The sequence below is a fragment of the Triticum urartu genome, chromosome 2A, assembly GCF_056163025.1.
Source record: "Triticum urartu cultivar PI428250 chromosome 2A, HENAU_Tu73, whole genome shotgun sequence".
In the NCBI taxonomy this organism is placed as follows: domain Eukaryota; kingdom Viridiplantae; phylum Streptophyta; class Magnoliopsida; order Poales; family Poaceae; genus Triticum; species Triticum urartu.
In genome coordinates this window covers 546435155-546507243 of record NC_141874.1, presented here as the reverse complement: position 1 = coordinate 546507243, position 72089 = coordinate 546435155, and the positions used below count along the sequence as shown (strand labels likewise).

Here is a 72089-nt window from a genome sequence, read left to right as displayed (position 1 = left end):
TCTACCTTCATCATATTAATCTTCCAATACTTAGTTGTTTCCTTTGCTTTTTACTTTGATTTTATTTTACTTTGCATCTTTATCACAAAAATACCAAAAATATTATCCTATCATATCTATCAGATCTCACTCTCGTAAGTGACCGTGAAGGGATTCACAACCCCTTATCACGTTGGTTGCGAGGAGTTATTTGTTTTGTGCAGGTACGAGGGACTCGGGCGTAGCCTCCTATTGGATTGATACCTTGGTTCTCAAAAACCGAGGGAAATACTTACGCTACTTTGCTGCATCATCCTTTCCTCTTCACGGAAATCCAACGCAGTGCTCAAGAGGTAGCAAGAAGATTTCTGGCGCCGTTGCCGGGGAGTCTACGCAAAAGTCGACATACCAAGTACCCATCACAACCCTTATCTCCCGCATTACATTATTTGCCATTTGCCTCTCGTTTTCCTCTCCACCACTTCACCCTTGCCGTTTTATTCGCCCTCTCTCTCTCTATCCTCCCTCTCTTTCTCTATTTGCCTCTTTTTGCCTTTTGCACTTTCTGCCGTCATGTATGAAATTGGGGAAATTATTGTCGATATGGACAATAATAATATCATGAAATCTGACGCTCCTGCTGAAGAACCCCCTATCTTACATACAAAACAAATTCCGTATTGGTAGTGGTAATATTATTGGAAAAGGAGTTATCCAAGATTTCTTTACTTGTGCCGGTGCTTTGCCTTCTATGGGTAGTTCTATCCTTCATAGAACAAGTAGTCTTGCGGACGCTATTGCCATGCTTGTAGTTGAACTTGAAAGACAATTCATGCACATGCACCCTTGCATACAAAGGATTTTCCTAGAATTTTCTAATATTGAGCATTCTTCTGTTAAGCGTGCCGCTGCGATCTTTTTGGCTCATGAGTTCATATTCATAATAAAAGAGGCCAAAGAAATCTTTGCGCATTATAGGGTGGATGCATGTCGTCCTCCCATAGAGGCTATCCTTTTTGATCAAGAAGAAATAACGCGTTTTCAATCCCTAGACTATGTTGCTTTCAATCAAAATCTTAGAAAAAGGGTTCCTACCAATGTTTTAGTTGATAGAATTTCCGAACTTAATGATGATTTGGCCATTCGAAATAATGAACTAGGATATTCTCTTGAGTTTAGGCTCACAAAGTTTTGTCAAAAGAATACTTATAATGATGAATTCGTTGTGCAATACAAAGTTTTGGACATTATTGGGCTTTATTATCCACTTTTATATTATTTTTGGGACTAACCTATTAACTGGAGGCCCAGCCCAGAATTGTTGTTTTTTGCCTATTTTAGTGTTTCACAGAAAAGGAATATCAAACGGAGTCCAAACGGAATGAAACCTTCGGGAACGTGATTTTTGGAACGAACATGATCCAGGAGACTTGGACCCTACGTCAAGAAATAAAGGAGGAAGCCACGAGGTAGGGGGCGCACCTACCCCCCAGGCGCGCCCTCCACCCTCGTGGGCCCCCTATTGCTCCACCGACGTACTCCTTCCTCCTATATATACCTACGTACCCCCAAACAATCAGATACGGAGCCAAAAAGCTAATTCCACTGCCGCAACCTTCTGTATCCACGAGATCCCATCTTGGGGCCTGTTCTAGAGCTCCGCCGGAGGGGGCATCCATCACGGAGGGCTTCTACATCAACACCATAGCCTCTCCGATGAAGTGTGAGTAGTTTACCTCAGACCTTCGGGTCCATAGTTATTAGCTAGATGGCTTCTTCTCTCTTTTTGGATCTCAATACAATGTTCTCCCCCTCTCTTATGGAGATCTATTCGATGTAATCTTATTTTTGCGGTGTGTTTGTTGAGACCGATGAATTGTGGGTTTATGATCAAGATTATCTATGAACAATATTTGAATCTTCTCTGAATTCTTTTATGTATGATTGGTTATCTTTGCAAGTCTCTTCGAATTATCAGTTTGGTTTGGCCTACTAGATTGATCTTTCTTGCAATGGGAGAAGTGCTTAGCTTTGGGTTCAATCTTGAGGTGTCCTTTCCCAGTGACAGTAGGGGCAGCAAGGCACATATTGTATTGTTTCCATCGAGGATAACAAGATGTTTTTTATCATATTGCATGAATTTATCCCTCTACATCATGTCATCTTGCTTAAGGCGTTACTCTGTTTTCATGAACTTAATACTCTAGATGCATGCTGGATAGCGGTCGATGAGTGGAGTAATAGTAGTAGATGCAGGTAGGAGTCGGTCTACTTGTCTCGGACGTGATGCCTATATACATGATCATACCTAGATATTCTCATAACTATCCTCAATTTTGTCAATTGCTCAACAGTAATTCGTTCACCCGCCGTAAAATACTTATGCTCTTGAGAGAAGCCACTAGTGAAACCTATGGCCCCCGGGTCTATCTTCATCGTATTAATCTTCCAATACTTAGTTATTTCCTTTGCTTTTTACTTTGATTTTATTTTAATTTGCATCTTTATCACAAAAATACCAAAAAAATATCCTATCATATCTATCAGATCTCACTCTTGTAAGTGACCGTGACGGGATAGACAACCCCTTATCGCGTTGGTTGCGAGGAGTTATTTGTTTTGTGCAGGTACGATGGACTCACGCGTAGCCTCCTACTGGATTGATACCTTGGTTCTCAAAAACTGAGGGAAATACTTATGCTACTTTGCTGCATCATCCTTTCCTCTTCAAGGAAATCCAACGTAGTGCTCAAGAGGTAGCAAGAAGATGGCAAGAGTGATGATGATGGCAAGAGTGATGATGATGTTGATTATGATGAAGAGAATGATAATGTTGCCTCCTTAAAAACTAAGGGGGAAATGATTTTTAAAGCTCTTCACAAAAATAAACTTGCTTGTTCCAACTTCATGGAAATCATGTCTCTTGCCATTGAAGGCAAGAAATACATTGAGGAGTTGGAATCTCATCTAGAGGAGCATGAGGTCACCATTGAGAAAATGGAAGCTCATGAGCGTGATTACGCAAATGAGATCGCGGAGCTATCTCAAGCTCTTAAACATGAACAAACCACATCCGAATCTCTTGAGGAGACCTTTGCTCTAGAATTATCTAGAATAAAGGAATCTCATGATAGAGCACTCGAGGTGGCCAATGATTTCAAAACTAAAAATGCTAAGCTTGAAGTTGCTCATGCTAGACTCCTTGAGGATTTTGATCACCTCGAAAATGGCTCAAGGGTCATCAAGGGTGAGCTCATCAAACTCACCAAGTCTCATGCTCAACTTAAAGCTTCTTATTCAAAAGAGCTTGCCAAGTTGTCTTCTCCTCTTGTTGCTAATGATGATGCTTGTGCTACTAACTCTATCTCTTGTGAAGCATCCATATTAAAGGAGAATGTTGAGCTAAGGGCTCAACTTGAGTTGCTATCTAGCAATTATGGGATGTTGGAAGAAAATCATGTAAACCTCACAAGCTCTCATGATGATCTTCCAGTATCCCATAATGTGCTAAAGATAGCTCATGAGGCCATGCTTGCTAAGGTAACATCTAGTGAGCCTCATGTGGATACTAGCACTACTTCTAGTCAAAATGCTATATTTCCATGTGCTAGTCCTTGTAATTCATCTACTCACAATGTTGGTACATCTTGTGATGAATTGCTTTCCTTGCCGTGTTGTTCTAACGATGAAGCTTATACTTCCTCTAGTACTTGTGTTGAGACTAACCATGTAGAGGAAATCAAAGAGCTCAAGGCCCAAGTCACTTCTTTGAAGAAAGACTTGGAAAAGAGTCATGAAGGGAAATCCACACTCAACAATATCTTGAGTGTGCAAAAATCCCCCAATGACAAAGGTGGACTTGGATTCAACTCCAATAAGAAGAAGTCCAACATGATCAAGAAGAAGGGCCAAGAACAAGTCAAGAATTCAGCCAAGATTATTTGCTTCAAGTGCAAAATTGAAGGGCATCATGTTAGATCTTGCCCATTGAAGAAGAAGTCCGTTAATGACAAGCAACAAGGGAAGAGGCCACAAGTTCATTCTCATGCTAAACCTCAAGTTGAAGAAAGGCCTCTTCTCAAGAAGACTCAAGCTTATGCTTCTCAAGTTGAGAAATCAAGTGAGAAGAAAGTGAGGAGTAGACGTTGCTACCTATGTTGCGAGAAAGGTCACCTCGCCTCTTCATGCACTAGTGGTAACTTATCCAACCCAATTATTATTGCTGAAGTCTATTCTCTTGGGAAGGATAAGGTTGGCAATGTGGTTGCCAAGTTTGTTGGTACTCAAAGTGGTTTGAAGCAAAGAACCATTTGGGTAGCCAAGCCTATTGTGACTAACCTCTTAGGACCCAACTTGGTTGGGGACCAACAAGCTCAAACTTGATCAATAGGTGATGTTGGAGGTCATTGGAGACTTGGCTACATTATGAAGAATTAAGGGTACTTCATCATTCTTATTGTCTCAAGCCAAGTCAATTGAATCATCAAGATTATATCTTATATCCAATGTGCCTCCTTGCGGTAACTTGTACCTCAATTGCTTACATTGAAAGTTACTTGCCCCCTTGCATGTTTTGGTTTTGTTCCTTGCATGTGTTTGTATATGTTGTGCTTCCAACTTGATTATCTTGAGCAATCAAGTATGTGTGTGTTGGTTTGCACATCATGTACGTGTGTGTCATGCGTTGAGCCTTTTGCATCTTGTTCTTTTCTTAGTTGGCTCTTGTGAGAGATTAATGGAATATCCCATTATGGGAGAGTGATGTGCTTTGTGCACCTCACAATCCTATATATGTGTGTACATGAGTAATACCATCTAGTATTGATATTTCAAGATTATCTAGTCACTATGTGGTATGTCTTCTCATGAGAAATTCAAATTCTAAATTGTCCATTAATTATCTCGTGTTGGTTCGTTATTTTGCCTCTTGTTTATATTTAATTGGTATCACATTATGGGGGAGTGATATGCTATGTGTATATTACTAGCCTAGAAAATGTGTACTTTTGAGATATTGTCACCTAGAATTGATATTGTAAATTATCTTGTTCCTAGGTGGCATGTTAGCTCTACAAGTTGCAATTTGCTTTTTGTTTGGTGTGAAGATGATGTCGGATATCCTTGTTATCTACCACCGGGAATTATTCCCAAATACTTCTTGTCTTTTGACAATTGGTACTCACTTATGTGTGGTAGAAATTATTGATCATCTTTACATTGGCCTTTGCTTTTATTTGCTTTATCTCTTGCCTAGGGTTGTGTCAACTCCCATTGTATTCCATACCACTTGTGGATCTTGTTAATTTCTTGACCTTGTCTAGTGTTTTCTAGATATAGTGAAAGTGGTGATCCCACCTCGTGCATTTTGTATTCAAATGCAAATTCTCTATAATGCACTAGTCTTGGGGGAGCTATCCTATTCTCTATAAAATACTCATCTTGTGATCCTTATCAAGTGTGTGTTTGTGGAAGGCAAGCCGTTTCTTTTTGGTGCTTTGTGCCATCATGAAACTTTGTAGAGGGCTTGGTTTGTTTGGAACCATTCTCTCTTTTGGGAGTTTGACATCTTTCTTTTTGAGTGTATCAATGGATATCTCATTCCTTGATGTATCTTTTATGGATATCCTCCAAGTGATGATTTATTCATTTGGTATCTTTTCTTCGCTTGGTATTTCTTTGTCTTTTGGTCTCGGTTCTTGAAAGTCTTGAGCATGCATATTTACTTCTTGTAGTTTCTTTGGCATGTTTTCTTTCTTTGACCCAATATATAGGGGGAACTCCACCAAGTCTCAAATTGGATGAGATCTGCATGAAATTCATTTTCATATCTATATGCACATATTTATGTGGAGTTTGTCCTATGTGTTGTTGGTTCTCTAACTCTTTGGTCCCAATGAGTTTGGGTACCATTTTGTTTGTGTTGTTGTTCTAGGAACAAGTGGAGATGCATTGGATGCTCGGCTCACTCACAAGGAAGGTGTTGTCACCATGTGCTTATTGGAGTCAAGCTAGGATGATCAATGAACTACTTTGTACCTTCAATTGGTATCTACTACATCCTTCCAATGTTATCTCGGTAACAAGTATCTTCATATACTTCATGCACACATTTCTTGCATCAACCTTGTGTAGGTTGTATCATGGCATGTTATCCATTCTTTCTTGTGATACTTGTTTCCTTTCTCAAAGCATCCCAACAATGATGTCTTGTTGCTAGTTGTGATGTCTTTGATGTTCGTGTGGTAGGAATTCATTTATATATAATAAGACCATATCTAGCCATGTGCTATGCTCTCAAGCAAATATCTTATTGGTATATGTATGACTTCCTTTTGGATATCTTGTTCCTTCGTGTTGTAACTATTTCGGGTGTACATCCTTCTTTGTAGATATATATATCATCATGATTTCGTCTACATAGAATCTTATACACTTGAGAGAAGTTGCATATCTAGATGATATCCTTTCTATCACGTCCACCTTGTCTTTCTTATGTTATTTCTTTGGTGGCTTCGTGAAAGCTTTTGCCTTGAGTGCGTGTCTTCTATCGTTGCATCTTGATGCGCTCGTGTGTGGTGAAGATTATTTTCCTCATGCTTATCTTTACGAGGTTTTTGCCATCTTAATTGTCATCCCTCGTCTTGATGCGCCTTTCATCTTCTATCTTCACCGCGAGTTGTCACAAGCATAGGTTCTCTATATGTGTATTAGTAAGCTTGTGAACCCATTTGCTAGTTGTGTGTGGGAATGATAGGCCTTGCACCGTGTGCCTCATTCTTTCAAGACTTTATTGATGCTTAATGCCCATCCGTACATTAGTCTTCTCAAGTGCATTGCCTTGACTCACACACATCTTTTTGGTTGAGCCCACTCTTAAGTTGCCTCTCTTACTTGTTGCTCAACCATGTGTTTGTTACATGTACTAGGCTTAGTTTCCTATATGCTCACTTGCACTTGTTGTAAGTTTCTATTGATTTTGGGGGAGCTGTGATCCTATTTTATGCACTTTGTATCCAAATACAAAAATTCTTATGTGTGCACAAATCATGGGGAGCTTCTCTAGTTTCTTTAGAACACTCCTTCGCTCATATCATAATATCCTTTATTCATGTAGCTCGTAGGATCTTTGGTCTAGTTGGTTCAATTGATACCCGTTGGTTGCTTGCTTCAATTGGTACCTTTTGATTGCTTGATTGCTTGTTTCTTTCTTTGTTATGTCCTTGTGGCATATCATTCCTTTAGCAATCTTGGTGCCTCAATATAGTTGGTCTTCCTCCAAGTATTACCATTGGATATGTGTATTGCATTCCACTCTCTTGTTGAGAAATACACAATTTATGGAGGAACACCTTTTATATTGGCCTTCTAAGCTTTTCGCCCATTTTGGCAATCGATGCCAATGGGGGAGAAGTTTCAGAGAGTTTTGTGGATAAGTTTAAAGAGTTTTTTCTTCTTCATTTGGTTTTGTACCTAAGCATTTGCATCTCATACACATGCATTGTTGGTTGTTGTGTTGCATGGTGATAAATAATTCCTTATATAAACTCTCTTGAAAGTGATTGTCATCAATTACCAAAATGGGGTAGATTGAAAGGACATGCGGTGCCCCCATGTGTGGTTTTGGTAATTGATGACAATCTCTATGGACTAACGGTTGCCTTGAGTTATATTTGAAGCATTTGTCCATAGGATTGTCTTGAAGTCCATGTGTTGGTTTCAAGGAGTTTATGAGATGGCCAAAGTGCTTTTCAAGGAATTATCCAAAGATTGGTCATGTGTGAGTTGAGATGGCCAAAGTGCTTTTCAAGGAATTATCCAAAGATTGGTCATGTGTGAGTTGAGATGGCCAAAGTGCTTTTCAAGGAATTATCCAAAGATTGGTCATGTGTGAGTTGAGCTTATTGCAAGCATGTCTTGAAGAAGAAGATTGTGTGATCATTCATGTTTACCTTCAAGACATCATCCAAATGAAGAGAGTTGGAAAGATTCAATGTTGATCAAGACTAGGTCAAGGGTGAATCAAGTTGATCAACTCACAAAGCGCAGAAGAAATACCGAGAGGGATCAAGTGATCCCATGGTATGGTAAGCATTGTCCATTACGCTTTGTGTACTAACCCATGGTCTACGTGAGATTTCTTTGTGGGGTTAGGTATGTTTCCATGGTCTTGCGTCAAGAGGAAGATCTCATACAACCCATGGAGGATGACATCAAGTGGTGATCGTCATCAAGTTTGCAGTGTGCAAGTTCAAGTGGAGCAACTCGAAGAGTGGCTCACCCATAATGGAGTATGGGGGAGAAATCAAGCTTGAAGCTTGCCGTCCATTGTGGTGTCAATGGAATTGTGAATATGTGCCAAAGAGTGGCTCACCCATAGTGGAGTATGGGGGAGCAATCAACTAGTCTTCATCGAGCCAACACAATCAAGAAAGGTGGTCCAACTTGAGGAAGTCAAGATCGTCATCATCTAGCTCAAGTGGACTATGTTCAAGGCAAAGGTTTTCCCTTGATAGGTTTTCTATTTTACCGGTCTCATAGTGGTAGTTGGGAGACCGGGTTGTAGGATCGATTGCCGTACTATCAAGGGGGGCTCTCTAGGGAGTAGCTTGATCGTATCATTAGTCGAGAGCTCAAACCATTGCATCCTTGCATCATCTTTCTTGGTTCTTGTTTGGTTCCATTTGTGAGTCTTAGAGCTTATGCTCATCTTGATGACAAGCTTGAGTTCATCGAAAACGGAGTTCACATGCATCTTCTATGATGTTTTCGGTGTTGGAGGTTTTACCGGTCTTATCCGAGGAAGGGTTCTCACCATTTTATTATGGTACTTTTCTCATTTGCTTCTTATTGATATTTCTCTCAAGATTGTGTTAGCCCTTGTCGTTAGCTTTTCAACAAACTTGATTTTGTCGAATTCGGAGCTCGTATGCGAAAGTTGTGGCTGTTTTGATATTGCCTGTTTTACACAGAGAGGTTGTACCGCCCCATGGAGAGGTTGTACCGCTTTGACCGGTACAACCGGTGTTTGGAGCGGTTGTACCGCTCCAGAATTGGTCCAGAGGTTGTACCAGTCATGTACCGCTCTACCACCGGACTGGTCTCTGTTGTGGTGCGGTTGTTGGGCGGTTGTGGGCCGGTTGTACCGCTATTTGCCTGTTACCGGTTGTACCGGTGCTCATAGAGGTTGTACCGCTCCTATGTTTTTCTGCACATAACGGGCAGATTCGTGGGGACCTATTTAAGGGGGTCTTCTTCCCCAATGGTTCCCTATCTCTTGAGCCCGTTTTTGCCCCCATTGTTGACCTTCTTTGAGCTTGCTAACTCTCAATCCCTCCATGGATTCTTGCTAGTTTTTGAGGGAAAAGAGAGAGGAGATCTAGATCCACATTTCCACCAATCACTTTCTCCTCTATGTGAGGGGAACCCCTTGGATCTAGATCTTGGAGTTCTCCTTCTTGTTCTTCCTCTCATTTTCCTCCCTAGCATTAGTTTCTCCGGTGGGATTTGAGAGAGAAGGACTTGGGCACTCTGTGTGCCCTTGCCATTGCATTTGGTGCATCGGTTTGAGTTCTCCACGGTGATACGTGGAAGTGAAGTTTGAGAAGCTTATTAATCTTGGGTGTTTGGGCACCCTAGAGCTTGTTCCTCTTGGGTGCCTTGGCGCCCTAGACGGTTGGTGTTGTTCGGAGCTCAATCATTATGGTGTAAAGCTCCGGGCAAGCGTCGGGGTCTCCAATTAGGTTGTGGAGATCGCCCTGAGCAATTTGACGGGTACCGGTGACCGCCCCCAAGGGTTGCCAAAGTGTACGGGTTTGGTGACCGCCCCCAAGGGTTGCCATTTGTACGGGTTCGGTGACCGCCCTCAAGGGTCCCTTAGTGGAATCACGGCATCTTGCATTGTGCGAGGGCGTGAGGAGATTACGGTGGCCCTAGTGGCTTCTTGGGGAGCATTGTGCCTCCACACCGCTCCAAACAGAGATTAGCATCCGCAAGGGTGTGAACTTCGGGATACATCATCGTCTCTGCGTGCCTCGGTTATCTCTTAACCGAGCTCTTTACTTATGCACTTTACTTTGTGATAGCCGTATTGTTTCTTGTCATATATCTTGCTATCACATAGTTGCTTATCTTGCTTAGCATAAGTTGTTGGTGCACATAGGTGAGCCTGGTTGTTTTAGGTTTTGTGCTTGACAAATTAAGCGCTAGGTTTATTCCGCATTTGTTCAAGCCTAAATCGTAATTATTTTAAAACTCCTATTCACCCCCCCTCTAGGCGACATCCACGATCTTTCACTCTATGTGCTTCACTTATATCTTTTGAGTTATATAGTTTTGCTCTAGTACTTCACTTATATCTTTTAGAGCACGGTGGTGGATTTGTTTTATAGAAACTATTGATCTCTCATGCTTCACTTAGATTATTTTGAGAGTCTTAAATAGCATGGTAATTTGCTTAAATAATCCTAATATGCTAGGTATTCAAGACTAGTAAAAAAGTTCTTATGAGTGTTTTGAATACTAAGAGAAGTTTGATGCTTGATGATTGTTTTGAGATATGGAGATAATAATATCAAAGTCGTGCTAGTTGAGTAGTTGTGAATTTGAGAAATTCTTGTGTTGAAGTTTGCAAGTCCAGTAGCATGCACGTATGGTAAACGTTATGTAACAAATTTGAAACATGAGGTGTTCTTTGATTGTCCTCCTTATGAGTGGCGGTCGGGGACGAGCGATGGTCTTTTCCTACCAATCTATCCCCCTAGGAGCATGCGTGTAGTGCTTGGTTTTTGATGACTTGTAGATTTTTGCAATAAGTATGTGAGTTCTTTATGACTAATATTGAGTCCATGGATTATACGCACTCTCACCCTTCCATCATTGCTAGCCTCTTCGGTACCGTGCATTGCCCTTTCTTATATTGAGAGTTGGTGCAAACTTCGCCGGTGCATCCAAACCCCGTGATATGATACGCTCTTTCACACATAAACCTCCTTATATCTTCCTCAAAACAACCACCATACCTACCTATTATGGCATTTCCATTGCCATTCCGAGATATATTGCCATGCAACTTTCCACCATTTCGTTTATCATGACACATTCATCATTGTCATATTGCTTAGCATGATCATGTAGTTGACATAGTATTTGTGGCACAACCACCGTTCATAATTCTTTCATACATGTCACTCTTGGTTCATTGCATATCCCGGTACACCGCCGGAGGCATTCATATAGAGTCATCTTTTGTTCTAGCATCGAGTTGTAATCATTGAGTTGTAAATAAATAGAAGTGTGATGATCATCATTTTCTAGAGCATTGTCCCAAGTGAGGAATTAAAAAAAGGGAGAGAAAGGCCATAAAAAAATAAGAGAAGGCCCAAAAGAGAGAGAGAGAAAAAAAAAGAGAGAAGGGACAATGCTACTATCCTTTGCCACACTTGTGCTTCAAAGTAGCACCATAATCTTCATGATAGAGAGTCTTTTGTTTTGTCACTTACATATACTAGTGGGAATTTTTCATTATAGAACTTGGCTTGTATATTCCAACAATGGGCCTCCTCAAGTGCCCTAGGTCTTCGTGAGCAAGCAAGTTGGATGCACAACCACTTAGTTTCTTTTGTTGAGCTTTCATACATTTATAGCTCTAGTGCATCCGTTGCATGGCAATCCCTACTCCTTGCATTAACATCAATCGATGGGCATCTCCATATCCCATTGATTAGCCTCGTTGATGTGGGACTTTCTCCTTTTTTGTCTTCTCCACATAAACCCCATCATCATATTCTATTCCACCCATAGTGTTATGTCCATGGCTCGCGCTTATATATTGCGTGAAAGTTTATAGGTTTGAGATTACTAAAGTATGAAACAATTGCTTGGCTTGTCATCGGGGTTGTGCATGATGAGAGCATTCTTGTGTGACGAAAATGGAGCATGACTAAACTATATGATTTTCTAGGGATGAACTTTCTTTAGCCATGTTATTTTGAGAAGACATAATTGCTTAGTTAGTATGCTTGAAGTATTATTATTTTTTATGTCAATATGAACTTTTATCTTGAATCTTTCGGATCTGAATATTCATACCACAATTAATAAGAATTACATTAAAATTATGCCAAGTAGCACTCCGCATCAAAATTATCTTCTTTATCATTTACCTACTCGAGGACGAGCAGGAATTAAGCTTGGGGATGCTTGATACGTCTCCAACGTATCTATAATTTTTGATTGCTCCATGCTATATTATCTACTGTTTTGGACATTATTGGGCTTTATTATCCACTTTTATATTATTTTTGGGACTAACCTATTAACCGGAGGCCCAGCCCAGAATTGCTGTTTTTTGCCTATTTCAGAGTTTCGCAGAAAAGGAATATCAAACGGAGTCCAAACGGAATGAAACCTCCGGGAACGTGATTTTCGGAATGAACATGATCCAGGAGACTTGGACCCTACGTCAAGAAATAAAGGAGGAAGCCACGAGGTAGGGGGCACGCCTACCCCCCTCCCCAGGCGCGCCCTCCCCCCTCGTGGGCCCCCTGTTGCTCCATCGACGTACTCCTTCCTCCTATATATACCTACGTACCCCCAAACGATCAGATATGGAGCGAAAAACCTAATTCCACTGCCGCAACCTTCTGTATCCACGAGATCCCATCTTGGGGCCTGTTCTGGAGCTCCGCCGGAGGGGGCATCCATCACGGAGGGCTTCTACATCAACACCATAGCCTCTCCGATGAAGTGTGAGTAGTTTACCTCAGACCTTCGGGTCCATAGTTATTAGCTAGATGGCTTCTTCTCTCTTTTTGGATCTCAATACAATGTTCTCCCCCTCTCTTGTGGAGATCTATTCGATGTAATCTTCTTTTTGCGGTGTGTTTGTTGAGACCGATGAATTGTGGGTTTATGACCAAGATTATCTATGAACAATATTTGAATCTTCTCTGAATTCTTTTATGTATGATTGGTTATCTTTGCAAGTCTCTTCGAATTATCAGTTTGGTTTGGCCTACTAGATTGATCTTTCTTGCAATGGGAGAAGTGCTTAGCTTTGGGTTCAATCTTGCGGTGTCCTTTCCCAGTGACAGTAGGGGCAGCAAGGCACATATTGTATTGTTGCCATCGAGGATAACAAGATGGGGTTTTTATCATATTGCATGAATTTATCCCTCTACATCATGTCATCTTGCTTAAGGTGTTACTCTGTTTTCATGAACTTAATACTCTAGATGCATGTTGGATAGCGGTCGATGAGTGGAGTAATAGTAGTAGATGCAGGTAGGAGTCGGTCTACTTGTCTCGGAGGTGATGCCTATATACATGATCATACCTAGATATTCTCATAACTATGCTCAATTCTGTTAATTTCTCAACAGTAATTCGTTCACCCGCCGTAAAATACTTATGCTCTTGAGAGAAGCCACTAGTGAAACCTATGGCCTCCGGGTCTATCTTCATCATATTAATCTTCCAATACTTAGTTATTTCCTTTGCTTTTTTACTTTGCTTTTATTTTACTTTGCATCTTTATCACAAAAATACCAAAAATATTATCCTATCATATCTATCAGATCTCACTCTCGTAAGTGACCGTAAAGGGATTAACAACCCCTTATCTCGTTGGTTGCAAGGAGTTATTTGTTTTGTGCAGGTACAAGGGACTCGCGTGTAGCCTCCTACTGGATTGATACCTTGGTTCTCAAAAACTGAGGGAAATACTTACGCTACTTTGCTGCATCATGCTTTCCTCTTCAAGGAAATCCAACGCAGTGCTCAAGAGGTAGCAATACCATATCATCATACCACATCACAATCATTTTAACGCTATGTTGATATCCAAGATAAGTCATTATTAACTCCCAGCTATTTATGCATGGCATGAGAAACTATAATCTCTAATTGTCATTGCAAACATGTTTAATCATAACGGGCTGAATCATGGGCACTGGGTTAAACATATTTACACAGACAAGACAAGTCGAGTTCATACCAGTTTCTCTTTGTCACGGCCAGCTCATCGAATATCGTCATTATTGTCTTTCACTTGCACGACCGAATGATATGAAAATAATAATAGTGCAAGAGTGCCATGGACTAAGCTGGAATCTGCAAACATTTTATTCAACAGGAGAAGACAAGGTAAAATGGGCTCTTATTAGTTCAACAATTATTCATATGAGAGCCACTCAACATTTTCATCGTGGTCTTCTCCTCGGTACAACTTGAATAAAAGAAAATAAATTCAGAAAAACACACTGAAATATTTTTGGAGTTTTTGGTTTTTTTAGCAAGCAAGTAAAAAGCAAAAACGAGAAAAAATATTTACATGGGAAAGCTCCCAAGCCAAAGAAGAACAAGCAAATCTTTTTTGGATTTTATTTTTAGTACTACTACTAAGCATGCATACAAATTAAATTAACTACAACTAATTTTTTAGTTTTTTCTAAAGTTTAACAAACACACAAGAAGAAAGCAAGAAAATAAATCTAAGCATGGATGATGCAATTACAAGGTGTGAACACCGACGGATAGAATGATATGTGAACATGAATATAATGTCGGTGAGAAACATGTACTCCCCCAAGCTTAGGCTTTTGGCCTAACTTGGTAGTGAGTCAGTAGCCTGGAGGGTAGTAGTCGGCGTGGTAGCTCACTGAGGCTCTCGGTGCGGAAGCATCAACACGCCATGCCGCCAACACTATTGCGTTGTGAGCTCGGGCCTCGCTCTCAAGAACAAAATATCTTTCCTTGACGTGATAATCAAAGAGAGCAGGCACAGGCAAATATGTGTCCACAACATGTGATTGTTAAACAACAAATTATAAGTGAAGTTATCAGCCCTTCCCGAGAGAATCTTATGCTCTTTTAGAGCATGAAAATCTAAATATCAAGTGGGTAGGATAGGGTCAAAGGGCAAAGGTGAAACACCCAGTCCTCATGCTAAACGTGTGGCATAAATTCCACCATAGAACCAGCCACTTTTGGCGTTATACTTAAGTCTACGTGCAACAATCGCTCCAAGGTTATAATTCCTTTCACCAGTGAGAGCGGTGTGAATGAGGCTCAAGTCCGGCGAACAAAGTATGCTACAGTCTTGATTGCCTACTATGCATTTCCCGTTAAATAATGCAAGGTACTAAATTGCGGGAAAGTGAATGCTCTTTATTCTTCCTTGTCTCACTCCCCTATTTTCACCGTAACAAAGGCTAGTCAAGAAAGACTCATACTCAGCCTTTGCTGGCTCAGCAAGCAAACCCCAAAATGGAAGTTTACAATGGTAAGCAAAGTTCTCTAGTGAAATGGTATATGGTTCATCATAAAGCATAAACGACACCCTAGACTCATGTGGAAATTATTTAAATCCTTTGACAAATGATTCAGTGAGAAGATGGTGTTGTGCACACTTATCTGATAGGTAGGGACCGAGACCGGCATTGTGAACATATTGTTCAAATTTCACCGTAATGCCCACCTGCATCATATATTCATCACAAGGCCATAAGCATGTTTTGGTGGCTGCATCTCGCATGGAACTTTCACTTGGTTCAACGTAAGACCGGCGGGCAGAACTGTCACTAGAGGATGCCCCCGAGGATCGTCTCCTCGAAGAACTCCTTCCAAATAGGTTCATCATGTCCGCGTACAATTTTCTGAAAATAAATTTTTTTGGAGTGACAAAAATTTGTCAACAAAACTTTGTAAGATTGATAGCAACTACTCATAGGGATGTATAGAAGCCATAACAAGCATTCAAACAACTTAGAACACTAAGAATTCAACATGCAAGCACATCTACAGCAGCACCAAGAGTAGCTAATTATTCAAAGTACAAACCACTAAAACAAAAACTAATTGGACTAATGATGGAGTCACATACCAAGCAACAATCTCCCGAAACAGTTTCGAAAACGGAGCTTCGAGTAAAGAGATCGAAATTGGCAGCAAAATGAGCAAGAACTCGGGAGAGAGAGGGTGAGTGATTTTTTTCTGGAGGTAGGTGACAATGTGGGACGAAGAGATAAGTGAGGGGTGATACGTCTCCAACGTATCTATAATTTTTTTATTGTTCCATGCTATTATATTATCAACCTTGGATGTTTTATATGCATTGATATGCTATTTTATATGATTTTTGGGACTAAATTATTAACCTAGAGCCCAGTGCCAGTTTTTGTTTTTTCGTTGTTTTTGAGTACCGCAGAAAAGGAAAACCAAACAGAGTCCAATTGACCTGAAATTTCACGGAGATCATTTTTGGACCAGAAGAAGCCCATGGAGTACCGGAGATGGGCCAGAAGAGTCCCGAGCCCACCATGAGGGTGGGGGCGCGCCCTACCCTCCTGGGTGCGCCCCCTACCTTGTGGCCGCCTCGGGGACCCCCTGACTTGTTCCTGACTCCAACACCTCTTATATAACCCCAAACTTCAACCTAGATCGGGAGTTCGGCCGCCGCAAGCATCTGTAGCCACCGAAAACCAATCTAGACCCGTTCCGGCACCCTGCCGGAGGGGGGAATCCCTCTTCGGTGGCCATCTTCATCATCCCGGCGCTCTCCATGATGAGGAGGGAGTAGTTCACCCTCGGGGCTGAGGGTATGTACCAGTAGCTATGTGTTTGATCTCTCTCTCTCTCGTGTTCTTGATTCGGCACGATCTTGATGTATCGCGAGCTTTGCTATTATAGTTGGATCTTATGATGTTTCTCCCCCTCTACTCTCTTGTGATGGATTGAGTTTTCCCTTTGAAGTTATCTTATCGGATTGAGTCTTTAAGGATTTGAGAACACTTGATGTATGTCTTGCATGTGCTTATCTATGGTGACAATGAGATATCACGTGATCCACTTGATGTATATTTTGGTGATCAACTTGCGAGTTCCGTGACCTCGTGAACTTATTCATAGGGGTTGGCACACATTTTCGTCTTGACTCTCCGGTAGAAACTTTGGGACACTCTTTGAAGTTCTTTGTGTTGGTTGAATAGATGAATCTAAGATTGTGTGATGCCCTTGCATATTATAGTTCATCATGAAGCTTTTGTAGCTTGGTGGCAGTGATTGAAGAACTCTGTCAATGACACTATCAACAGGAAGATTGACCCCCAGTTGAGTCAAGTGATTATGATACCCAGACATTTTGAGTATATGTTCACTGACAGAACTATTCTCCTCCATCTTGCAACTATAGAACTTATTGGAGACTTCATATCTCTCAATCCGGGCATTTGCTTGAAATATTAACTTCAACTCCTGGAACATCTCATATGCTCCATGATGTTCAAAACGTCGTTGAAGACCCGGTTCTAAGCCGTAATGCATGGCACACTGAACTATCGAGTAGTCATCAGCTTTGCTCTGCCAGACGTTCATAACATCTGGTGTTGCTCCTGCAGCAGGCTTGGCACTTAGCGGTGCTTCCAGGACGTAATTCTTCTGTGCAGCAATGAGGATAATCCTCAAGTTACGGACCCAGTCCGTGTAATTGCTACCATCATCTTTCAACTTTGCTTTCTCAAGGAACGCATTAAAATTCAACGGAACAACAACACGAGCCATCTATCTACAATTAAACATAGACAAGCAAGATACTATCAGGTACTAAGTTCATGATAAATTTAAGTTCAATTAATCATATTACTTAAAAACTCCCACTTAGAAAGATATCCCTCTAATCCTCTAAGTGATCACGTGATCCAAATCAACTAAACCATGTCCTATCATCATGTGAGATGGAGTAGTATTAATGGTGAACATCAATATGTTGATCATATCTACTATATGATTCATGCTCGACCTTTCGGTCTCCGTGTTCCGAGGCCATATCTGTTATATGCTAGGCTCGTCAAGTTTAACCTGAGTATTCCACGTGTGCAACTGTTTTGCACCCGTTGTATTTGAACGTAGAGCCTATCACACCCGATCATCACGTGGTGTCTCAGCACGAAGAACTTTCGCAACGGTGCATACTCAGGGAGAACACTTATACTTTGATAATTTAGTGAGGAATCATCTTATAATGCTACCGTCAATCAAAGCAAGATAAGATGCATAAAAGATAAACATCACATGCAATCAATATAAGTGATATGATATGGCCATCATCATCTTGTACTTGTGATCTCCATCTCCGAAGTACCGTCATGATCACCATCGTCACTGGCGCAACACCTTGATCTCCATCATAGCATCGTTGTCGTCTCGCCAGTCTTATGCTTCCACGACTATCGCTACCGCTTAGTGATAAAGTAAAGCATTACAACGCGATTGTATTGCATACAATAAAGCGACAACCATATGGCTCCTGCCAGTTGCCGATAACTCGGTTACAAAACATGATAATCTCATACAATAAAATTTATCATCATGTCTTGACCATATCACATCACAACATGCCCTGCAAAAACAAGTTAGACGTCCTCTACTTTGTTGTTGCAAGTTTTACGTGGCTGCTACGGGCTTAGCAAGAACCGTTCTTACCTACGCATCAAAACCACAACGATAGTTTGTCAAGTTGGTGCTGTTTTAACCTTCGCAAGGACCGGGCGTAGCCACACTTGGTTCAACTAAAGTTGGAGAAACTGACACCCGCCAACCACCTGTGTGCAAAGCACGTCGGTAGAACCAGTCTCGCGTAAGCGTACGCGTAATGTCGGTCTGGGCCGCTTCATCCAACAATACCGCCGAACCAAAGTATGACATGCTGGTAAGCAGTATGACTTATATCGCCCACAACTCACTTGTGTTCTACTCGTGCACAATATCAACGCATAAAACCTAGGCTCGGATGCCACTGTTGGGGAACGTAGTAATTTCAAAAAAATTCCTACGCACACGCAAGATCATGGTGATGCATAGCAACGAGAGAGGAGAGTGTTTGTCTACGTACCCTCGTAGACCGGCAACGGAAGCGTTGACACAACGTAGAGGAAGTAGTCGTACGTCTTCCCAATCCGACCGATCCAAGTACCGAACGTACGGCACCTCCGAGTTCTGCACACGTTCATCTCGGTGACGTCCCTCGAGTTCCGATCCAGCAAAGTGTTGAGGGAGAGTTTCATCAGCACGACAGCGTGATGACGGTGATGATGTTCTACCGACGCAGGGCTTCGCCTAAGCACCGCTACGATATGACCGAGGTGGAATATGGTGGAAGGGGGCACCGCACACGGCTAAGGAACGATCACGAAGATCAACTTGTGTGTCATGGGGTGCCCCCTTGCCCCCGTATATAAAGGAGGGAGAGGGGGAGGTGCGGCCGGCCCAAGGGGTGCGCCTGGAGGAGTCCTACTCCCACCGGGAGTAGGACTCCCCCCTCTTGCCTTGTTGGAAAAGGAAGGGGGAAGGGAGAAAGAGGAAAGCCCCCCCTTCCTTGTCCTATTCGGACTAGGGGGGAGGGGGCGCACGGCCTGCCCTGGCCGGCCCTCCTCTTCTCCCTTAGGGCCCATGTAGGCCCAATATCCCCCGGGGGGTTCCGGTAACCCCCCGGTACTCTGGTAAAATCCCAATTTCACCCGGAATGTTTCCGATATCCAAATATAGGCTTCCAATATATCAATCTTTATATCTCGACCATTTCAAGACTCTCGTCATGTCCGTGATCACATCCGGGACACCGAACAACCTTCGGTACATCAAAATACAAAAACCCTAATTACGATCGTCACTGAACTTTAAGCGTGCGGACCCTACGGGTTCGAGAACTATGTAGACATGACCGAGACACGTCTCCGGTCAATAACCAATAGCGGAACCTAGATGCTCATATTGGCTCCTACATATTCTACGAAGATCTTTATCGGCCAGACCGCATAACAATATACGTTGTTCCCTTTGTCATCGGTATGTTACTTGCCCGAGATTTGATCGTCGGTATCTCAATACTTAGTTCAATCTCGTTACCAGCAAGTCTCTTTACTCGTTCCGTAATATATCATCCCGCAACTAACTTATTAGTTGTAATGCTTGCAAGGCTTGAGTGATGTGCATTACCGAGAGGGCCCAGAGATACCTCTCCGACAATCGGAGTGACAAATCCTAATCTCAAAATACGCCAACCCAACAAATACCTTCGGAGACACCTGTAGAGCACCTTTATAATCACCCAGTTATGTTGTGACGTTTGGTAGCACACAAAGTGTTCCTCCGATAAATGGGAGTTGCATAATCTCATAGTCATAGGAACATATATAAGTTATGAAGAAAGCAATAGCAACAAACTAAACGATCAAGTGCTAAGCTAATGGAATGGGTCAAGTCAATCACATCATTCTCCTAGTGATGTGATCCCGTTAACCAAATAACAACTCATGTCTATGGTTAGGAAACATAACATCTTTGATCAACGAGCTAGTCAAGTAGAGGCATACTAGTGACACTCTGTTTGTCTATGTATTCACATATGTATTATGTTTCCGGTTAATACAATTCTAGCATGAATAATAAACATTTATCATGATACAAGGAAATAAATAATAACTTTATTATTGCCTCCAGGGTATATTTCCTTCATTACCACCCTCGGATCGCCACATTAGGTGGCTGATCATCGGGGTGCTAGCCTGGACGCTGTGGACTGTTAGGAATAAGCTTGTGATTCGACACATTCCTCTTCGTCGCGCTACTGACGCTCTATTCAAATGGTCTGGTTACTTGCAGTTTTGGCGGCCGCTTAGCCGCTCACAGGAGAGAGACGACATCACCTCCATCATCACCCAGCTTCATGCGATGGCTCTCCGGATGGCTCCAGCGCTTCCCCCACCACCACCGGAGCCGGATTAGATCTTCTCCACCTTGCTACCGCCATTTTGTTTGTTGTGCGTGTCGTGTGCCTGTGTTGGGCTTGTTGTGCTGTGCCCATAGCTAAACCTGGGTTTTGTCTGTGTGCGTGTTTGTGAACCTTCCTGCCGTGGCTTTATGAGTGTCTCTGTTATTAGGTTGGTACCTTGATAACTTTATGCTCGGTGGTTGCTTTATTTATAAAGCGGGGCGAAAGCTTTTTTTCGGAAATCTTAAGATTACAAAATTCCTTGAGAACGGAAATGCCAGACCTATAAAAATTCAAAAGCTTGGATCGTCATGTTCTTTGTCTATCACCTCCCAACGCCTTATCCTCCAGCTCGCGGCTTAAACCCCCTCTTTCTCCCTCGGTTCCCACCCCGCCCCGCCCAAATGCTCCTCCAATTCTTCCCCCACCCCTCCCCTCCCATCCTCTCCCTCCCCGTCGCCACTTCCAGACCCCGCCACCCTCACCCCCGCCTCCCTCCCGTCCGCGCCTCGCCTTCCCCAGAGCCGGAGCTCCTCGCCAAGTCCGCGCTCCGCCGCATCTCCGACAAGCTCCGCAGCCTCGGATACCTCGAGACCTCCCCGGAGACCCCCATTCCATCCCCGGCCCCGAGCGTCGACGCCCCGTCCCCCGGGGAGATTTTCGTGCCCACTCCGGCCCAGCTTCCTCGCCACCGCGTCGGCTCCACGCTAGACCCTAGCTGGTCCACTGGCGACGGCGAGGCGGACGCGGCGCGGCGCAGGCAGAGGCGGGGGAGGGATGCGGCAGCGGCACCGACGCCGCCGTCCGCGGCGGAGCTTACGCTGCCGCGGGATGAGCTGCGGCGGCTGCAGGGGGTCGGCATCCGGCTGCGTAAGAGGCTCAAGGTGGGGAAGCCCGGCGTCACAGAGGGGATCGTGAACGGGATACACGAGCGATGGCGCAACGCGGAGCTCGTGAAGATCAGGTGCGATGATATCTCCGCCATGAACATGAGGCGCACCCACGAGGTTCTCGAGGTGAGCACCGCACTATGGAACCTTGCTATGCGTTCCCAATTAAGGTTTGCTCGCTGCTTCTTGTGCACAGGTGTATCGCTATATGTGAGCATGCATTGGCTTTGAATGTTGAATGCCACTTAATGTTAGTGTTTGCCTTTTCTTTTTTGCGCGGTGTTAGTATTTGCCTTTGGACACCTATAGAATAGGTTGATAAGATGCTGTGTGTATACAGTATAGATGATTTCACACTCTTGATGTGAAATCTGAAATGTGCAGAATGACAGGACGAAATGCTGCTCCCATAACTTTGTAGTCATATGGCCAGGATGTGAATTTGTATATCTTGCGTGCTTGAAATAAATTAATCTATGAGTGGATTAGCATGCACATAGTTATCGCTTCACTATATATTTGAATTTGAATTCTAATTCCATTTAACAAAAGAAGTTTGTAACAAGAAAAATGCTGGTATCCAACTTGCAACTTGTAAGAAGAAGTTGGACCCAACTATTTTCATCTCAGTGTTATCCAACTTGCAATTTTTCATCCTCTGTGTGTTTTGCTTGATAGAGGAAAACTGGAGGCTTGGTTATTTGGAGATCTGGAAGCACCATCATACTGTACAGAGGAACCAACTATAAATATCCTTACTTCCATGACCAGCAAAAGATGGATGATTGTCTCAAGGATGAATCATCAGAGCAGAGCAGTTCTGATGATGATGATGATGATGATGATGATGAAGATCTTGGTTTTTTATCTGTGGAACAATGTAGTAGTGAAGAGGATGGTAAGAATGATACAAAAGATAGTATTCATTACAAAGATGAGGCTGTCGAAAATGTTGCCATAGTATATGGAGAACAGAGGAGTATAGGAGAGGAACATGAGAATCATGATATATTATCTATGGGGCAGAGTGTGGCCAGAAAGGATGACGCAAATTATCCCATGATATCCTCTAAAGCGCCTGCTGTTGATACACAGGAGGGTAGATCAGCAGTGGAAATTAATAGTGGAGCTGCAAACAAACAGCATGCAAGATTTCATATAGGCACAAATGTAAATCCCCCTAGTGTGGTCAGACCTTTAGCTAGGTCTACCTTAGTTACTGGTGTTGGTTCTCCTAATAAGTTCCGATTACAGTTGCCTGGGGAGGTCAAGCTTGCGAAGGACGGTGACAAATTATTAGATGGGCTGGGTCCACGGTTTTCTGAATGGTGGGGGTATGATCCCATTCCAGTGGATGCTGATTTGTTGCCAGCTATCGTTCCTGGATTCCGTAGGCCTTTCCGTCTTCTTCCTTCAGGTGTACCACCCAAGCTAACAGATAGAGAAATGACTATCCTTAGGAGGCTAGCTCGTCCTTTACCCTACCACTATGCACTTGGTAATGTTCGGAAATTTTCTATTTTCTACCATCTTGGATTAAGTTGATGAGGACCACCTGTTATTAACTTTTCTAGTTTCCACTGTCTAGGAAGAAGCAGTAACCTTCAAGGATTGGCTGCATCCATGATCAAGTTATGGGAAAGGTGTGAGGTAGCGAAGATTGCGATGAAGAGAGGTCTCTGCATTGATAGTGAGCTCGTCTCCGAGGAATTAAAGGTAGGTAGGTGTTATCAATTCATTATATGCAATTGTACATTGCATTTTATATTCTCTAGTATTTCTTTTTGTGGTAAAACAGTAGTTTGATGATGTTGTAGGCCTTGTGAAATGTCTTTGGCTCAACAATGTTGGAGATGTAATATGTTTGTCTGTGTTCCATCAAATTGAAGTTGTACGCATCCTTGATATCATCCATGCCAACCAATGCGGTGTCATGAAAGGTCAAACCGTCAAACATTGTCTAGCTTGGACCTTCGAATAAAGATTAAGTTGATTAAATCAATCTTCTGCTAGGTCATCTCCTTTGTTCTTTTGGATGTCACCCACGAAAAGAAATTTAAGACTTACTCTCTTATTATGGACCATATCTTGGTCTTCCCCTGGTTCTTACTTGCCCTGACATGTATGACCATGATGGACCATATCGAGTGTTGCGTTGCTCCTGCTCTAGCTTTATATCCCTTGATGGTAAAATTCAACTGGTTAAATTTATTCTTAGTTCTCTGCCTTCCTACTAGGGCTGCAAACGAGTCGAGTTCGAGCGAGTTGGATTAGGTTCAGCTCAATTGGCACTAAAATTCAAGCGAGTTCCGAGTGAAGCTCAAGATCGAGTTGTAGAAAGTGGCTCGTTCTCAGCTTCTAGCGATCTCGAGTCTATCTCGAGCTAAATAAGATGATTTTTTTAATCCGCCCTGACATGTATGACCATGATGGACCATATCGAGTGTTGCGTTGCTCCTGCTCTAGCTTTATATCCCTTGATGGTAAAATTCAACTGGTTAAATTTATTCTTAGTTCTCTGCCTTCCTACTAGGGCTGCAAACGAGTCGAGTTCGAGCGAGTTGGATTAGGTTCAGCTCAATTGGCACTAAAATTCAAGCGAGTTCCGAGTGAAGCTCAAGATCGAGTTGTAGAAAGTGGCTCGTTCTCAGCTTCTAGCGATCTCGAGTCTATCTCGAGCTAAATAAGATGATTTTTTTAATAATCTAGGATAATTTTCAATCAAAGTAGGTCAGAACACAACATAATAAACCAGTATATAATTCAACTTATTCTTTCTCAACTGAAGACTAGTACTTAAAAGTAAGAGAAAAAAACAAAGGTGCGTCTGCTCTCAAACTTTGGTCGAAATAACATGAAATTTAAGACATGACTGACCACATACCATATCGGAGCTAAATTTTCTCCGCACTTAATTAAGCTTCCATGTGTGATAGTAGGTAAAATGGAGAAAAGTCATACACAACATATGTCTTAATATATTTTTTGACTATCTATGCGGTAATAAATTATTCCATGTTTTATTTGAATATATATCAAAATTATGTAATATAATTATACGATATCAGGCTGTCGAGCTAAAATCGAGCGATCTAGTGTTGGCTCAAGATTAGCTCATTTCTCTATTGAGCTACATAAAGTGTTCATACTCAACTCATTCTTTTCGATTAGATCTCGAATCGAGCCAAAATATGAGTTGATCTTGAGCCGCTCACGAGCCTTCTCTTGCAGCCCTACTTCCTACTATATGGGCATACTCTGCTTAGCTGAAGGTGTAAAAGAAAATATTAACCTTTACTGACTTCACTTCCTATGGGGCAGACATATAGGAAATCCCTTGCTGCCTGGAACATGGTGTGTGCAAGCTTAAAGGCAATGGGGGGCTTGCGTCACAAATCTCATTGTTCACAATAAGGCCCTCATGCTCAAAATCGCTTCACAATTTTTACAATAATATTCACTGGGTTAGTACTTAACATGGTTTGGCAGTACTGTAACAACAATAGCGTCCTTCCTCGCGCCCATGCGGGATCATTCTGGTGGCGGGATGTTTTCGGTCTGTGTGGCAAGTTCGAACGATTCATCAACTGCTAGATTGTGATAGATGACAGTATATCCTTCTGGCATGATCCCTTGGGCTGTGCCAATCCCCAGAAATCACTTCGCCAGGCTGCACTCCTTTTTCTTCCCTTCTATGCTCCTTTGTTAAACACTGTCTTCTTAACTTCCAGAGGCCAAGCAAGCTGCGAATATCCTTGACCCCCCACCCGCACCCCTTGATATAGCAGTAGAGTGGTGCGACCTTTCGATGAGATAGCTGCCTTCAATTTGTGGAGGTGAGCCTCACGATCAAGGCTTCAGGCTGAGAGGATCGATGAGCCAAGCAATCGCTGAATCAGCCTTGCCAAAAGCCAAGCTGACCTGACCAATCTCCTAGGGATTGGTCCTATATGGTGCACGGTTGAGCAAGGAGGCAGCCGGAATTAGGTCAATCTGATGTTCAATTCCCCTGATCGCGGGAGCCTGGCGGTACACATGTAACACATTATCATATTCCTGCAAAAGGCTAGCCACAGCAGGAGGCAAAGAAAGTATGCACATGTTCAAATGGAATTATTTGCCCCCAACTTTGTACAATTCAAATTTTTAGCAAGCAAAACTGAACATTTCAGGCTAATTTTACATTCCTTAGAACTAGAATATTCTCTTTATGTGATGCAAGCTTCCTTGGACACAATGTGACTTTTACGTTTGGTAGGTTCATTACTCTCTCTATTGGCTCTCTGTATTTAATCTTCCAAATTAATCCCTCCATTCCTAAATATAAGACGTTTTGGCAGTTCAAATTGAACTGCCAAAACGTCTTATATTTAGGAACAGAGGGAGTATATTCCTGGCGCTTCAGAGATTTACAAGTCCCAGTATCTTTAAATGATTTTGCCGCTGCAAATGACTACCAAGCTCAAGGCCTTTGTTTAGCTCCTCCTTCGTGATTGGCTCAGACCTGAGATATGCTAGTCTGAAGAAACTACACTGGCATTATGAGCTCCTCATGCGTGCTCCGTTGGCTTGGCGCTCTGGAAACTTGTGGTCACCTGTTCTTCAATTGTCCTTTCAGCAAGGCCTGCTGGCATTTTCTGAACATCCATTGGCCTCCTCCGACAATACAGAGCAGATGATCCTAGCTGTCCACATCACTTTCTCCCAGCCTTTTTTCTTCAAAGTCACAATTATGGTGACCTGGTACATCTGGAAGCAAAGGAACAATAATTGTTTTGACCAGATCCATCTTAGATTCGCTGTTTGGAAGAACAACTTCATGAAGGACATCCAGCTGCAAGTATAGGCTCAAAGAGGAGGCTAGGTCACCCCTGCTAACCTGGATCGACTCTCTGTTTTAGTCTCCCTGTACATGCATGTTTCCGTATAGCCTAACCCTAGTGGTGCTTTGTACATACTGTACACAAGTTGTAAAATTCCTTCTAATAAACTTGCTGTCAAGGTCTCCCCTGCAGTCTTTGATTTTTTAAGTTAAACTACTGCAGCCTAGGACTCATATGTTCTGAAGCATAACTGTTTCTCCACTCTGTGGAAACTTAGCTGGTTCATGTCTATGGCACATTATTTTTTCTTCCAGGGGATGCAGTTGATTATCATCGTAATCAACTTAAGAGGTTAGCAGACAAGTTACCACGAGTTTGTGGGATCAAGTCCCAGAAAATCCACAAATAAACCCACCTAATTAGTTATTAGTTGTGCTTGAATGGCAAACATTAGCCACCAGTTGTCTGCTCGTCACTTTGATATATGTGAGATCAGACATAGGCAAGCATACTTTATCTCCGAGTTTCTGGTGCTCGTTGTGGACATCAAACTATTGAAGAGCGGGGTGCTCGTTGCTGTTTTTTCCACCCGTTGAAACTGGCTGTTTGAACTAAATGTTGCATGCATGCAGTTCAAAACGTACACTATTGACCATGCTTTCCTGGTTTGACCAAGGAACACAAAAAAGGCAGAAAGAGTTTAATCCAAAGATCTGAAAAAACAATGTAATCCATGGTCTAAGAGTTTGATGGTTTGACCTAGCAACATGTTCTATTGATAGGTAAAGAGTACATCTGTACATGAGTGTCTGTTCCCAAACTAGAGGCTCTCGTAATTACAACTCAGCTATTACTCATGAACAAAACATGAACAAAAACTAGAGCCACACATGACCTTGTATACTTAAAAAAGCAAAAAAACAACACCATCATCTAACTCCAACACTATGTTATCGGAGTCAGAAAGTAGAAGTAAACCTGTGAAGACCTTCTAGCTTTACTTTTCTCTACAATACTCTTGAATTAACATCACAAGACACTACTCGCTATAATCTTCATCTCAGACCAGAAAGGTAAATTACAACTGTTAAATTCTTTATCTTCCAGGGCTTGACTGGTGGGACCCTTTTATCAAGGGACAACGAGTCAATTGTACTATACAGAGGAAAAGACTTCCTCCCCCCAGCTGTCTCTCTTGCAATAGAAAAACGCAGAAAGCATGACAATTCCATGATCAATAAGCCCAAGCCTGAAATTGAAGAAAGCATACCTACTCAAGATGCTTCTGAACTGAAGATGGCAAATGATGCCTCGGTACATGGGCATGAATGTCATGAAGAAAAACATGAAGGCGAAACTTCTGTTACAGATTATAGAACTGAATCTCTAAATACAGTTGCCCAGAACATGGAAACCAGATTATCTCAGGTATTTTTATTTAAATTTACCTGTTGCTGTCTCTTTGTAATTTTGATGTCCTTCTATTATTTTTAAGATCCCACCACATAATACATATAAACATATTTCCAGGCTATAGCAGAGAAAAAGAAGGCTGAAAAACTTCTTGAGGAGCTAGAAAAGGCATCTCGGCCTTCAAAAGCTGAAACAAGAGAGACCATCTCAGAAGAGGAGAGGTACATGTTGAGGAAAGTTGGTTTGCAGATGAAGCCATTTCTGCTGTTAGGTGATTATTCTTCTCAACCTTCCATTACACTGTGCACGTATGTTCTGAGCAATACCTAACTACTCCCTCTGTCCCATAATATAAGAACGTTTTTGACACTAGTGTAGTGTCAAAAACGTTCTTATATTACGGGACGGAGGGAGTAGTTTATTGAATTATTTTGTATGAAATTAGATTGAAAAGATATGTGTAATATTTTCCTACAAGTGTCATAGGGTTGCAGTTCTCATGTTAAAAGGGTGAATCCTGTCTGATTTTACGTTGCTTGAGGTGCCCAAATTTGAACTTGTTCTGTCATCTGATGCAATCCATCTGGAGAAGCTTCTCATTCTCTACCATCTTATACCTCCATCGTTTTTGCAAGTATACCATCATAATGATCCATGTCGCACCCACATTAAAAGATATTAACCATATTCCTTACTCAACTTGTACAACCTGCGGTAATGATAATAAATAGTGTGCAGTACTTGTCTGTCAACACATAATATGAAATCCTAGTCCCTAGTAGAATTTGAATGACTAGACAGCATGCTGTTTGCTGGGATCATTTTAAGAAGGTGTGAACTAGGTAGCTAGGGTGCGGTTCCTATAAAAAAATCCTCTTCCGTTTCTATCTTACATTTTTATTATCTCTTCTAATATCATTTTTTCTATTGACTTGCAGGAAGGAGAGGAGTTTTTGATGGAACAATTGAAAATATGCACCTTCATTGGAAGTATCGAGAACTTGTCAAAATTATGTGTAAAGAACACAGCATGGAAGATGTTACATATGCTGCTCGAACACTAGAAGCTGAGAGTGGTGGTATTTTGGTGGCAGTGGAGAGAGTGAGCAAAGGACATGCAATTATAATGTATCGAGGGAAGAACTACCAGAGGCCGTCAGCTCTCAGGCCAAAATCTTTGTTGAATAAAAAAGATGCTCTGAATCGTTCTGTAGAGCTTCAGCGCCACAAGGTGAAACTTAAATGCATTTGTTTGTGATGGACTTCTCGTGAGGTTATTTTTAGATCCTGATATAAGCATCCCTTGTTTATTTAGTCCTTGAAGCTTCACGTGCTTAATCTATCAAAGAACATCGACTACTTGAGGGGTCAGATGGTGAGTGTTAGTTCAAAGTCAACTGTTATATTTTTTGTTGAATGATGTGAGCTTCTTTGCTAACTAGAACACAATATTTTTAGCAAATGGAGGGTCATGCAGTGGTTTCGTCTGATCAGATGAACTCAGGCCATGAAAACAAAGGCATACATGATCTCTGTGACAACTCTGGAACATTAGGGGAGACAAGCAAAGTAAACATTTTTAACTTGCATGTAGTTCTATTGCAGCCTAGTGGTATATTCCATCATGTGCCTGAATATGTATTTATGTAAATATGCATGGTCAAGGAAGTGCCTGAAGTTGCTCCCGAGTGTTTTGAGCCAGAGAGCGAAGAGTGCAGTTCAGGTGGAACAAATAGAATCTTGAATACAACCAAGTCTGGAGTTCCTTTAGATGATACACAGGTCTATAGTCACTCTTCCTTATCAAAAACTCTACTTTGTAGTTTGATGATTTTTCAATGAATTATGGTGAACTAATGAGGATACTGCACAACGTATTTGCAGAACAAGTTATGTTTGAACGAGCTTATAGATGATTCCTCTGAGGCTTCGAGGCCATGCCTGAATGAGAATTCAAGTTCTGCTTCATCAGATAATCAGATCGAATATGTGAGTTTGTTAGTGTTGTCTACCCATTGGATGTCTTTCTTTTGTTCCCCGGTGATTCTGATGAATTGCTTTTGCAGCAAAATCGGCTGAGCTTTCCTGTAGAATGCCATTCAGACAGTGGTAGCGAAGAGGATTCCAAAGTCTTCAAAACCCTTAGCCCTTCCCAGGCACTGGATGAGCCAATATTGGACCAGACATATACTCCTCACTTGCCTTCCAAAGCTGCACCTCTATCAAATCGGGAGAGACTTGTGCTAAGGAAGCAAGCTCTGCAGACGAAGAAACGTCCAGTACTTGCCATTGGTATCTTCTTAGCCTTATTTCCTACATTGTCTACCGAACTTCAAATTACTATGCTGAGCATAGCATCTGGTTCCTGTCGCAGGGAGGAATAATGTCATCACCGGAGTTGCAAAAACAATACGGACACACTTCAAAAAGCATCCTCTTGCTATTGTGAATATCAAGAACCGAGCAGATGGAACTCCAGTTCAACAGCTGATATCAGAACTAGAGGTTTGTAATCTGCAACAGAGTATTGCTAGATCCGAGGCACTCTAAATTAAACTGAGCTTCTTCGCTGTTCAATGGAAAAACAGGAGGCGACAGGATCGGTTCTCGTGTCACGAGAACCAAACAAAGTGATTTTGTACAGAGGCTGGGGAGCGGACGTGACCCAGACAAGTTCCAGGGAGGACGGCACAAATGAGGGCGAAAAGGAGGTGATATCACCACAGCTCCTTGAAGCCATTAGATTAGAATGTGGACTGCACCCAGGTGAATCACAATAGCTGGATCCTAGACAGCCTCCTAGTTTTTTGGGAAGATGATCCTCCTATGTTGTGGAAATACAGACGACATTGATTCAGTGTATTCTCATCCTCCTACTTGTAAATTTTGTACGTATGTCTGAGAAGCCTTTTGAATGAACTTCGCCATTAACCAGAATCAGATCTCGTGGAAACTCTCAGCAGTCGGAATCCGACAGAAAATTGAAACTGCTGGTGCCATCTGCCGGAATCAAGCAAAGATGCGAGTGGCTGAGCAAACCCCTTCCCCCCATCATTGTGCTGTTGAAAAAGACTTTCGCTGATGGCACAGTACACAGGCACGACGATGCTGCGACAAAAGGCAATGATCTGTTTGCTGATTTGTCCGGCTCTACCGACACCGAGCCCTGTTGTTCCCATTGACAGATTGCCCGGCCCGGATGCCTGACCACTTCTTGTGTCCTCCGCAGGTTGTGAATTCGACTAGAAGCGACTTCTGATATTGGATCCAGATAGGTGCTGTCTCTGATTGTACTAGACTTTATTTGGTCGCCGGTCATTCGGTTCACGGGCTAATATTGAAGCTACCACTAGCCTGTTAGGTAAAACCATCGTCCTGAATCAACTGATTGGCCGTGTATCAGGTTGGCACGTTATTGTTACGAAAAATGGTTACAAATTCTACACTTTGCTAGTCACATCTCTTTTTAAAGGACGGGACTAAAGTGCAGTGATGTATTAGGGCATGCACAATTGTGTTATTTTATAAGTATCTAGATGTGCTTTAGCAAAACTGATTTTATAAGTGCTGTGTAGGATAAATACTAAGGTGGAGCGATGAAAAAAAATTGTCTTCTCTTAATTAAGAGATGCAGAATCTAATATTTTCGAAATTGAGCTCAGTGGACTTGAGCAGTTAGAAGGCGCCTATAGATTGGATCGATGAATCTCAAAATGCTAAGAGATGATCTTTTAGCAAAGATATCTCTCACCACATTTTGACCTTGTGTGACTTCGCTCTTTGACGGCTTGATCCTTTGTGTGTGTATGTTGGTGTTGATTGTGTGCACTTTAATTGTGCAGTGACCGGTTGTATGCTCGTCGTGTTTGTATTACATTGATGCTTCGTTATGAGTTATGTAAAGAACACCCGCCCTCATGCAACTCCATCCATCGATGATGGTTGTTGCTCCGATGCATTGGTCATGGGGCCCTTAGCATGACAACTTTGTCAGGGGCACACAAAATGCTACAACAACATAAAACAAAATTTCTACCGTGCAACCAAAAACATATTGTTGGGATAAGGAATCGGGTTGATATCGAAATAAGCTCTTAGGTGTGATTGTTTGGTCCCTCTTATTACTATCAATAGTTTGAGTACCCTCGCGTTCTATAAACAAATATAAGTCGTTTTGACAGTTTAAATTTATAAACTGCCAAAACCGTTAAATTTTGGACCCAGATATCTAGCTAATGTTAGATTTTTAGGCATGACAAATCGAGCGTTTTTTATGACAAATTATGTTTATCGAAGGTGGCAAGTTTAATTGGCGCCCATGGCAAGTTGGCCTGAGTTCATATTTTTGCTAGAAAATTGTTGTGCTCACTAACTAAATATCATCCATGCATCAACATTAATTGCCATAAAAAAGTTTGATTTGCCATGCCAAAAGATCTGATGTTAGATTTTTTATCATTTTCGTAAATTTTTACATAGGGACTATTATATTCCTGTCTCGGCAGTATCTCGATGCGGACAGCATCCTTTTATGATTTTATCCACAACAGCAAGAAGGAAAAGACAGCATGGATATGCTCATATACGCTACCCTGAGCTCGTACTGCAGTGCATCTTCACAGCCGTATCTCTTTCTTTTTACGCGAATCACGGCAGTACTGGCTCCTTTTCCCAACAGAAAAACAGTACGAAAAACAAGAAAGCAGAGCACGGCTTTCGCCTTTCCAACCTTTACAAAATCCAGCTTTAGCGCTGCAAGAGGACAAAGCCGCGCCTTTTGTCCAAGCCTGCATGCGAGCAACGGGAGTATGCGTAGGAGTACGTAGGAATTGCTTTACCTGACCCCGACATCGCGGGCTTGGAATCTTTGCTGCAGGAAAGGATAGAAAAAAATCTTCTAAAGCCAACTCCACCGCAGGACCATGTCCGGTCCCGTTTGTTTGGAATAAAATGGACAAAGGAAACGACCCAGCGCGCGACGGTCCAGACCCATCTTATCCGTTTTGTGCTCGGGTCGATCCATTTCGAGCGCAAACTTGCGCCGGGTTTGGGTCGCGACGGACACCAAACGGACGCGCGCCTCGTCCGCGTCGGGGCCGCGTGGCAGGCGGCCACCTACCTCCCACCCGCCCACATCAATGCACACGAGCGGGCGGCCCCACCTGTCATCCGCACGTTGAACGGTCGCCGTCCTTCTTTAAGTGGGAAGCGTGGACGGGTCGTCATTCACACTACCCCACGCCATCCCACGGCCTCCTCGAAACCCGACAGCCCCAGTCCCAAACCCTAGCCAACACCTCGCCGGCCGCCCGCCCGCAGCCATGGGTTGCAAAGGCAAGCACGACCGCGAGGCTGGTTCCTCGTCGGGACGCCGCCACGGCTCGCCATCGCCACCACGCCGCCCACCTTCTCCATCGCGCCCACGTCCGCCGGCAAGCGCGACCGGCGTTACGTCCGCTCGTCGGTGTGCCGCCGTTATTGGGAGACGAGGACGCCGCTCCCCTGGAGCGACGTCCATCTCCTCAATAACTGGCATCTCTCCGCCGACCGGGTCCCGATCCCGCCGGTCCCGACGAGCGGCCGTGCGCGCAACAAGGAGATCGAGCGCCGTCGCCGCCTCCTTCCCGACGACCTCTTCTACGACCCCAGGTACGCCCCCGACTCCGGGCTCTGGGACACCTGATTTCGTGACGAGCACGACACCAAGCGCGCGTCGTTTTTCGCCGGCACCTCGACGGGGCCGCGGCGGCCACGACAGGAGCGCGGGCGTAGGCGGGTGCGCGGCGTCACGCCCACGCCATCGCCTTCGCCGTCTCCATCGCCACCACCACCTCCTCGCATGATGGAGGAGGAGGAGGCCCGTCTCATGGCGCGTGTCATGGAGGACTCCATGTACACGCACGATGAGCGGCAATCGGAGGGCCTGGAGGAAATGACGGCCCGCTCCGCTGCCGGCGAGGTAGCCATCTCGAGGAGGAGGAGCCGGTGGCTGCGTTCCAGCAGCTACCAGGCCAGGGGTTGGGCTGGTCCTGCAGTGCTCCGGAGATGGCCGCCGGCGTGGGCGTGAACTGGTGCCCCACTCCGTCGCGGTCACCAGAGCGGGAGGCGTCGCCACGGGAGGAGGTGGTGCAGGCACCTCCGGCCGTCCAGCCCGCCCCCGTCCACCACGCACCGCCGGCCCACATGTGGACACCGCCGGCCTACGTCGACCTCGTCAGCGACGACGACGACACCGGCGGCCAGTGAAGACGGCGACGGCCACGACACCGACGGGCGCGGCAGGAGCGCGCGGGAGGCGTTTTTTTATTTTGTTTTTATACGTTAATTATGAAACTGGGCCTTTTAAGTGGCGTGGAAACTGGGCCGTTTTGTGGCCGACCCCTATATATGTTTTATATTTTTTTAATGCGTTTATTTACTTTTTTAGTTATTTCATTCTAGTTTTTATAATTTTTTATTCACGTCCACCCTGGACATGATTTGGGGTGCGGCCACGCGGTGGCCGCACGAACGACCCATCTGACAAAGCCGGACACGGGCAAACCCATTGGCGCTCCAAAGGGACAAAATCCGGCCAATCCGGACGTCCGTTTGGGGTCGCGCGGTGGAGTTGGCCTAAAAAGACTGCACCTGCGCGCAGGTAGAATTACCGCTTTATTTGGCGTGGTCTGTCCTTGAAAGGTTCATGGAATCCACGCTCGATCATGTTGGACTAGATCGGCAACACGTCTTGGCGCGAGGGTGCCGGTCTTAACGATATGGTCAAGCCGCGGAAGATCAAACGACATGATGCATTAGTATGAAGGCAAGTTTAGCACATGTAACAGAACAACCAATTATCGAGAAGTGTAACATCATCAAGTTCAACATGGTCATGAGATTATAAAAGCTAACCCGTCGCGGAAGCAAGGCAACATCCAATTCAGCACGGTCACACGATTACAAAAGCTAATTAGCTAATATTAAGTTCAGTAACATGAGCAGGAACACAAGAGAGCAAAAGCCAACAGTGGCAATAGAGATAAAACTACGATGCCATAGCTTGGTTCAATTGCCTCCATGAGTGACGTCTGTCCTGCTTTCAGATGTCTCTGTTTTGTGCCTGGCAAATTTGGCAAAATTTCTCATAATTCTTAAATATATCACTTTAAATATGAAAACTGATACATGCACACATATGTAATGAAATTAAATTTGAGTAATGCAACAGTAGAGTGGAAGTCTCATGAATATGGGAAGAAATATTACAAATGTTCTGCATCCTTTTGACACTACCAATCCAAAGTGATTATTTCTATGGGAATTATTTTAACGAGCTTTAGTTAAATTATGTTCTTGATGAATAACAGTGGCTCTGAACTGTACATGGCCATAAGAAGTGCATCCATAGACAGACCCTTTTGCCTTTGATATTATGATATACAAAAATCCTTGATAAATAAAGTGTATCCAAGTTAGTAGTATAACAAACTACCTGGATAGACCGGGCCTCAATGGAACCTCCTACAGTATTGATCCATACACGGCGTAGGTGCACCACTACCGACCAACTCCAACACCGTGCTGACAGCCCGCCTTGCCGATACCTACCCGCCCACACTTGGTCCTCTTGCCCGGGACACTGCATAGCAGGCAACACATAAACTTGATCACACAAATCTTAATCAATTTTCTGCTTGCAAAATAAAAGAGCATATTCCTAAACCACAAAGATGGGACAACGACCATCTTGGTCAGAGGAGGTAGTGTATGATTAAAAATGGTAGTTTGTTGTATTAAAAAATTGTAGAAATTAGGGTGGACATCCGTGGATCTACCATGTAAGGAATATACCGAACATAATTTGGTCTCACTATTGGTAGAGTTTAGAGAACAACAAAGTAATGCAGAAAACAAAACATGGGACCGTACATATTCGACATAACACACCACTGCACCATATAGATACAAGACAGATCATTTAGAAGGGGCAACTTGTGCTCTGTTTATGAGAGAAATAAATCAAATAATATTGCAAGAGACTGAAAAATGATGGCAAGAACAAATCAAATAATATTGCAAGATACAACACATTATGAAAGATCATACCTCGACAAAGCAAACCAGGAACAGTAGATCCGCGGATGGCCACCGCAATTTCTACAATTATGCAAAATAAAATACAAGGTAAGAAAATCACTGAATTATAATTGGAAACTGAATTTTGTTCTGAACCATAGCATGCACTTGACAAAGTTAAATACCCAGAAGGAAAATATCATATGCGGTAAAGATCATGGAGAGATCGAATTGATTGGAGTCTCTACTAAACACTTATCGGCTTCATCATATGGCCACTATGCTTGCTTCTGACAATTCTGCTTCTAACTAAAGTACAAAAGTATCCAATGAGATCGGAAACGCGCCTTGGCGCGAGGGTGCCGGTTACAACGTTGTGACCAAGTACGTAATGCACAATTTGATAGCTCAGTTGATAAGAAATCACACAGGACTAAAAAAATTCACTACCTTTAACTATGTAATCACCTGGAAAAAAATTGCATAAAATTGTTATGATAATCCTGCTGGTACAAACTATGATAGTTAGGATAATAACCTTGGTGTTTTCGTATGAAAAAAACACGAACAATCATGAGGCCCTTAAGGAATCCGTAAGGTACATGATTCACATACGTATTATAGATGCAACAATTGATGAGCATACAAATTGATTTGAAATTTCCTCGCAAACATATAGAACGTGGAAGCAAACTGCAGATAGAAGAGAAATAAGGCAACATGCAAAACAGAAACTTGCCTCACCATGATACCTGTTACTTTTGCGATCAAGCGTTCGTGGCCCAAAATTTCAAAATGAAGCCTGAAGATTCATATCAATAAAAAGTACACTGTCACTGCTTGCACATGCTAGCACCTCTGGAATGAGAGAAATAGAAGTCTTCCAACAGAAAACTAAGGCTGCGCCCTTGCTTTTTCACTTGATTAGAGATGATATTAGCCTCACTGCTGATGAGTATGTGAAGTAACCCCTCTTTGTTGTACAGCCAAGAGAGCTCCAGACTTCTTTTTTCCTTTTTTACCTTTAACTGAAAACACTCCGTGGAACATCAGGGATTCTGTTCTTCGCTTCAAAAAATGAAAATTGTGTCTTCCAGTTAGAAGTCTCCAGGTTTGTTACGGTGTAAAGTTATGTAGCAGAAATCTTAACTCATTTATTATTTATGCTGACAGTAAAATCAGCATAGTTACATAATACTGAAGTGCATCCTTAGAACAAAAATAACAGGGAGATCTTAATGCCTATAAAAATGGAAAATGACACCATTGAATAGACAAACTAATATATATTATCTGGAAATGTGTATTTATATGGTCATCGAATACTAATTAATTCAAAGTAGTAAATAGATGTCAAAGGATCCTAATTCTACAGTCTGCACTCCAAATACCAACAATGGCTTTTTCATCAAAGTTGTAACATAATAAGGTAATGAGGTAGCATGAGAGTACGATTTGAATGGAATAATCCTTGAAGACAATCATTAGTACATAGCACATATGATGAACATTAATTCAGAGCTAACCTTCCATAATACGACCCTGTTCCATCTCATGCATTACCTTCTTTGCTGCAGTTATGTGATGCTGTAGTTTCTTCTTTTCGTTCTAATCCTGTAACGTAAAATATACAGAGAAGAAATATTACCAGCCGGTACTAATTTAGTGTAACAAAGGTTGCAAAAGGGGTAAAATGCTTCCATGGCAGAATCTGAAACAATCATGTTAACTACTACCACTGTCCTAAAATATAAGACGTTTTACAGTTCACACTATTTTGAAACCCTAAATCAATCCATGTAGAGGTTTCTAACTATAACCACCTTAGCTCTGTAAGGTTAACATTATGTGTGATGAGAAAGAGTTGCAGTTGCAAGTAACAGAATTAAATTATTTTTTGTGCCACCGTAAAACTGGAGTGATGTCAATCAAGTCAACAACCTATACAACACAATCTATGCAACAGAAATATCTTTTTTCTAAGGATTAGTGTCAAATTGATTTGCGGAGAAAACTTGGATTGACAATCTGCAACCCTATGTTTGTCCCATTTATCCCAAAACTTCAAGCCATGTATGTGTGTAACAGCTCGTAAACTAATGCAGCGATACCGTAGGATTAAGAAATGAGGTCAGATCATATATTATTTCTATTTGTATAAGACTACAAATTTTTGAACTTCACGCGGTCAGTGATATTCTACTTGTAACATAAGTATTCCCTCCGTTCAGAAATAACTGACGTAGTTTGAGGTCAAAACTACGACCATTATTTCTGAACGGAAGGAGTATTCCATTACCATTAACCTAGCACAAATTACAATTCAATTAGCAACAAATATTCTACCGAACATAGTCCTTGGCCAGGGTCAGGGGACCTTGAATCCTAGAAATTTGTAGAGGATGCATCATCTGGAGCAATCTATCACAACTCACAAAATCACCCAAGAGGCAGGTACACACTATGTTAACCATTTACTTGTACATAATATGTTAACTTAAACCATGCTGGGCGAGGGCGTTTTCGAATGAACCCAAGCAAAATATTCCGTGCCATTCTTTACGGAATTTAGATGAAAATAGCGTATCAGCAAGCATGTGCTCCTAAAAAGAAGCCATGTCTAGCAGCTCCTAAAAAGATTTCATAGACATAAAATTTGTACAGGAGGGGCAATTCATGCACACTGTAAAGAAAATTTTGCATAACAATTTGATCTTGCAAATACTTGCAATTAGACCTTCTAATAAATAAGGTATGCAACAAATAGGAATAAAAAGGGATATCAGAAACATGCATCCAGAATAAAAAGAGAAGATAACAAATAGCACAACCTGTAATTTGGATGTATCCTCGGATGGTAAAATTGTTACCAATAAAGTGCTGAAAACGGAAAGGATGGTCTTATTAGCTGTCAGGAACACAAATTTAGTAAACCAACATCACATTACTTGATCCCAAGAACATATAGGAAGTAAGTTGTTTGGAGGTACCAATTGGATGAGTTCATCGTCATTGATAGAGCGGTTCACCTTCTCATAGAGCCTGAACAACGCTTCCATCTCATTCCTTGAGACTTGATTTAATTTTAGAAAAAGAAACCTGAATCAAACAACCCAAACAGTGGTAAGAATAAACTGGGAGGAGGAGCACACATGAAGAGGTGCAAGCTGAGAGAGGATATCATGATGGGAGGCGCAGGCCTTCGATTACCTTCACAGGAGCAGGGTAGAAGACTCGTGTCATCAGTGGCTGATCTCAACCTGGACAAATTATCAACCATCCACCATTTAAGATTCAACCTTGTGTCAAAAAATGCTTGGATAATAGTCTGGTGGTTAGGAAATTTTTAACGGAAATTGCTTTGATATTAGTCCAACTACAAGGATGGCAAAATACATTTGGTTTAATAAAATTCTTTCTAATATAAAACATGTTAACTTCAATTATTTTGGCACCTCCATCTAGCTATAGGAAACGTTGCAAGAACCTTATGGCAAACAGTACATGCATCTCATGATCACTCATAAGAGCGAACAATTTAATGGCACTTATAATCCCCAAGACTCAGAATATCAGAAGATAACCGATACAAAATGAGATGTAGGAATGGCATCATTATGAATCTAATTTCAGATGAGAAACAATGAAAATGAACTCCCAGGAAAATATTTCTGATAAGTAATAAGGAGCATGTACATTTGCCTTTTGCCTTAGTGTCTCTCCCTATCCTGACAGAACTCTCAGGATCTGCTACACACTGATAAACCCATGTTTAATCACGTAAGCCATAAGGTATAGAAACATAGACAGATGGATATTGGACTTATTCAGCATGCCGACCAAACCTTAATAAACACTACATTAACATATGTCATGTTGTAGCAGAGGCATTATAGCAGACATGCAAGCACGACACCAACTGCGACCAATGCATCATTTAAACAGTAACCTGCCGGACCACCACAACAAGAGAGAAGATCAGAAACTACCTGAATCCATGGTCGACAACAACACTGCTCCTCCACTTCAGTGTGCTCCAACCACTGGCCACACACACTGCTAACCAAACCCCGCAACCTGGTCAACCTGTCGGGATTGGCCATGCCTGAGGAGGTCGTGGACGCTGCAATAGGCTCTGCTCTAACGCCCCACCTTCTCCAACTCCACCCTCATAACAATTGAATGCTAGAAAAAATCGGTCAGTTCAAACTTGAGTCCCTCCAAAAATGGTTGCATGCTAGAAGATACAGTTATAGGATATCAGACCTTAAAATGCATGCCAACCACAAGCTTCACAGCAAGATACCTATAAAGGAGCCCAGGAGCCTGGCAAATAAAAGAGGCTTTCATCATTATAGAACACACAGAGCAAGACATGAAAGCTACACATCTTTGCTATAGTTATTTTATCAAACCAAGTAACAAAGTAGGATTCTCTTGCTAAATGCATGAAAACTAAGAGGCTGTTGAAAGTCATCCATGTTTAGATTAGAGAATAGCTGCATTGAGATATATTTTGGTGGGGTCAAATAATAAAAGTATCAATGCAAGTCACAAAAAAGGGTATTAGCACGTGCTTCTCACCAATATCAGCATAGATGTGGTTTCCCATGCCAAGAAACAACATGGATGTGGTTGTCTCAATTGAACTTAGGCACGAGCTTCTCCCCAATCTCAGCATAGATGTTAGACCTGCCAAGAAACAACAAACATCAATTACCAAGCAGAAAAGGCAGGAGAAAATTACAAACAACATAGGGCACGGAGTCTAGAGAAGCCATGTACCTGCACATCCAAAAGGACCATGTCAGTGTGTTTGATAGGACCGTTATCAGTGGATCCACAATGCTGCTACAGACGCGAAACATACACACGGATGGTCAGGTTCTTGTTCCCCACAAGAAGAGCCTGCAGATCAGTCATCGCCATCTACAACAAAAGTATCAGCACCAAAACACAACTTCACCATTAAACTCAGTAAATCTCTATGGCATAAACCAAACCGCGGAATAAAGCCAATCCCAGTACACGCGGACATTCAAAATATCACCCCCATCGCATGGGATGACATATTTATTCAGCCCACACTATATGTCACCACCCAAAATATCACCCAACTCACAAAAGCATGCCAAAACCTACCAAAATGAAGACTACCATCATACACAAACCTAAGTCATCCCCGCGGCCCGGAAGACCTCAGGGAAAACAATGTTCTTGGTCTCAGAGCCGCATTTGCCATCAGCATCTAATATAAGGATTTTCAAAGAAGCCCTCGACGTAACACGAGACACTACCACATACAACTGCCCGTGAGTAAAAACAGGACCCTTAAGATATATACCAACAGCAGACAGGGTCTGCCCCTAGCTCTTATTAATTGTCACTGCATAGCACACACGAATAGGAAACTGGCGACGTCTAAGCACAAAGGGTGCATTTCCCTTCTTTGCCAATAATTCAATCCTGGGGATATAAACAGTATCACCCACATGTGAGCCAGTCATAATGACAGCTTCGATAAGTCGATCACCTAATTCTTTTACAATTAGTCATGTACCATTAGACAAACCATTTGCCTGGCTCAGGTTTCTAAGAAGCATAATCGAAACACCAACCTTAAGAGTCAGCCTATGATTTGGGAAATTTATAATTTTAGTTGCATTCAGGTACTCGATTGGATAGTAAACATCTTTGTCCCTAACAGAATCCGAAGAATCATCAATAGAATCAGCACTCAAATAGTCTCTGCTATCAGTAGGAACCAATGCAAGAATATGATCATTAATATCCTCAGCATGGTCATTGGTAGGGGCTAAAATGGCTCTCTCTTGCAAGTAACCAGTGTTCAGGTAGTTATGCAAAAAATCACCATAGACAGAAGAAACAATAGCAGCTATTGGATCACCAGACGTACAAACCAAGAGGTCGTCCGGTATCTGTATCCAAGAAGCCTCAACCTCATCGCCTCGCCTTGTGACATGCAACTTCCCTTCCCCAAGATCTAGCACCCATCTGCTAAATAAGGCAACATCCTTCTGCGCCTGGGTATCCGCACCATGCACACCCAAGCGCATGTTAATAGAAAGCGACAATTTTTGGACAGAATGCCATAGCGGAGAATTCGTGATTGCCGCATCAATGATCTGAGGCCTAGTACCTCCCTCAACGACCGGTAAGATTTGTCTAAGGTCACCACCCAAGACCATCACTACTCCACTGAACGGAATATCAGCAAGATCTGGATTAGCCACAGAGAGGACATCACGCAAAGTTCTATCTACAGCCTCAAAGCATTTCCTGTGTGTCATCAGCGCCTCGTCCCAAATAACAAGCGAAGATACCATCAACAACTTACAAAGCTTAGAGCCTCTTTTAATATCACACTGTGTATTATCTTCAAGAAGAATAGGTATCTTAAAGCGAGAATGAGCAGTCCTCCCACCAGGCAACAACAACGATGCAATGCCCGACGACGCAACAGTAAGCACTATCTTCCTCTCGCCCCTAAGGAAAGCACATATTGCACTCCACAGGTATGTCTTCCCAGTACCACAGTACCCAGAGACAAAAAAAGCCTGGTCTCCCCGCCTGCACACACACTCTACAATCGTCTTATAAGCAACCAATTGGTCCTCATTTAAACTATCAAACATAACCAAGGACTGTTTAGACAGAGCACATGCATCATAAGACAGTTCCTCACGAATTAGACGATTATCGTCAGACTGCTCACCTTCGCCAGAGCGAGACGGCAAGTTAAAACTTCTTATATCAGAACCACGTTTCAAGAAAATGTCAGCCAACTCATCAAGAAGCATATTTCCCAATCTTTCAGGAGGAACAACATAGTTTAGATTACGCAGGGCACGACGCAACCCATGTTGGATATCATCGTACATGCTAGCGCAGTAACGTTCAAAGAACCCCATCTCATCCTTGATAGAACAATGCATGAGCATAGTCACAAATAGCTGTCTAAGTCGATGCCCAAACCCCCAAACAACCGCTTCATCAAACGCTATGTACCACTCGTTATCATATCCTAACAAACCGCGCGCGGCACAAGCCTCTTTAAAGGTGTGATAAAGACGACCATCATATGTTCGAAGATCTTCGAAAGACCTAACCCCCTTAACAATCATCAAAAGCATGCGCAAGTAATACAACTCACCACTCAAAGGATGTACATAATACACGAGGCCAATCTTTTCACCTCCACCCCTTGGATGCCATGACCTACTTTTAGCGTCCCAGGTCCAAGCAGTTGGAAAATCGCAATAAGTTAATGAACGAGCATCTTCGAACATCTCATTCGCAACAAACCATTCGGTAAGCATAGTCTTTCGCAAGAAGTCAGAATCAACAATTTTCGTGAGGTCAGCACCAGCACGATAGTAGACATATTCATGCCAGGCATATGAACGGTCAGCCTTTGAACCGATGGCATTTTAAAGTGTATTTCAAACCCAAATATGCGCCACAATGCATCGTACTCACATATATACCGACATATCAGATACTCCTGAACCTCATCTACTGTACGACAACCAGATTTAGTCAATTTTTTAGCCTTTCTAACATGACCTTAGAGTAGTCAGCACCTTTGGTGACATACTTAAAGAGATATTTCATCACCTGTGTCTTATTACACCACTCTACATTTATATGTCCCTGAAATTTCTTGAGCATTGCCATATTATAAGGAACAACATGCCTATTGTCAAGGTAACGACCATTTTTATAGACCCTTCGACCGTCGTCACGACGTCGATATAAGGCAAACCCATTATCATCAATGACAGTGGTATCTCTAAAATCTTTTGGGAAATATTTAGAACAAACACCCTTTTTCATGCAGACACATTTATCGTTCATTTCACCACATGGACCGTGCATCATAAACTCAGAAACTAAAGCATATCCTAGAGGATCAAGTAATGCATCAGGTATTTCAGCAGATATTAATGAATTAATATATTCAACACCAATCTCACCGTTACCCCCTCTCCGCTAGACAAGTATATGCGTGTGAGGCAGTCCCCGCTTCTGGAACTCAACGGTATACAACACTGAAAAAAGGACATAAAAAATTAGACAGACCAGCCAATAGAAGTAAAACATCATTAAAAAATAGCCACACATAGAGCACAACATTCACAATACCAGCCGTAATGGGGCCAAAAGCCCGGCCTGACTTAATCTCGTCCAAGTACTCGGTGAGCTTCATGTGATAGAGCCTAACAACAATATCCGCCCTATCAGAAGGCGTCTGACCTAGTTCCAATGCACTTGTGATCTCAGGCCACTTGGGATTGCAAGTGAAAGTGGTAAATATGTCAAGCGCACCGTGCACCCGACAAACGGCAAGGCCATCATGGAAATTTTCATGGAAGTAACGACGACCGCCTATGTGACTGGAAGGTACAATGGTCCTCTTCCCAAGAGCATCACCATCAACACACCCATCACCTACCGCATCAGTAATACCCTGCATGTGCTCTGATCTAAGCATGTCCTGATTTCTTATGATATACCACAATCTACTTTCATCGATGCATGCACGTGCATCAACAACCGACTGGGAGGAGAGGAGACCATAACATATATATGGATTGGGATGATCACCCTTGTAATGGCACATAAAACGATAGTAATCCTGCATGGTCATCCTATTCCGACTATTTGTGGAAGCATCACCACCCCCAGAAGGGTATGAAGAGGACGCCTCAACGGTCGGACTTCCAGGTGCAGGATTAGGATCTATAGGTCCATCGTCATCATCTTCTTCAGGAACAATCAAGTGAGGAACATCCACCTGGAACCCTCTCTCTCCATAAGGGAAAAGCAATGGGTATTGCAGAGGCATGAATGCAGTGTTCAGAGAAGATATCTACTGCAAACCGTCGGAACGACTGCAAACAACAATATCCTGAGAAGATGCCTCTAACGTGAAGCCACCACCGACAACTAAAGCAGCAAGCCCAGTGGTTGTAGGCAAACTAAACTGTGGACTATCACCCTCCGAAGGTCCAATAATACGAATCGAGATATCCTCGATGGGTTCATCACCACGATCCTCTATCATCTTACTCGCCTCCCGAAAGGTCTGTACCAATGGGTTAAACTCATTAAGCATGTCTCTAAGACCAACCACAATACTCTCATCCACACCCCAGTAGGCTTGTCATCTGGATTTAAGGCATTCATCCTATGTCTAATCTCATTAGCTGGGTCATGTATATACAACTCAGCAAACTTAGGTGTATCATCACCGCTAGGCACCAACGAACCAATACGATGAGACACTTGACCACTGATCTTAAAAATCTTAGGTCCACGGCTGCCACCAAACGAGCGTTCAATAGTAGCACCCATCGAAGTGAAAGCAAACATACAGTTGTACTCACGTATAGTCCGGATGAATTTTTTAGCACAAGAAGTACCATTGAATCGAAGGAGCTCACGGAGATAGGCTGGGGGATCCTTAAAGGGAGGAATATATAGCTTAGCGCCTTCACAACAGCGATTATAAACCATCTTACGTTGTGTCCAGGATGACCTGGACTTTGAACACTCAGCAAACCAAAAGGAGGCACCACAGTATTGGCACAAGAAATCTGGAGGGCCGTAGTACGACCTATCTGCATAGCAAGCTAACGGCAAAACTATCAGCCACAAACCAAGGGTAAAAGGAAGACAATAATCACATAACCAAAACAACAAAGGTCTTGTTAATAAGTACCTTTAAGGGACTCGGCAAACTTGACCGAGAAACCTTGCCAATCCTTCGGCATAGGCCCTTGGACAACAATCTCTGACAAGGCATGTAAAACCAAATAAGAGAACATACGGCAAATAGGAACAACTAACAACAAACCATGAAATCTTGTGCACCTTCGCATCCAGGACGTCGCAATTTAATCGACACTTTCCGTCTTTTCCGTCTGTTGCGGTCTACCCCAGTCACCTCCGAACTCACATAAACCGAGAAACCATGCCAATCCTTCGGCAAAGGCCCATCAACGACATGTTCTTAACAGGACATGCAGAACCAAGTAAGACACCACACGGCCAACAACAACAACTAACAACAAACGAAGAACTTTCATGCACCTTCATATCGAGCGCGCCGAAACTCAACGCACATTTTCCGTTTTCTGCGATTTACCGCAGCCACGGTCGAGCTCAGAAAAGGGAACCAGCCATCACCTAACCACGTCGCAAACAACACAGTAATGAAATAATTATCATCAATCCCTAGGAGACAAAATATAAAAGAAGAACAATGGACACACACATACTTGTACGGCTTCGAGGAGGACACCCAACAGGCTGATGTGGCACGTAACGTCTAGAAATCCCAGGGACCACCGCACGCCTAGGAGCGGCGGTGAACCCAGGACCAGCAGCCTGACCAGGGACAGCAACAGCGGCTGCATTCCCAGAATCAGCACCATGACTAGGGACATGGCCACGAACACCCCTACCACTTGGCCGAGGCATGGCGCCACGCCCAGCGGTAGGCACCTGCCGAGCGCCACGCCCACGCCTGGCGATAGGCTCAGCTCCAGCAGCAGGCACCCGCCGACTCACACCCCTACGCCTGTCAAGAGGCTCAGCTCCAGCGTCAGGCACCCGGCAAGCAGCGACATGATCAGAAACAGGGGCACGCCCTATATTAGAACCTCCACGTCCAGTGCCTCGTCCACGACGACCAGCAGAACGCCCACGGCCACGGCCACGACCACCTACCAACCCAACACCAGCCTCGACCGTGCCTTGAGCATGAGCCGCAACTGGACCACGGGCCATGTCAACAACCCAACAACATCATACACACACGCTGGACAAATAAGAAGCAAGAAACACGTAAGCATACATCAGAGAATAGCATAACAATAGGCAGCAGAGTATAAAATATGGTACATATAATTATATACTGCATGAGCAGCATAACCAGGAACGCGATAAAACTGTCATTGAATAAAAGGAACAACAAATAAGACCATAATTGAATAAAGGAACAATTAATGTTTCACATTTTATTACAACCAGACACTTACTACAATGTACATACACACGAGGATCTGAATGTACACACATTTTATCAATAATTTCTTCCAGACTTGGAATTCCCTAAGTAAACATTGTATGCATGGTCGATATAAAACAGTAGATCTTTTACAACCAAGAAAATTGTGTAAACACGATCCAGGCAATATAGAAGTAAATACCCCCTCGACGATTGCTATCCCAATCAGTTCTTAGTGCATCATTTAAATAATATATGTACATATATCATAATATAAATAGAGAGTTTTCTTATCTACTAAAGCAAGCAAAGTGCTTTTTCATTGGATAAATATAAATACATCAAATCATACAGACCTAAAACCAAATGCATCTCTTTGTAGCTCTTATGATCACAGGAAAGGCCATAAAGGGAGACCCCAAAGTTAGCATTGATTTTGTACCTGCATATAATTGCAGCAATAGAGTGCTCTGCTATTGGTGGTGTCCTTTTTAAACATCCTCAGCGGTTACCTGCATAAGAAAAGGAGAACGGTAAAGAAAGGATATAGTTTAGGAAGGACAAAAAAGAATAATAGCAGGCCTGGAAATGAGCCTAGGATGGAAAACAAATGATGTCATGCCATGCTTTCTCAGCTATTTTTGGGTCATGAAAAAGGAAGATACAATGTATAATAAGAGTGGAAGATACAAAAAGACAACAAATTTAAACAATTCAACACAGATTCAAGACAGACTCAATTTCTTCTGTACTTGGAATGAAATAACTCCATACTCAATGTATAATACCATCGAAGAAAAAAAGATTACACCTACCATAACAATAATCTAATATCACCTCCTCCTTTAAATAATGAAAAGGGAAATCAAATGGCATAAAACGGCCTTCTCTGAAGCTTAGTTATATTAGTGAAATAAAGGAGACCACATCCACCCAACAAAAGATATGTTATCAATTTGTCATTGAGCTTTGGTAGTCGCGGTCAAAGGTTATTAAGTTTTTATTTCCACAATCACAAGGTACATATGCATTAAATATTGGAACAGGCTAAAGATTCTAGTTCTCACTCCACTGCAAAACTGGAAATAATCACATAATGGTTCATGGAATCCTGGAAATATTGGAACCGCGTCAATTACAATATCATGCTGCCAATAAATCCTAGTTCGCCCTTGCTCTTCTCTTTGTGAAATTCATTTAGACAAAAGATTGATGGTGGTTTGAATTTTCTCATGACCAAAACACCATCCTCTTCTTTACCAGAATATAAAGTAGCAACCCTATCTACAGAATCAAATTTAAGTATACTTAACAATGCAGAGTATCACATTGTGCCAAGGAACTGCAGAAATGAGGCTCCACGCATACAGATGTGCCCAAAGAAGTAATCACATACATGAGAAGTCAACATATATATGTTCTGCACATGCAATATTCGTATTATAGATAGGTATACTATATTTGGAAGAAGAATGTGCCAGGCCAGACTCATAAATAAGAATGGCATGATAAGTAAAAAAACAACGGTGGCACAAGCTAATCTGTGAACCAGTGGTATTTAGATCGTTTAATAGATTCATTAGGTGAGCATACTATAAATAGTGTTTTCATAAAGATAAGGTGCTATTTTAAAATGAGTCAGATTGTGTACTCTCAATAGAAAGAACGATCATCTTCATTAACTCTCATATTCAACATACCCTGAAGCTGACTAAAATACTATTGGTCTGGAAAATAACAGAGATAAGTCACCTGCCTCATCTACTTATCATTTAGGAGAGGGTTAGTATGTATATGAAGCAAATTCTCTGAGCAGCTTCTCAGAACATATTTCTACCACATAAATCTAGATTTACACCACTAGTAGAAAAAGGGTCAAATGTGAAGCACATTAGTGTCGGTTTGAATTTGAGCCGGCACTAATGTGACCATTAGTGTCGGTTCTAACGGCTAGGCGGGCGGGCATCATTAGTACCGGTTCATGGGCAACCTTTAGTACCGGTTCATGCCAAGAACCGGTACTAGTGAGGCTGTGTCAGGCTATGGTCAGGCTGGGGCCCCCACGAAGACCTTTAGTACCGGTTCATGCCATGAAACGGTACTAGAGTTTCTTAGTAAACTGATTTTTAGTCCCACCTCTCCAAGAGAGAGGCAGTGTGAGTGGTTCATAAGCCGTGAGTTCACAGACAATGACGAAGAGTTGCAATGCTCACCTTCATGTTGATTAGCTTCAAGCCTTGCGGAATAGCATAGATTGCACTAAGCTATGTGCAGTGCAGTCTACACTATTCCAAAAGGCTTGAAGCAAATTAACCAGGATTGCACCTCTTTTTTATTTTTAATAACTTATTTGAACTCCGGACTTCTTTTGTGTTCAGTATGCAGCATTCAAAGCGACGTCATCAATTTCCAACATGTTCTGACATCATTTGTTGTTTTTCGGTCATTTACCTAATTGTTTAGAGACAAAATAGTGATTCCAATTGCTGCTGATCAATAAACAAATTGCCCAGGTCGTCTAATTTTGGTAGAATTTTTTGGGTTCCAGAAGTTTGTGTTAGTAACAGATTACTACAGACTGTTCTGTTTTGACAGATTCTGTTTTGCGTGTGTTGTTTGCTTATTTTGATGAATCTATGGCTAGTAAAATAGTTTATAAACCATAGAGAAGTTGGAATACAGTAGGTTTAACACCAATACAAATAAAGAACAAGTTCACTACAGTACCTTAAAGTAGTCTTTTGTTTTCTTTCTCTAACGGAGCTCACGAGATTTCTATTGAGTTTTGTGTTGTGAAGTTTTCAAGTTTTGGGTGAATTCTTTTGATGGATTATGGAACAAGGAGTGGCAAGAGACTAAGCTTGGGGATGCCCATGGCACCCCCAAGATAATACAAGGACACCAAAAAGTCAAAGCTTGGGGATGCCCCGGAAGGCATCCCCTCTTTTGTCCACTTCCATCGGTAATTTACTTGGAGCTATATTTTTATTTACCACATGATATGTGTTTTGCTTGGAGCGTCTTGTATTATTTGTGTCTTTGCTTGTTAGTCTACCACAATCATCCTTGCTGTACACACCTTTTGAGAGAGCCATGTATGAATTGAAATTTGTTAGAATACTCTATGTGCTTCACTTATATCTTTTTGAGCGTGATAATTTTTGCTCTAGTGCTTCACTTAGATCTTTTAGAGCACGGTGGTGGTTTGTTTTAAAGAAACTTGATCTCTCATGCTTCACTTAGATTATTTTTAGAGTCGTTAATAGCATGGTAATTTGCTTAATGTCAATATACTTGGTATTCAAGATATGTGAAACTTTCTTTTTAGTGGGTTGAATACTAAGATAAGTTTGATGCTTGATAATTGTTTTGAGATATGGAGGTGATAATATCATAGTCGTGCTAGTTGAGTAGTTGTGAATTTGAGAAATACTTGTGTTGAAGTTAGCAAGTCCCATAGCATGCACGTATGGTTAAAGTTGTGTAACAAATTTGAAGCATGAAGTGTACCTGGCTTGTGCATCCTTATGAGTGGCGGTCGGGGACGAGCGATGGTCTTTTCCTACCAATCTATCCCCCTAGGAGCATGCGCGTAGTACTTGATTTTTGATGACTTCTAAATTTTTGCAATAAGTATATGAGTTCTTTTGACTAATGTTGAGTCCATGGATTATACGCACTTTTACCTTTCCGCCATTTGCTAGCCTCTTCGGTACCGTGCATTGCCCTTTCTCACATTGAGAGTTGGTGCAAACTTCGCCGGTGCATCCAAACCCCGTGATATGATACGCTCTTTCACACATAAACCTCCCTATATCTTCCTCAAAACAGCCACCATACCTACCTATCATGGCATTTCCATAGCCATTCCGAGATATATTGCCATGCAACTTCCATCATCATCATCATGACATGCTTTACTTTTGTCATATTGCCATTGCATGATCTTGTAGTTGACATCGTATTTGTGGCAAAGCCACCATGCATTATTTTTCATTCATGTCACTCTTGATTCATTGCACCATCCCGGTACACCGCCGGAGGCATTCATATAGAGTCATATCTTGTTCTAGTATCGAGTTGTAATCATTATGTTGTAATCAATAGAAGTGTGATGATCATCATTATTAGAGCATTGCCCAATCAAAAAAAAGAGAGAAAGGCCAAAAAGAAAAAAAAGAAAGGCCCAAAAAAGAAGGAGAAAATAAAAAGGGCAATGCTACTATCTCTTTTTCCAAACTTGTGCTTCAAAGTAGCACCTTGTTTTTCATGTAGTGAGTCTCATATATTGTGCTTCAAAGTAGCACCATGATTTTTATATAGTGAGTCTCATAAGTTGTCTTGTTCATACTAGTGGGAATTTTTCATTATAGAACTTGGCTTGTATATTCTAACGATGGGCTTCCTCAAAATGCCCTAGGTCTTCATGAGCAAGCAAGTTGGATGCACACCCACTAGTTTTCTTTTGTTGAGCAGTCTTAGCTCTAGTGCATTTGTTGCATGGCAATTCCTACTCCTTGCATTAACATCAATTGATGGTAATCTCCATAGCTCATTGATTAGCCTCGTTGATGTGAGACTTTCTCCTTTTTTGTCTTGTCCACACAATCCCCATCATCATATTCTATACCACCCATAGTGTATGTCCATGGCTCGCGCTCATGTATTGCGTGAAGGTTGAAAAAGTTTGAGATTATTTGAGTATGAAACAATTTCTTGGCTTGTCATCGGGGGTATAGAAGTTGGGAACATCTTTGTGTGACGAAAATGAAGCATAGCCTAACTATATGATTTTGTAGGGATGAACTTCCTTTGGCCATGTTATTTTGAGATGACATAATTGTTTGATTAGTATGCTTGAAGTATTATCATTTTTATGTCAATATGAACTTTTGTCTTGAACCTTTCGGATCTGAATATTCATACCATGATTAAGAAGATTTACATTGAAATTATGCCAAAGTATCACTCCACATCAAAAATTCTCTTTTTATCATTTACCTACTCGAGGACGAGCAGGAATTAAGCTTGGGGATGCTTGATACGTCTCCAACGTATCTATAATTTTTGATTGCTCCATGCTACTTTATCTACTGTTTTAGGCAATATTGGGCTTTATTATCCACTTTTATATTACTTTTGGGACTAACCTATTAACCGGAGGCCCAACCCAGATTTGCTGTTTTATGCCTATTTCAGTGTTTCGAGGAAAAGGAATATCAGACGGAGTCAAAACAGAACGAAATCAACTGGAGAAGTTATTTTTGGAAGGAAACCCACCTGATGGACTTGGACCCCACGTCAGAAGATACGGGAGGTGCTCACGAGGGTGGGGGCGCGCCCTCCCCCCTGGGCGCGCCCCCTGCCTCGTGGGGCCCCCGTAGCTCCACCGACGTTCTCCCTCCACCCGTATATACCTACGTACCCTAAAACTTCCAGAACAGAAGATAGATCGGGAGTTCCGCCGTCGCAAGCCTCCAGAACCACGAAAAACCAATCGGGACCCCTTTCCGATACCTTGCCGGAGGGGGGATCCATCACCGGTGGCCATCTTCATCATCCCGGCGCTCTCCATGACGAGGAGGGAGTAGTTTTCCCTCGGGGCTGAGGGTATGTACCAGTAGCTATGTGTTTGATCTCTCTCTCTCGTGTTCCTCTATGGCACGATCTTGATGTATCCCGAGCTTTGCTATTGTAGTTGGATCTTATGTTTCTTCTCCCCCTCTACTCTCTTGTGATGAATTGAGTTTCCCCTTTGAAGTTATCTTATCGGATTGAATCTTTTATGAACACTTGATGTATGTCTTGCCGTGCTTATCTGTGGTGACAATGGGATATCACGTGCCACTTGATGTATGTTTTGGCGACCAACTTGCGGGTTCCACCCATGAACCTATGCATAGGGATTGGCACACGTTCTTGATTCTCCGGTAGAAACTTTGGGGCACTATTTGAAGTACTTTTATGTTGGTTGGACAAATCTGAGATTGTGTGATGCATATCGTATAATCATGCCCACGGATACTTGAGGTGACAATGGAGTATCTAGATGACATTAGGGTTTTGGTTGATTTGTATCTTAAGGTGTTATTCTAGTAAAAACTCTAGGGTTGTTTGTGACACTTATAGGAATAGCCAACGGATTGATTTGAAAGAATAACTTTGAGGTGGTTTTGTACCCTACCATAATCTCTACGTTTGTTCTCTGCTATTAGTGGCTTCGGAGTGACTCTTTGTTGCATGTTGAGGGCTCGTTATATGATCTATCTATGTTATTATTGTTGAGAGAACTTGCACTAGTGAAAGTATGAACCCTAGGCCTTGTTTCCACACATTGCAATACCATTTACGCTCACTTTTACCACTTGCTACCTTGCTGTTTTTATTATTTCAGATTACAAATACCTTTATCTACCATCTATTTTGCACTTGTATCACCATCTCTTCGCCGAACTAGTGCACCTATACAATTTACCATTGTATTGGGTGTGTTGGGGACACAAGAAACTCTTTGTTATTTGGTTGCAGGGTTGCTTGAGAGAGACCATCTTCATCCTACGCCTCCTACGGATTGATAAACCTTAGGTCATCCATTTGAGGGAAATTTGCTACTGTCCTACAAACCTGTGCACTTGCAGGCCCAACAACGTCTACAAGAAGAAGGTTGCGTAGTAGACATCACATAGCATGCGCGAAAGAGTAGAGAGGGTCACGGCAAAAACTGGACGCACTTCGTGTACAAACTGGACAAAATCTTTCGGAGTATCAGGGTTTCGGACGAGAACTCATCTGTTACACGGCCACTTCAATGTTTTTTAAACTTATTTGAACTCCGGACTTCTTTTGTGTTCAGTATGCAGCATTCAAAGCGACGTCATCAATTTCCAACCTGTTCTGACATCATTTGTTGTTTTTCAGTCATTTACCTAATTGTTTAGAGAGAGCTAAATGACCGTGAAATTGAAAATCACTACAAAATGAATCCTGAAAATGTTGAAACTTGGCATGGTATCATCATATCACCCGCATAGCATGCGCGAAAAAGTAGAGAGGGTCACGGCAAAAACTGGACGCACTTCATGTACAAACTGGACAAACTCTTTCGGAGTATCAGGGTTTCGGACGAGAACTCATTTGTTACACGGCCACTTCAATGTTTTTTAAACTTATTTGAACTCCAGACTTCTTTTGTGTTCAGTATGCAGCATTCAAAGCGACGTCATCAATTTCCAACATGTTCTAATATCATTTGTTGTTTTTCGATCATTTACCTAATTGTTTAGAGAGCTAAATGACCGTGAAATTGAAAATCACTACAAAATGAATCCTGAAAATGTTGAAACTTGGCATGGTATCATCATATCACCCGCATAGCATGCGCGAAAGAGTAGATAGGGTCACGGCAAAAACTGGACGCACTTCGTGTACAAACTGGACAAACTCTTTCGGAGTATCAGGGTTTCGGACGAGAACTCATCTGTTACACGGCCACTTCAATGTTTTTTAAACTTATTTGAACTCCGGACTTCTTTTGTGTTCAGTATGCAGCATTCAAAGCGACGTCATCAATTTCCAACATGTTCTAACATCATTTGTTGTTTTTTGATCATTTACATAATTGTTTAGAGAGCTAAATGACCGTGAAATTGAAAATCACTACAAAATGAATCCTGAAAATGTTGAAACTTGGCATGGTATCATCATTTCACTCGCATAGCATGTGCGAAAGAGTAGAGAGGGTCATGGCAAAAACTGGACGCACTTCGTGTACAAACTGGAAATAGAAGAAAAGAAATAATGCAGAAAATAAAAAATATACAAAAAAATTACTCAAAAATAAATAGAAGAAAATAAATAATGCAGAAAAGAAAAAAACTATATAAAAACTACTCAAAAACAAATAGAAGAAAATAAATAATGCAGAAAAGAAAAAAACTATATAAAAAATTTGTTGGCGCGCTGCCCAGTGGGCCTGCCAGACCTAGGGTGTGCAAATGCAGGCCCAGAAGGGCCAGCAGGCTCACAGGGCAGCACACCCTAGTTAATTAGGCCCGGAAGCCTGCTATATAGAGAAGCTCGAAGGAGCAGCCGCTGCTGGGTTTATAAACCAGTGCGACTGCCCTTCGCTCGGCGAGGTGGGACTAAACATTGTGCAACGCCGGTGGCAGTGCACAACCTTTAGTACCGGTTGGTGGCACGAACCGGTACTAAAGGGGCCGTTTCCCGCCCCTTGGCCTGGCGAAAATTGGCTTTTAGTACCGGTTGGTGGCTCCAACCGGCACTAAAGACCCCTCCTATGTATATGGAACCTACGAAAAAATCAGTTTCATCGACCACCAGTTGTTCTTCTCAATCCGACTTCTTCGCCGCGCCCGTCGCCCCATCGCGCGCCGCCCTCGCCGCCCCCGCCGCCCGTCGTCGCCGTCACCGCCGTCGCCCACGCCACCCGTCGTCGCCGTCACCGCCGTCGCGCCCGCCACCCGTCGTCGCCGTCACCGACCGGCCCGTCGCCCCCGCCGCGCCCGTACGTCGCCGCCGCCTCTCGCCCGCCGCGCCCGTACCCGTCGTCCCCCACCGTCGCCCGTACGCCGCCGCCCCCCGGTCGTACACACACACACACACACAGAGAGAGACACACACACATACACACACATACACACACACACATTGTTTGTACTTATTTTCTATTTTCTGTTGTTTAGATTAATGTTAGATAAATTACGTAGATAATAATGTCAGAATGTTAATGTTAGATGAATTATATGGAAAGATGTTAAATATTAATGTCAAATATATTTTACATGAATTAGAACAAGTTGAACTAGTTGAATTAGTATAGCTAGATATTAATTAGGTATATATATGAGATTTGAACTAGTTGAATTAATATAACTAGTTTATTTTTAGTATGAAAATTAATAGAACAAGTTTATTTTTAGTAAGAAAATTTAGGTATATGAGATTTGATGATCTAATCAAAATATTACTATATAGAACTACATACTTTATTTTAGTAAGAAATTAATAGAACTACTTTATTTTTAGTAAATGCTTAGTTGAATTAATAGAACTACTTTATTTAGTTGAATTAATAGAACTAGTAAGTGTTTAATGTTTCACCTATATATGAACATATATGTTAGATATTAGATACAAATTATATGTTAGATATATATTTAATTTAGTTATATGAGATTTCATTATCTAATTAGCATTTTATTATATAGAACTAGCTACCTTATTTTTAGTAAGAAAATTAATAGAACTAGTTTAGTTGAATTAATTAGTTGAACTAGTTAGTTGAATTAGTTCAATTAATTAGGTATATTCTTCGTAAGTGCTTAGTTGAATTAGTTCAATTAATTAGTTGAACTAGTTGAATTAACAGAATTAGTTGAATTAATAGAACTAATAAGTGTTTAATGTTTCACCTATGAACATAGGAATGTCGTCTGACGACGAACACGATTTCATTATGTGCAAATACTGCGAAGACCAGGCGGCCTGTGCGGCAGAAATTTTCTAGTTGATGATAGACGCTTCAGTATCAAGCTGGATGAGAACTTCGAAGTGGATACAGTAAGTCACAACGACAAGTCTTTTTTCGTAATTAAGCATGACTTATGCTTCATTTGCTTCACCTTTAATTTTAATTTTTCACTATTCTACTAGCGTATCCCCTGCCATGCAAGAATTTTTGTATTGGATAAGATAGGTTTCAGTCCTAACGAAACTATGGAGGTAAAAAGAGTTTACTTGAAGACCGAGCATGGTTATATCTTCAACGTCAAATTATACAATGCAGACACATACACCTATTTTGAATGCAAAACTTGGCAAGCACTATGCAAGGCTTATGCATTTGAGCCTGATATGGTTATCACCTTTGATATTCGTCCGGAAGATGATATTGAAGGTAATAGAGAGATCTAGGTCGATGTGCAGACGCCTCCAGTTCTACCATTATGTGAGTTTCTCAACCATATTTATGTCTTCGATATGAGATTATTTGAACCCGTTGAATAATTAATAGATCTCAATTTATATTGACAGCTTACTTCCAATCAAGCAAACATGTCCGGCGCTTGGTAGACATGACCGTCCACTGTCCCGGGGCTGAACTAAACTGCGAGGAGACAAGTCATTATGTTCCATGGCTTGAGTATCTTGATGCTGTCAAGACAATTTTCTTTCCTGCACTTAGAAATGTTAGTACTCAAAACGTGCGACCAATAGTGTTCATACTGAACTACGGTCACATATATTTAGGAAAGATGGTAAGATTTCTACTATTTCTCCTCAGTGCATCTTTTGCATACATTATTTTTTAAGCTAAACTTCATTGCTAAGTATGTTACTATACGATGTTCTTTAACAGGGACTCCCGATGAATGTTGTGCCTGATTGGATCGAGACTAAAGGTACCATGAATATTGTTAGCTTACGGGCAAGATATCCTACAATGCACTTTAGTGCATTCAGGATTTCTAATAGCAAGGAATGCTTAATAGTAAAAGACTGGAGCGAAATTGTGAACGATCACAGAGAAGTACTAGGGGGCAGCAATCAGAAGCGCAACCCACGATTAGGAGACAGGTTCATCTGCATGCTCCAATATGATGAATCAGCAAAGCTATACATGTTCTATACTATTTTATCTGAGAAAGAGAGCAGCAGGAGTGATTAATTAGCTAGTTCATGCTCTTAGTACTTGTCCTCTCATGTCCGTGTTCTTCGTCCTGAACTTAATCTCAAAGAGTGATTTGCTTTTGTGGTGTTATAAACGCTTATAATATCATTACCATGTTGAACTCGATGATATCTTTGCTATGAAAACCGTTGGTGATGATATATATGATGCAAGAGTTTTATATTAATTAATATGATGATGATGAGTTATTATATCATTTATGAAAGAAATTGCATATTAGTTTCAACTGGATGGATTCTAGCTAAGTGATCAAGTATATGCCATATCCATATTACCTCGATCACTTAAGTAGGTGATCAAATATATATAATATGGATATGACATATACTTGATGACTTAGCTAGGATCCACATGCATCCAGTCAAACTAATCACCTAATGATTTAACAACTCATTATAATGTAAAACAATCACTAAATTAAATTGAAAACACAAAATTAAAGTAAAAATAAAAAATAAAACCAAAACACACCAAAACATTTAGTACCGGTTGGTGTTACCAACCGGTACTAATGTCCTACGCGCCCACGGAGCTGGCTCGTGCCATGTGGTTGCCCTTTAGCACCGGTTCGTGCCGAACCGGTACTAAAGGGGGGGGGCTTTAGTGCCTATAATTTAGTGTCGGTTATCGAACCGGCACTAAAGGCCCTTACGAACCGGTGCTATTGCCCGGTTCTGCACTAGTGCACATCTAAATAGTACCTACATGCTCAAGTTTGACGTAATAGAACATGAAGCAGAGAAGGGGAGAGGAGGAAGACCTGTGGCGTTGAGGCTGCTGCCCTGCTGCCCTTCTACATCACCACAGATCCTACATCACCACAGAGTACCATCGTCACGCGTGCGCTAACAGTAGCTTAGATCGGAAATCCGCGGTCAGAGGGGCCGAAACCGTGCGAAGCAAAGGGGCGAGTAGGGGGGAAGGGCGGGGTGGGAAGGGGTGGGTGGGGGAGCTCACCATGGTGGGGATCTCACGAGAAGGCGGCGCCGGTGACGGTGTAGAAGGACCCGGTGCCCACCGAACTCGTCGGCGTCGATACCATCAGACGGTCAACCGTCTCCTCCCAGCAACGGCGAGGGGCGAGCTCAACGGGAGAGCAGCGCGGCGGCAACGATCTCGGCGACAGGAGATGAAAGGGGAGAAGTGGATAGGAGCACGGCGGCGGCGGCGGCTGTAGGCGGCGGCGGCGGCTGTAGGCGGCGTGCTACGATGGGCAGTGTCGAGAGAGGGAGAGAGAGCTGGAGGGGAACAATGCGGCGGCTAGGTTTGCGACAGGAGAAGGAGACGGCAGGGCTTTTACCTCAGAGCGAAATTCCAAGAATGCCCTCGGGGGGCGATCAAAACTACACACGGTGGACACGCGGTGAATACTGTTTCGATCTACAGTTTTACAGTTTGATCCGACGAACGGAATCCTTCTGGGGTATGATCGGATGGACGAGAACGCATCAAGGGCCAGATCCGACGGCCCCGAATCGCTAAAGTTCAAGGAGGCTGGGTTACTCCCACTATGTATCTTAGGCGATGCCTTTCAGATGGGTCATGGGTATAGCACGTACGCTCATCAGAGAGGCCACATGCATGCATGGTAAAATGAAGGAGCGCTGCCGGGACACCCCGAGTTTACAGGTGACGGGACCATGATCGATTGTTTTCGCATCAGGGAACATCGGTCCGATGCCCTGCCACCAAATACTACCCAAAATTAGTACACGAAGCATCTCCACCGAATCAATCCGATGCAGTTCTTGCTTGACCTAATTCGATTCGACCGGTCCGGTGCTTGGAGGAGACCTCGCCGCTCATGCATGTTGGAGCGTCGCAAGCTCACGGGTATGGCAACGTAAAATCAAGGATCTTTGAGGATCTTTCAACATCAGTGATCGGCGTAGGGCCATGCAAGCCGAGCTTGACAGGCTCTTTTTGACATTTCAGTCAGTCTGTGCCTTTTGTCTACGATTCCGCATCGCCCCCAAAAGATGCTGGATATGAATTCATGCACCTACGGACAACACTGCCAGGTGCACGGCCAGGCCGCAAGGAAAAACTAGTACTACCTGGGAAGAAAGATGGGCAGACCAGTCATCGGTGACGTGTAATGTGTGCCAGCGTGTTTGATTTGATCATCCAGTGCTAGTCCTGCGTTAAGCTCTCCCTGCGAGGTGGGATCAACTAGTGGCAACAAGCATAATAGCAACTCCAGTGGATTCTCCAAAACGATTTTCTCCAAAAATGTTTTGGACTGCACTCCAACAAAAATTAGAGGATGTGGAGAACAAATCCAGCTTGAACAACTCGAAACCACCGCTTCTTTTGATCTAGAACTGCCGAACCAATCCACTTTGAAATATTTTCTGTTTGCTCGGACACTTTCGAGCACACTATTTTTCATCGGCACTTCCGAGCTGTCTCGGTTTGCTTCTATGTTGGTCACAACATAAGCTCGGTACATCCGCTTCTTTTCTACTAGTACTTTCAAGCTGTGACTTACTCTTTTCTACAAATTCTCATTTTGAGAACGGTTTGTTTACTATGGTACTACCTAGCAACTGGTTTTATCCGATACTTTCAAGCCGTTTTATCTTCACAGAAAATGTGTTACATTTTTTCGTTTCGAACCACCACTCAACCACCTATCGGTATTTCTGACTATTGTATTTCATCTGGTTCATGAATGTTATCCTAACTGTTCAAATGTATTTGAACCATTTCAATAGTTTCCCTGGTTTACCACCAGTGCTTCTGAACCTAGTTTATTTTATTTTATTAGTAATGGCCAAGTTTGAACTCTCTGTATTTTTCTCGAATAACAAAGCCTGTGTATCTTTTCATTGTCGGAATGGATTTTCTATAAATATCCTCCCATGCACGCTCTAGTTGCAACCATCTCCTACCATCACAAGTCATTCTACTCTTGCAAGCCACTCCACACCACTCTATCCCACTTCACTCCACTCCATTAATCTTCGCCATTGGGTAACAGAGATTCAAGACACGAAAAGAAGAAAGAAGTGTTGAGTGATTCCATGTGTTTTCGATCTTTGAAAGCCAATAACTCCCTTTCTTGAATCCCTACATATTAAATACATATCTTGGCACGGTTGTTGGAGGCTCTTATGCACGCGAGTGGGACTAAACTTGTAACAACCGGGTCTCCGATGTCGGCCTGTCAGTACATGAGCCAAATGATGTGTACTTAGCACGGTTGTTGGAGACTCGTATGTACATGACTGCGACCAGTCTTGGTAACCTCCTGGGTCCCATCTGTTAGGCCCTCAGTGCATGAACCAAATGATGTATACATGAGCACTAGTAGAAAAAGGGTCAAACGTGAAGCACATTAGTGCCGGTTTGAATTTGAGCCGGCATTAATGTGTGCATTAGTGTCGATTTCAACGGCTAGCCGGCCGCTCTCATTAGTACCGGTTCGTGGCGAACCTTTAGCACCGGTTCGTGCCACGAACCGGTACTAAAGTGAGTGGTGGCAGGATGTTGTCAGTCCGGGGCCCCTCCAGCACCTTTAGTACCGGGTCGTATCACGAACCGATATTAAAGGTCGTCCTACATAGACCCTTCGTCCACCCGAGCTCGCTCTGTTCTTCCCCTTTCCCCTCTCCTCTCTATTCTTTTCCCTCTTCCTCTTAAGCTCATCACACATTTTGCCCAAAATTTGTCAAGATTTGAAGGCCCCCATCCATTCAAATGATCACAAAGGTTAGCAACTTTTTCCTTTCATCTCTCATTGCTAGATTAGCTCGTGCAATGCTTTATATAGTGATTGATTTTTGAGTTTAGTAATTTGGGAGGAATTATATATGTGCTAGTATTTGATTTATATGCAATTTGAGGTCAAAAATAACACTTAGTTTGCATATGTAGGTGTGGTTTACTTAGTACCTTCTAAATCTCCGTCGTAACCACCGTCGATCGCTCGCAACGTCCCGTCGCCGGCACCACCTTGTGGTGAGCCTCTTGTTCATGAAGTTTTATATAAAAAATTGATGTTTGTGTGATTTAGATATATAGTTACTCGTATAATTATCTTACCCATATATTGTTTGTTATACATAATGTCATGGTTTTGATATCCATCCCCGTCGGCCCTCGTCCAGGTTATGATTCGGATGTGGTATATTCTCTTTTAAAACTACTCATTGCATTTCGTGTTTATGACAAATTATGCCCATCAAGTTGACATAGATATTTGTATGTAGGAGGTAGTTGAACCAGAAATTCCAACCGACCCTATTGTCGAGAGGTTAAATTTAGTTGAAAGAGAAAACGAGGACTTGAAGGAAAAATTGAAAAGAATTGAGGGGGAGAAGATGGAATTGGAGTTGCATGTTGCCGATGTCGTCGATAATCACAAGATTAAGATGGAGAAAATGCGCTTGAAGATTAGAAAGATTAGAAAATATGCCATTCATAGTGAGGCTTGGTATCATTATGCTGTTGGATCAATTGTTACCTTAGTTGCGATCGCATTTGTTGTTGCATTTAAATTCTTTAGCTAGAGAGTTATTTGTTTGTTGCATTTAAGTGTTGTATGATCTTTATGTATGAACTTTATGTATTGTATTAATTTGATGTTTTCGGTGCTGTGTATTGAAGATGAGCCGGCAATGGATGTACGATGACCGATGCTCTCCCGAGTTCATTAATGGCGTGCGTACTTTTCTGCTTTCGGCTGAGGCAAACAAGCGAGCGGATGGTTTTATGCCTTGTCCATGTGCTGGCTGTAAGAATGGTCACAATTAATCTACGTCAAGAACCATTCACGTCCACCTGTTTGAGTCCGGTTTCATGCCCCATTATAATGTTTGGACCTAGCATGAAGAAAGAGGGGTTATGATGGAAGACAATGAAGAAGAAGAGGACGACGACAGCTATCCTGGCCATGGGTTCCCTGAATACGATAATACAACAATGAGGGAAGAAGCTGAGCCGGTAATGCGGGAAGAAGCTGAGCCGACAATGCGGGAAGAAGCTGAAGAAGATGCATCGGATGAGCCCGTTGATCATCTAGGTCGGGCCATTGCCGATGCAAAGAGAAACTGCGCAAGTGATTTGGAGAAGAAGAAGTTGCAGCGCATGTTAGAGGATCACAAAAAATTGTTGTACCCGAATTGCGTAGGTGACAAGAAAAAGCTGGGCACCACACTGGAATTGCTGCAATGGAAGGCAGAGAATGGTGTATCTGACAAGGGATTTGGAAAGTTGCTGGTAATGATAAAGGATATGCTTCCAAAGGACAACGAATTGCCCGAGAGTACGTACGAAGCAAAGAAGGTTGTCTGCCCTCTAGGGTTAGAGGTGCAGAAGATACATGCATGCCCTAATGATTGCATCCTCTACTGCGATGAGTACGAGGATTTGAACGCTTGCCCGGTATGCGGTGCATTGCGCTATAAGATCAGCCGCGATGACCCTGGTGATGTCGAGGGCGAGCGCCCCAGGAAGAAGATTCCTGCCAAGGTGATGTGGTATGCTCCTATAATACCACGGTTGAAACGTTTGTTCCAAAACAAAGAGCATGCCAAGGCGATGCGATGGCACAGAGAAGACCGTAAGAAAGACGGAAAGTTGAGAGTACCCGCTGATGGGTCGCAGTGGAGAAAAATCGAAAGAAAGTACGGGAAGGAGTTTGCAGATGACGCAAGGAACGTATGGTTTGGTCTAAGCGCAGATGGCATTAATCCTTTTAGGGAGCAGAGCAGCAACCATAGCACCTGGCCTGTGACTCTATATTTGTATAACCTTCCTCCTTGGTTGTGCATGAAGCGGAAGTTCATTATGATGCTAGTGTTCATCCAAGGCCCCTAAGCAACTCGGCAACGACATTGATGTGTACCTAAGGCCATTAGTTGAAGAACTCTTACAACTGTGGAATGGAACAGGTATACGTGCGTGGGATGAGCACATGGGGGAAGAATTTGACCTAAAGGCGTTGCTGTTCGTGACCATCAATGATTGGCCTGCTCTCAGTAACCTTTCAGGACAGACAAACAAGGGATACCGCGCATGCACACACTGTTTGGACGATACCGACAGTATATATTTGGCTAATTGTAAGAAGAATGTGTACCTGGGACATCGTCAATTTCTTCCGAGCAGGCATCCCGTAAGAAAGAAAGGCAAGCATTTCAAAGGTGAGGCGGATCACCAGACGAAGTCTCGCCACCGTACTGGTGTTGATGTACATGATATGGTCAAGGATTTGAAGGTGGTTTTTGGAAAGGGTCCTGGTGGACAACCTGTTCCGAATGACGCTGATGGACGTGCACCCATGTGGAAGAAGAAATCTATATTTTGGGACCTGCCCTATTGGAAAGACCTAGAGGTCCGCTCCGCAATCGACGTGATGCACGTGATGAAGAATCTTTGTGTGACCCTGCTTGGCTTTTTGGGCGTGTATGGGAAGACAAAAGATACACCTGAGGCATGGGAGGACCAGCAACGTATGCACGGAAAAGACGGCATACATCAGGGTCATGCAAGCTACGCTCTTACCAAAGAAGAGAAGGAAATCTTCTTTGAATGCCTGCTCAGTATTAAGGTACCGTCTGGCTTCTCGTCGAATATAAAGGGAATAATAAACATAGCAGAGAAAAAGTTCCAGAATCTGAAGTCTCATGACTGCCACATGATTATGACGCAACTGTTTCCGGTTGCATTGTGGGGGCTTCTACCGAAAAACGTTCGATTATCCATTGTGAAGCTATGTGCATTTCTCAATGCAATCTCTCAGAAGGTAATCGGTCCAGAAATCATACCAATGTTAGAGAATGATTTGGTGCAATGTCTTGTCAGTTTCGAGTTGGTGTTCCCACCATCCTTCTTCAACATCATGACGCACGTCCTAGTTCACCTATGCGAAGAGATTAACATTTTGGGTCCTGTATTTCTACACAATATGTTCCCCTTTGAAAGGTTCATGGGAGTCTTAAAGAAATATGTTCATAACCGTGCTAGGCCAGAAGGAAGCATCTCCAAGGGCCATGAAAATGAGGTCATTGAGTTTTGTATTGACTTTATTCCTGACTTTAAGCCGATTGGTGTTCTTGAATCGCGGCATAAGGGCAGACTGGATGGAAAAGGCACGCTAGGAGGGGAACAAATAATATGTATGGACGGACATTCTCTCACTGAAGCACACTATACAGTTCTACAGAATTCCGCCTTGGTGGCTCCGTATATGGATGAACACAAGAATTTGCTACGCTCCAAACACCCGGAGCGGTCTGATGACTGGATTACACGTGAACAAACCAGGAGTTTCGCCAACTGATTGCAGACACGTACCATGCATGACACCTCTATTGAAGATGACCTGTACTTGCTGTCCCAGTTACCATCTTTGAATATAATGACTTTCAAAGGGTACGAGATAAATGGTAATACATTTATACGATCGCCCAAGATAAGAAGAGCACCAACCAAAATAGTGGTGTCCGCTTTGATGCAGAAACCAAGAATGGAAATGAAACATATTATGGTTATATACAGGACATATGAGAACTTGACTATCGACGTGGTTTGAAGGTCCCTTTGTTTCGGTGCAAATGGGTCAATATGACACGAGGCGGGGTAATGGAAGACCCGTAGTACGGAATGACAACAGTGGATCTCAACAATCTTGCGTATGCAGACGAACCATTCGTCCTAGACAATGATGTGGCACAGGTTTTCTATGTGAAGGACATGTCTACCAAGCCAAGAAAAAGAAAAGATAAGGAAGCGAATGCATCGTACGATGAGGCAAAGCGGCACATAGTTCTTTCTGGGAAGAGAAACATCGTGGGAGTGGATGACAAGACAGACATGTCAGAAGATTATGAAAAGTTTGATGAAATTGCTCCATTCACAGTGAATATTGACCCGAGCATCCCGTTAAATGATGAAGATTTTCCATGGTTACGACGCAAAGGGACATACGCGAAGAAAAAGTTTCACACCCAAAGATCTGGGATGTGATCGGCTTCACTATCATCACTTTCTTCTGTGTTTCACATCCAGGAGGGAATCTCTGTAATAGTTAGGGTAGTTATGTGTTTTGCCATTTGAATAGCGAAGAAATTTTATGTGCAAACATATTCTTTCATGCATTTACTGATTTTTAAAGTTAAGTTATTCATAAACTAGTGATTCACACTAATTTCAAATAATTCAAAATTTAAACTATTCAAATTTGAAAACTACGGGCAATAACAGAAAGTTTGTAATTTTTTGTACCTAAAGCAAAAATATTCACAAAGAAACTCTAAATACACAAAAAAATAACTCAAAAATAAATAAAGCAAAAAAATAAAAAAGCCCGCCTACTGGGCCAGAGTGGCCTGCATACGACTACAAACCCAACCTGTTGTTGGGCCAGGATGCAGGCCCGCAAAGGCCCAGTAGGCCCACAGGGCAGCACAGAACATGTAGGCCCAGTAGGCCTGCTTTAAAGAGGAGCTCGAGAGAGCTACCACACGGGGGGTTATAAACCAGTGCGGACGCCCCTCGGCTAGCGAGGTGGGACTAAACTTGCCACACCGCACCTGCGCCAGCGCACCCCCTTTAGTACCAGTGGTGGCACCAACCGGTACTAAAGGGGGGCCTTTAGTACCGGTTGAAGCCACCACCCGGTACTAAAGGGGGTGCGCTTCCCGCCGCTTGGCCTGACCAAAACAGGCCTTTAGTACCGGTTGGTGGCTCCAACCGGTACTAAAGGTCCATCCTATATAACTAACATTTTAAAAATTCCAGTTTCTCATCTGCTTCTTCTCCTCTGCCCTGTCGCCCGCCACCCTCGTCTCCATATCCCTCGTCGCCGCCCCCATCGCCGCCCCGTCCCCGTCGTCGCCGCCCCGTCGTCCCTGTCCCCGTCGTCCCAGTCGTCACCGCCGCCCCGTCCCGGCCCGTCCCGCATCGTCCCTGTCCCCGTCATCGCCGCCCCGTCCCCGTCGTCGCCGCCCCGGCCCGTACGTCCCTGTCCCCGTCGTCGCCGCCCCGTCCCTGTCCCCGTCATCGCCATCCCCGTCGTCGCCGCGCCCGTCGCCGTCCCCCTCGCCGCCCCCCGTCGCCTCTCGCCTCACCGGTGAGCACACACACACATATACATTTTTTAGTTTTTTAGTTATAGAAATAGTTAGAAAAATGTTAGAAATTTTTCTTTTTTTAGTTATAGAAATAGTTAGTTATATAGCATTGTTAGAAATGTTATAGAAATGTTAGAATTCTTAGAAAATTTTCTCTTTTTTAGTTATAGAAATAGTTATAAAAAAGTTAGAATTGTTAGAATTTTTTCTGTTTTTTAGTTATAGAAATAGTTATAAAAAAGTTAGAAATTTTTTCTTTTTAGTTATAGAAATGTTATACAAATGTTAGTTATATATATAGAAATGTTATAATTTTTTTTCTGTTTTTTAGTTATAGAAATGTTAGTTATATAGCATTGTTAGAAATGTTATAGGAATGTTAGTTATATAGAAATGTTAGAAATTTTAGTTATCAAAATTCAATCATTAAAAAAATGTTACCTTTTGCGGGCATATAGCTAGTATTTGTTCTCGACGATGCCCGGTCCGCATCCTCGCCGTCGACCCGTCCGCGACGACGTCTGGCTGACCCATGTCCGGGACTGGGCCCGCCGGGCTGGCACTGGGAGGTGCTGCCTAGAGGGGCGCGCCGCTTGATGAGGAACCCGGCCCCGGGTCCCGTCGTCGACCCTGATCTTGTTTGGTGGCGTTCGCGTGGGCCAGTTTCGGTGCGGAGGGAGCCGACCCCGCCGGAGGTGGTATGTCACCGTGTCAGGGAGGAGGACGAGCACCTCCATCGCTACATGGTTGCGTTAGAGGGCGGCAGGTTCTCCAATACCTGACAGTTTCTTCAGGGATCTCACTTCAGCTATGATCCTGTGAGGGTTCCTTCTCTTTGGGTGTCCACCGCCCGCGCCGCACGAACCGCGAGTGTCCTAGATTCTTCTGTAGTATTCGATCTTTATTAGCTACCTAGCCAGTGATGTATTCGATATATAATATTCGAGACGATGTATTCGATATTATATATTATTCGAGACGATGTATTCAAGATTATATCTATTATTCGAGATGATGTATTCGAGATTATATCTATTATTCGAGACGATGTATTCGAGATTATATCTATTATTCGAGACGATGTATTCGAGATTATATCTATTATTTGAGATGATGTAATTTGAATACTAAATTGTTCTATATTTCTTTTGGATTAGTTAAACAAAACCTATGGCGGACAATATCGGCAAAGAGGGAGAAGAGGCCCTGTTCAATATCATACGCAATCCTCGCGGGCCAGATGATGATCAGAATGAAGAAGATTATGACGGCTCCGAATATCTAAACAACACCGAGGAGGGTGATATGATATTCGATCGCGATGACCGAATTGATGAAGTCATGAACTTTGAACATGACGAAGAAAATGTTGATCTTGAAACAACAAAGACCGGCGAGGTATATATATTTATATAAGCAGGCATCTGGTGATCATCACATGTTTTAAATGACTTGAAGATATATTAACGAATCGATCTTTCTTCTTTCAGCCATCCGGATCAAGCAAATCTTCAGGCAACAGGAAACGAGGCCCGAACAAAAAGTTGAAGGAGGGCGTAAAGTATAATATCGAGGCCATCAAACCTAATGGCGAACCATTAGCGCCTAAGAAGATTGCGGACAAGTTCATTCGTCAGTGCGGAGTTCTTGTGAAGGACCAACTCCCGATCTCCCTTCAAGAATGGAGAGAGCCAGCAAAGCCACATCCAGGAGTTACTTTTGTCGACGACAGACAAAAACTTCTGCTTTGGGAAACGCTCATGGAACATTTCACCCTACCAGATCATTTCACAGATGCAGATGTGGAGAAAGTCAAGGACGCTGCTCTTAGGAAGATGGCGGTTGCATTCAAGAATCACAAGATTCGTGAATGGGCCAAGTACGTCAACGGAGGAAGGAAGACTCCAGTATTCGAGGGAACACTAGAGAACCAAAGTGCTCATTGGGACGATTTCGTGAAATTCAAGGATTCGGAATTATCTAAGGAACGGTCGAGAATAAACAAGGCCAATGCCGCAAAAAAGGATAAGTTCCATAAGCTGGGGCCAGGTGGATATGCGGTGAGAATGCCTAAGTGGGATAAGTCTGAGAAAGAGATGCTAGATGCAGGTGTCACTCTAGAAACATTGAGCTGGCCCCCCAGGTGCAGGACTTGGTTCTATGCGCATGGGGGGAGTTGGACCTGAAGACAGGCAAAGTTTCGAAGAAGGCATGTCTGGATGGAGCCGAAGATAAGCTACTTGTTGCAATAGAAGAGGCTCGATCGGGGTTGTTCGAGCCCAACAGAGAGAACGACGAGCTTACGCGTGCCCTGGGAAATCCTGAACACCTGGGAAGAACACGAGGTATGGGCACTATTCCGTGGTATGAGGGGTTTTCGGACTGGAATGCCGACTACAGAACCCGTGCGAGAAAGAAGATTGCGGAGGAGAAGAAGAGGAAGATGGAGGAGGAGCAGAGGAAGCTAGACTATGAACGCCTTCAAGGCCTAGAATCAGCGCACGCGGACTTGGCAGTCAAATTCCAGCGGCAGCAGGAGCAGACCGACTCACTTAGCCAGCAAAGGGGGTCTCAGCAGCTAGCGGATGATCCACCATTGGATAGCACCGTCCCATCCATGCCGAGAAGCAGCGTGGGTTCTGCCCCGGGCGACGCATTGCTGGATAGCTACCCAGTGGATGACATCATGAAAAACACTAACTGCGAGCTACACTTCAAAATGAAGGACATATCCATGAAGGTGGTGGACGCCCTTCCTTTTACAAATCCCCCCGAGGCAACCTTCCATTGCAACCCGATTGCAGCGGGCTATACTCGTGTCTTGGTTGATGAGGTGGTGGACCAATATTCGGGGCTAGAGCTTGACATTCCTGGAGGTGACGATGAGCACACACTAGGAGAGGCCAACCATCGTATCATCCTATGGAGAAAGGATTGCATCATCTTTCGAAGGCCACCGACACCGTGTCATCCGACTCCTCGTCGCAGTCCGCCACCGAGTCAGCAGACTCCCGCTCCTCCAAGTCCACCAACGCGTCAGGCCACTCCTCCTCCAAGTCCGGCACGGCTTCAGGCCACTCCTCCTCCTCCAAGTCCGGCAAAGCATCAGGCCACTCTCCTCCAAGTCCGGCACAACTTCAGGCCACTCCTCCTCCAAGTCCGGCACAGCTTCAGACCACTCCTCCTCCTCCAACTCAGCCACGTCAGCCGTCTTCGCCGCCTCAGCAATCATGGAAGAGAGCCGCCTCAGCTATGGTGTGTAGCGGTACAAGTCAAGGTAGTACTGGAGGTACAGGCGGAGACAAGCGATTTCAATATGGCCCAAGCCTCACGCCTCTTCCGCAGAGGCCTTACGACAAGTCCGAGGAGGAAAACGTAGCCATATCGAAGGCCAAGGTGGAAGCCCATTTTGCACCGAAACCGCCACCGCCGCCATGGGAGAAAGTGCCTGTGGAAAAGATTGACCACTTCATTCGTATGGCTAGAGCACCAGCTCCCAAGCCTGTTGACACAGACTATGAGCGCCACATCAAGAAGTTAAATCGAGCACGTCTACAGAAAGAGGCGAGCTCGAGCTCGAGCAAATCAGCTGGCAAAAGGAGCGGTAAAATCGTTCCCCAGCTGGGAGAACAGGCGGCGCAATAAATCCCCCCGCTTGTTGTGCCAACAACACATGAGAGTAGGCGCGCCCAATATTATTGTGGGCAAACTGTTAACGTTCCCGGGGTGGGCGATGTGGTAATAACCGAGGAGCATATTGCAGGCTGAATCGATCGGGATCATTGTTGGATAACTTCTCGATATCGAGCCCATGTCTCCGACTAGAGAGGAGGAAATAAAACGGAAATATGCCCGGGGCCAACCTTTGGTCGAGCCAGAGGAGGTCCATAAGCTCCCAACGAGAATGTATGAATTGCATCAATGGTACATGGACATTACCAAGATTTCCAATCGAGAGTCCCTCATGGTGAATGTCAACAAGGATCATTACTACCATGAGAAAGCCGTGACCGTTGAGTATTCAGAACTATTTCAGCTATACAATCAAGACGCACTCGACAAATCTATCGTCAGTTGCTATTGTCTGTAAGTGATTTCTTTCTGTAATTTAAGTCTCAAGCTAGCTGTAGTGATCATTTTGATCAATCATTACATGTAATTATCCTCACTGTATTCTTTTCTGTGATATTATGCAGGATAAATATTTATGAAATGAAAAAAGGTGGACGCTATGGCATTGGGTTCGTTGACCCAAATACCATTAATGAATACACATGGAAAATAGATCCATATCACGAAAAAAGTGTAGAGGAAAGCATGCTACAGTTCTTCAAGGAACTCAAATACAATGAAGATATACTACTTCCTTAAAATTTCCAGTGAGTCACACTGTCTTGTACTACAAATTCTGTTTTTCCCTACTAGCTAGCTACATGTTTTTGCTTACATATGCCCGCTTAATTAAGACATGCAAACGTGTGTGCATGCAGATTTCACTGGATCTTGTTAATCATTAAGGTTGATGAAGGAACAGTTGAAGTACTAGACTCACTACTTAAGAAAGCAAGTGACTACACCATCGTGAAGGGGATAGTCAACAGGTAATTTCAATCATTATTAAATATATCTCGGCCTATTTAATTAGTTCGTCATTTTCTGATAACAACTACTTAATAACCCATTTATTCATTTTCTTTGTCGGCGGGCAGGGCTTGGGCAAAGTTTATCAGGGCCACTCCAGGCCCATGGAAACAAAATCTGAAATGGTTTCGACCCAAGATAAGTAATTAAGTAGTACTAGCTAGCTGCTATCTCTTTAATTATCATGCTTGATTAATTATCATCTGATCAAATTCCATTCTTGTAAAGGCCCTGAAGCAGGCGCCGGGGAATGATCTATGTGCATACTACGTTTGCGAGAACATTCGCATGATGGCGTCCGAAAGGAGCAAATCTCAAAAATAGGAGTGGGTATGATATCGATTGTCAGAACACTATTCACAATTTTTACACCATTATCGATATCTAGTCACACAACTAATACACATGCATATTGATCTCCTTCTTAACAGTTCAAAGAGGTGCGGGACAAGCTCCTAGCACAGGACCGCATAGAAGCAATTCAAGAGGAAATAGCAGGATTTTTACTCGACCAGGTCATAGATCCCAAAGGAGAATACTATTACCCGCTACCACCCCCATGAACCACTTCCAATTGTTATCGTGCTCCGAAGGCACCAATTAGCTAGGCTAATGCCACTGGCTCCGAAGGCACCAATTAGGAGAAATTGTATATATATATATAATGATCGGTTCTACTAGAAATTCTATTTATA

At 42.9% G+C, this 72089-nt stretch overlaps 2 protein-coding genes, 3 long non-coding RNA genes and 1 pseudogene across 6 annotated transcripts; 1 reads left to right on the top strand and 5 right to left on the bottom strand.

Moving 5' to 3' along the window:
- The first annotated feature begins 21147 nt into the window (after positions 1-21147).
- On the top strand, positions 21148-30809 carry CFM2 (CRM family member 2). The gene is made up of 13 exons (XM_048701840.2): positions 21148-21759; positions 22312-23131; positions 23222-23349; positions 27564-27884; positions 27987-28140; positions 28808-29100; positions 29185-29244; positions 29328-29438; positions 29535-29651; positions 29754-29858; positions 29936-30161; positions 30244-30374; positions 30458-30809. Exons 1-13 carry the CDS (start codon positions 21148-21150, stop codon positions 30647-30649), a joined length of 3270 nt encoding a protein of 1089 aa, XP_048557797.1. The 3' UTR covers positions 30650-30809.
- Positions 30810-34924: 4115 nt separating this feature from the next.
- Positions 34925-36343, bottom strand: LOC147985830 (uncharacterized). The gene is made up of 3 exons (XR_015615157.1): positions 35958-36343; positions 35344-35490; positions 34925-34971 (listed from the first exon to the last, which is right to left on the bottom strand). It is a non-coding gene; the product is annotated as an uncharacterized LOC147985830 (long non-coding RNA).
- Positions 36344-36688: 345 nt separating this feature from the next.
- On the bottom strand, positions 36689-40104 carry LOC125541791 (uncharacterized). 2 transcript variants are annotated; one of them, XR_007297650.2, is made up of 6 exons: positions 39917-40104; positions 39138-39187; positions 38918-39026; positions 38759-38807; positions 37454-37541; positions 36689-36995 (listed from the first exon to the last, which is right to left on the bottom strand). It is a non-coding gene; the product is annotated as an uncharacterized LOC125541791 (long non-coding RNA). The 2 variants fall into 2 exon arrangements; XR_007297652.2 differs by having other exon boundaries at positions 36691-36985.
- Positions 40105-40567: 463 nt separating this feature from the next.
- LOC125541793 (uncharacterized) lies at positions 40568-52042 on the bottom strand. The gene is made up of 4 exons (XM_087541757.1): positions 52002-52042; positions 41546-43031; positions 40798-40856; positions 40568-40619 (listed from the first exon to the last, which is right to left on the bottom strand). Exons 1-4 carry the CDS (start codon positions 52040-52042, stop codon positions 40568-40570), a joined length of 1638 nt encoding a protein of 545 aa, XP_087397883.1.
- On the bottom strand, positions 43213-44796 carry LOC147985829 (uncharacterized; annotated as a pseudogene).
- LOC125541794 (uncharacterized) lies at positions 45406-48340 on the bottom strand. The gene is made up of 6 exons (XR_015615156.1): positions 48291-48340; positions 47405-47474; positions 46232-46773; positions 46044-46139; positions 45825-45962; positions 45406-45744 (listed from the first exon to the last, which is right to left on the bottom strand). It is a non-coding gene; the product is annotated as an uncharacterized LOC125541794 (long non-coding RNA).
- Positions 52043-72089: the final 20047 nt, after the last annotated feature.

Excerpts from the sequence above, each read along its gene's own strand:
- CFM2 (XM_048701840.2), top strand. The coding sequence starts at position 21,148 with ATGCTCCTCCAATTCTTCCCCCACCCCTCCCCTCCCATCCTCTCCCTC. Across the intron at positions 23,132-23,221 it reads ACCCTACCACTATGCACTTG|GAAGAAGCAGTAACCTTCAA; the intron begins GTAATGTTCGGA and ends TCCACTGTCTAG. Across the intron at positions 27,885-27,986 it reads TGGAAACCAGATTATCTCAG|GCTATAGCAGAGAAAAAGAA; the intron begins GTATTTTTATTT and ends ACATATTTCCAG.
- LOC125541793 (XM_087541757.1), bottom strand. The coding sequence starts at position 52,042 with ATGGAGCAATCAAAAATTATAGATACGTTGGAGACGTATCA. Across the intron at positions 43,032-52,001 it reads GATACGTTGGAGACGTATCA|ATATGATGGTCGTCTTTATC; the intron begins AGCATCCCCAAG and ends AGATCTTCGAAC. Across the intron at positions 40,620-40,797 it reads AAGAACCTGACCATCCGTGT|GTCTAACATCTATGCTGAGA; the intron begins GTATGTTTCGCG and ends GTTTCTTGGCAG.